This window comes from Melanotaenia boesemani, chromosome 14 (genome assembly GCF_017639745.1).
Source record: "Melanotaenia boesemani isolate fMelBoe1 chromosome 14, fMelBoe1.pri, whole genome shotgun sequence".
In the NCBI taxonomy this organism is placed as follows: Eukaryota; Metazoa; Chordata; class Actinopteri; order Atheriniformes; family Melanotaeniidae; genus Melanotaenia; species Melanotaenia boesemani.
Window position 1 is genome coordinate 839,759 of NC_055695.1, and position 61,856 is coordinate 901,614.

Genomic DNA, 61,856 nt, shown 5'->3' on the forward strand with positions numbered 1-61,856 from the left:
AAATTACTGCCTAACTGACGCAGAAGACGGACAAAACTGTCCGTCGGTTTAGGTATCCATCTTCTATGTTGAGCATAAATGGGCCTTAAAGGTGTACCCACCTCTCACCTGGAATAAGCAGGTGTAGAAAGTTGATGGGTGGAACGTGTGTGAAGGAGGAGAGAGGGACAGGTGAAGGAAACAGGTGGAGGACCATCATGAAGGATGTGCAGACTGGTTTCATTCCAGCTGAAACAGGTAAAAACCACCAGAAAGAGCTGGTTCAGGTAACGATGCTGTTAGGAGATGTTAACAGCCAGTACTCTCAATTTTATTCACACCAAAAAAGCTGAAAACAAACACTTTATTATGTTTAAAGTAAGAGAATCACAGACGGAAGTGTAGTTTATTCTGTAGAATAAAACCAGTAAATCCAGATCGACGAGGCCCTGAGACTGGAAAACAACAACAATGCTGGTCTGCTGTTGGATTAAAGCTTGTTGCTTCTATCTGCTGGATCTTTGTCTCCTCTTCCTTTTTTCTATTTTACTTTTTACTTCTTTTCATTATTCTCCTTTTCTGTCCCTCCGGTCAGGTCCAGCAAGACTACATCAATTCCATAAAGCCAAATAAAAGAACAATATATTTAAATAAATATGGAAATAATTAAAGATTATCAAGAGGAGCCTTTTACCCATGAAGCTCCTCTTGGCAAGGCAAATTTATTCGGCACAGCAGCCAGACCATCATTCTGCCGCCACCGTGCTGGACAGGACAAGGTGGAGAAAACAATGCTGGAGACGATGTGGACAATTGAATCTCAACTGCAGTCACTTTTCTGCTCTGGTGTCAAACATGGACCTTCTGTGGCATCTTTAAGTCTGTTCCTGGAAGGACACCATCCGTCTTCCAAGTCTGGACCAAACCCCCCAAACTTCATCCTCAAAATTTCTAGTGCTCATCTTTAGAGATCACATGACCTCCTCATGTGGTCTTCATGCTTTCTGCTGGTCTCAAGAGTCGGTGACAGTTTGAGGTCTGATGGTTCTACAACAAGCAGACTGAAAATAAAAAATGGATGGTCCCGAAAAACTTGATCAGTCAGGTGATTTAATTATTTTGTACCTGAGCAGAACTTTTTTCAGCCTTTAAATACAACCTATGCTAAGAAAGCAAAGCACAGGAGAACTGAATTGAATTGAAATGAATTTATTTGACAGGCGGATCGGTGCGGCGTCTGCAGTGATGAGGACTCTGCATCGGTCTGTCGTGGTGAAGAAGGAGCTGAGCCAAAAGACAAAGCTCTCGATTTACCGGTCGATGTACGTTCCTACCCTCACCTATGGCCACGAGCTGTGGGTAGTGACCGAAAGAACAAGATCGCGAATACAAGCGGCCGAAATGAGTTTTCTCTGCAGGGTGGCCGGGCTCTCCCTTAGAGATAGGGTGAGAAGCTCGGTGATCCGGGAGGGGCTCAGAGTAGAGCCGCTGCTCCTCCACATCGAGAGGAGCCAGATGAGGTGGCTCGGGCATCTGGTTAGGATGCCTCCTGGACGCCTCCCTGGTGAGGTGTTCCGGGAACGTCCCACCGGAAAGAGGCCCCGGGGAGGACCTAGGACACACTGGACGGACTACATCTCTTGGCTGGCCTGGGAACGCCTCGGGATCCCTCCGGATGAGCTGGTGAATGTGGCCGGGGAGAGGGAAGTCTGGGTTTCCCTGCTTAGACAGCTGCCCCCGCGACCCGACTCCGGATAAGAGATAGAAAATGTATGGATAGATAATTTAAATAAAATACCACTTTATCCATTACAGGCCGCGGGGAAGCTGGAGTGTATTCCAGCATTTAGCAGGTGAGAGGCAACTACACGTGACAGGTCATCAGTCCATTGCAGGACCGACACAGAGAGACAAACAGCCATTCACAATCACTCCTAGGGAGAGTTTAGAGTAACCAGTTAACCTAACACCATGTCTTTGGACGGTGGGAGGAGGCTGGAGAACCCATGCATACATGGGGAGAAAATCACAGAAGGGCCACTACCCCCGAGGACTGAACCTCCACCCAGCTGAGGCTCAAACCAGCTTCCGTCTTGCTGTGAGGCTGCGGTGCCACCATGCAGCCCAATTTAATTTAATTTAATTTAATTTAACTGTAGAGCAATCGACCTGATTAAATAAAGCAGAGTAAATTGAAACGACTTCAGCTGAAGTTCCTGTTTTTCTGATCTAAAATCAATCAATCTGATCTTCCTCCAGCTGTTGCAGTTCCGCTCCTCGCCATACGGCGGCAGCATCACACCGTACTGCCTGACAGCTTCGGAGTGATAGAAGAAGAAGGCACTGAGCGCTGGTTGGCTGCAGATAGGGGCGTGCTTCGCAGAGGAAAGATGGCGGCGGTGACCAGAGGCTCCTTCAGTGTGTTCAGACGTCTGGTAAGAAAACAAACTTTGTAAACTTTACACTCGTCTCGCTGCGTTTCTGTCCGCGCGCTTATGCTGCTGCCCTGAAATGTGGCGAACGCTGGTGTGACGTCATCGCCACGCAGAGGACGTTCTGCTTGTAGCTACTATATGCTAACAGGCTAACTGCTAAGTCAGCGAGAGCTACGTCCAGACACACCAGCTGTTGACGTTCAGCAGTTCGGTTGGTTCGGTGTTCGGGTGGTTAGATTAGATTAAACTTTATTGATCCACGGACGGGGAAATTTACTTATTACAGCAGCAAAGCAGAAAAAGTGAAAAAAGAAAGAATAAATAGATAAACTTAAGAATTAAATATAACACAATAAACATAAAAACAATAACAGTATAAGGTGACGGTATGAATGACTGTGTAAACAGTGTAAACAGACTACAACATGACAGCCTGGTTCAGGTGTTACAGATTGTTGTAGAGTCTGACAGCAGTTAGGATGAAGGACCTGCGGAGCCTCTTTCTTACACCGTGGGTGTAGCAGTCTGCTGCTGAAGGAGCTGCTCAGGGACCCCACAGTGTAATGTAGGGGGTGAGAGGTGTTGCTCATGATGGATGTCAGTTTGGCTAACATCCTTCTCTCCCCCACTTCCTCTACGGAGTCCAGAGAACAATCCAGGACAGAGCTCGCTCTCCTGATCAGTTTATTGATCCTGCACCTGTCCCTGTCTGTGCTGCTCCCTCTCCAGCAGACCACAGCATAGAATATGGCTGAGGCCACCACAGAGTCATAAAAAGTCCTAAGGAGAGTCCCACACACTCCGAAGGACCTCAGTCTTCTCAGCAGGTGGAGGCAACTGTCCTTTCTTGTAGAGGGCGTGGGTGTTTGTAGACCAGTCCAGTTTGTTGTTTAGGTGAACACCCAGGAATTTATAGTTCTCCACCACCTCCATGTCCAATCCCTGGATGTTCACCTGTGTGAGAGAGGATGCTTTCCTCTGGAAGTCCACAATCATCTCCTTTGTCTTGCTGGTATTCAGCTGGAGCTGGTTACGCTCACTCCAGCTGACCAAGTCCCTGATGACTGTCCTGTACTCCAGATCGTCCCCCTCAGAAACACAGCCAACAACGACTGTGTCATCGGAGAACTTCTGGATGTGGCAGTGTGTGTTATTGTAAGTGAAGTCCGAAGTGTAGAGAGTGAAGAGGAAGGGAGAGAGCACCGTACCCTGAGGGGCACCTGTGCTGCAGAGCACCACGTCAGATTCACAGTGCTGCAGCCTCACATACTGTGGTCTGTTGGTGAGATAGTCCTTAATCCATGCAGTCAGGTGTTGGTCTACTCCCATACTTTCCATCTTCACTCTTAGCAGTGAAGGCTGGATAGTATTAAAAGTGCTGGAGAAGTCGAAAAACATGACTCTCACAGCACTTCCGCTGACCTCCAGGTGTTGCAGTGAACTGTGCAGCAAGTAAATCACTGCGTCGTCCACTCCAATCCCAGGCCGGTAGGCAAACTGCAGGGGGTCCAGCTGAGTGTCCACCAGGGGTCTCAGCTGTTTCAGAAAGATCCTCTCCATGGTCTTCATCAGGTGAGAAGTCAAGGCAACAGGCCTGAAGTGGTTGGGCTCCTTTGGGCACCGTGTCTTCGGTACCGGGATCTCTCCCCACTCCTTTTCCGTGGCCTGCGATGTTCTGCAGTCCTCTCCAGACGTCCCTGGTGTTGTTCTGCTCCAGCCTCTTCTCCAGTTTCCTCCTGTAGGAATCCTTCCCCTTCCTGATTTTATATCGGAGCTCCCTCTGAACTCTGCGCAGCTCCTCCTTGTCCCCCTTTTCTTCTCATTTAGTAGGGCCTTAATCTCAGAGTTTACCCAGGGTTTGTTATTGGGAAAAAACCGCACCGACTTGGATGGCACAGTGTTTTCCATACAGAAATTAATGTAAACCATGATGCAGTGGGTCATACTGTCAGTGTCACTGCCATGGGGGCTGCAGAGTGCATCCCAATCTGTTGACTGGAAGAAGTCTCTGAGCCTAGCACTGCTCTCCTCAGACCACTGTCTCACAGGCCTCCTCACAGGGGGTTGTTTATTCACCACCAGGGTGTAGTCTGTGACGAGGTGTACCAGACTGTGATCTGAGCGACCCAGCGGGGGGAGGGGGGATGAGGTGTATGCATCCTTGATGTTTGCATAAAGAAGGTCCAAAGTTTTATTGCCTCTAGTGTGGCATTTCACATACTGGGTGAAGGTGGGAAGAGCAGAGGACAGGGAAGCATGGTTGAAGTCACCGGAGATTAGGAGGAGGGACTGGGGGTGCTGGTTTAGGAGTTTGGAGACGATGGTGTGGATCAGATCTGTAGCTGCAGCAGCGACCGCTGAGGGGGGGATGTACACTGTCACCGCAATAACATGTGAAAACTCCCTCGGGAGGTAGTATGGCCGCATGCTAACAGCTAACAGTTCCACGTCTCTGGTGCAGAGAGACAGTTAAATGTCCAGGGTGGCACCATCTGTTGTTCACAAACACAGCGATCCCCCCTCCCTTCTTCTTACCGCTCTCCGCTGCGTTCCTGTCCGCATGAACCAGCTGGAATCCGTCCAGGGTGACGGGAGAGTCCAGAGAAAGTTCACTCAACCACGTCTCAGTTAAACACAGGAGGCTGCACTCATGGTACTCCCTCTGCAGCCGGGTCAGCGCTGTTAGCTCTTCCATCTTGTTGGGGAGAGATCTTATGATGACAGACGGTAAACAAGGCTTGTACCGGCTTTTCCGTTCCCTGCGCTTAACTCCCGATCTACAGCCTCGTTTCCTCCTCCGTAACTCCTTGGGGATCTCCAGCCTCCCCGCGCCGACAGAGGGTGTGTGTCGCAGGGCTAACAGCTGATCCCGGGAGTAAACAATGGAGCCGTGGTTGAGTGTGTTTCCCACAGCTACACCAAAAAGTTCCGATAATAACAAGGCGCAAGCTACGAAAGTAAAGCAGTGAGCCTCCATAGCTTCACCCTCACATAAAGTGCCGATGTGACGTAAAATAAGTAATAAAAATAGAATAAAAGCACTAAAAAAAACATTTAAAAAAAAGGTCGGAAAAGTTGTAGCCGCTGTAACAAGTCGCCACTCACGCAGTGCCTGCGCACTAATGTGTTCCAGATGAAAGTCAGAGGTTTTCACGGGTTCGGAGTCAGAGTTCGGCCAGTCACGTGTCGGTACCGCAGGTGTCGCTGTCTTTTCAGCAACGGAAACAAATTGATCAAAGATCAAATCAGATCTCACCTGTCCCAGCGGAGGACACTGTCCCAGCAGAGGACACTGTCCCAGCGGAGGACACTGTCCCAGCAGAGGACACTGTCCCAGCGGAGGACAGGTCACATGACCAGTTGACAGTCACCACTGCTGCTGCAGCTGACAGGTGGAGGTCTGCATCTCCCCCTATAGCCATCAGACGACCTGATGCTATCAGGCTAAGATCAGACACATTTCATTACCATGGCAACTAGCTGGTGTAATCGGAAACCATTTATTCTGATGCAAAGATCTGACCAAAATGGCTTCAGATTAGAGCTGCACAATTAATCAGATTTTGATCATGGTCGCGGTTCATGACCAGGCTGCAAATGAAACGTACGAAGCTGCTGCTGGAGGGTCGCGCGCTGGCTCACCGTTACTTATTAATGTCTATTAATGAAGAGTGTGGACAAAAATATTAAAAAAGTTAAGTGTTGTGACATGTTGCAAAAAAAAAAAACCAAGAAAACAAATTACACTTAATCAAATTTAACTTAAACAAGAAAATATTGACTAAAGATTTGACTTTTCTGCTGTTGTAATTATTTTTAGGTTGTCTGTTCATCATTTTTCTGGCCTCCATTACAACCATATCGACCCGCCATGTTCGGCCTCATTAACATTAACTTCTCCAAAATAATCTCATTTAAAGTTTAACTTTTCACTAAAAATTGTTGCAGCATAGTTTGTTTGTAATTGATGCAATAAAAAAATGTTTTTCCAAACACGGTGAATAACCGGGATTATTTTGGTCAGAATCGTTCAGCCCTAATTCAGATCCAGTTCCTGAACCCAGGACCTGAAGTCCACAGCAATGAATCCAGCACTACGGCGTTTAAGGTTTTAGTGAGACCTGGATCTGAGGTGAAAACTGGTCCAAAGCGGGATCTGGACCAAGGGGAAAGCCTGTATGAAGTGAGACCCGGTCCAAGGTGACACCAGGTCCCTGGTCTGAAGAGAGACTTGGTGTGTGTGGCTTTCAGGTGATGTCTGTAACTTTGTGTTCTCTCTCCACCAGCTCAGCCAGCAGTACCGGCGCCGATGTTTCCGGCTGCAGAACTTCAGGTCCGACAGAACCCTGCTGACCTGCAGATGGGACAGAAACCTCCAGATCTCCAGGACGCTCCAGACCACCAGCGGTAAGTCCAGGACCACAGCGAGGTCCAAAACCATAGAAATCCGCTGTAAATGTGAACGAACGTCAGTTCTGAAGGTTCTGATCCAAGCTCTTGGCCTAGACAGGTTTTATGTCCTCAGTCTGCTGCAGAGCAGAGGACACTTTGTCCATGCACCGTGTCACTCAGTGTGATGTCATCGCTGATGTCACTGCTGTGTCTCTACAGCGTCTCTGGGACCTATCGTCCAGTTCAAACTGTCCGACATCGGAGAGGGGATCATGGAGGTGACGGTGAAGGAGTGGTAGGTCATATGACCCACTGACCCGGTTCTAATCCGGTTCTGATCCAGACCTGACTTTGTCCTGACCCGGTTCTAATCCGGTCCTGTCCTGGTCATGACCTGGTTATGATCCAGATCCTGAAACTGTTTTCATCCGGACCTGACTTTGTCCTGATCCGGTTCTGATCTGGATCTGACCTGGTACTGATCATGTTCTGATCCAGTCCTGACCCGGTTCTGATCTGTCCCAGGTATGTGAAGGAGGGGGACCGGGTGTCCCAGTTCGACAGCATCTGTGAGGTGCAGAGCGACAAGGCGTCGGTGACCATCACCAGCCGCTACGACGGCGTCATCAGGAAGCTCTACTACGACGCCGAGGCCACCGCGCTGGTCGGAAAACCGCTGGTAGACATCGAGACGGAGTCTGGCTCAGGTGAGTCTCCAGGTCCCGGTTTTGCTGTGGGACCGGTTCTGTTGGGATCCTCCGACTGACGTCCTGCTTTTTCTCAGAGGTGATCCAGGAGGAGGACGTGGTGGAGACGCCCGCCATGGCCCACGAGGAGCACACGCACCAGGAGATCAAAGGCCACAAGACGCAGGCCACGCCCGCCGTCCGCCGCCTCGCTATGGAGAACAACGTGAGTCTGTCCACATTTCCGTCCGTCCCGGTGTCCCCAGCACGAAGCTCTAACTGGTGTGTCCTCGCAGATAAAGCTCAGTGAGGTGGTGGGGACGGGGAAGGACGGACGCATCCTGAAGGAGGACATCCTCAACTTCCTGGCCAAGCAGACCGGAGCCATCCTGCCCCCGACCCCGGTCCACGAGATCCAGACTCCGGGTCCGGTCCCCGCCGCCACTCCTGCTGCCAGGCCCGTCAGCACTGCGGCAGCAGCCAAAGCTCCGCCCATCGTCTCCAAACCCGTCTTCACTGGGAAGGATGTGACGGAGCCCCTCAAAGGTGATAGATCAGGATCGGGTCCCTGATCAGAATAGATCAGGATCCAGATGGGATCATGACTGGTGTTGACCTGAGGTCTCTGCAGGTTTCCACAAAGCGATGGTGAAGACGATGACGGCGGCGCTGAAGATCCCGCACTTCGGTTACTGTGACGAGGTGGACCTGACCCGCCTGGTGGTTCTGAGGTCCGAACTGAAGCCGGTCGCTGAGAGCCGCGGCGTCAAACTCAGCTTCATGCCCTTCTTCATCAAGGTGAGCTCAGAGACGCTGCTTCTGATTGGTCCTCAGTGGTGCTGTGTTAACCCCGCGCTCTCATTGGCTCAGGCTGCCTCCTTGGGTCTCCTCCACTTCCCGATCCTGAACGCCTCGCTGGACGAAGGATGCCAGAACATCACCTACAAGGTGAGATGGTCCAGACGGGACCGGCAGCGGTTCTGTTCTGATGGAGAGCGGCTGATGGTTCTGATGGTTCTGATGGTTCTGTTTTGCAGGTGTCCCACAACATCGGCCTGGCGATGGACACGTCTCAAGGTCTTCTGGTCCCCAACGTGAAGAACGTCCAGCTGCTCAGCGTCTTCCAGATCGCTCAGGAGCTGAACCGTCTGCAGGCGCTGGGATCCGCCGGCCAGCTGGGCACCACCGAGCTGAGCGGCGGATCCTTCACGCTGTCCAACATCGGATCGGTGAGTGGACCGGCGCTGGTCCGTAGGTCCCCGTGCTGAACCGTCACTTCTAAAATGAATCTGTGTCTTAACCAGATCGGAGGGACTTACGCCAAACCGGTCATCCTTCCTCCCGAGGTCGCCATTGGAGCGCTGGGAAAGATCCAGGTCAGTTCCCAACCTTTCCAGGTGACCAGCACCAGGGAGCCAGAACCAGCTCAACCCAAACAGATTACCAGTTTAATGAGTGACGACATCCGTGACCTCGCCGACCCGCGGTCACGTGGTTCATGAAGCCGCAGCTTTCCTCGCAGTTTCCCCCCCATGATGCAGCGCGTTCCGCATGCCTGGGTGCTTTAATTCAGGAAGCAGAGAGGCGAGTTCTACGTTTTTAACAGAAACAAGACTGGAAACATGCCTTGAACACGTTTTACAGATTATATTCATAAACCCGTGTGTCTGTAAGTTGACGATAGAAAACAACGAGGTGAAACAGCCTTTTTAAAGCTGTTTTTCTCTGCTTGCTAGCATGGGAGTGCTACACCTCGTCCTCCATGTGTCCGGAGGTTGGCGTCCTGAGTTTACCGTTGGATCTACATGGTACTTCCTGTTCCCAGGATTTCCTCTGACTGTCCCAAACACTGGAGGACGTCCTTCAGTCTGTCTGCTGCCAGATGGAAATGAGCTGAGCCGCAGAGCTGGTCCAGTAAAACCGTTTAAAGACGTTTAAAATGACCTGAAGGACAGAAAGTGGTCGTACATGCTTTGAATGATGACTTGGGATTCATTCTTCTAATGTATAGTCGGGCTGCAACTAACGACTATTCTGATAGTCGATTAATCGTCGACTGTTGAAACGGCTAGTCGACTAATGGAATTATGTATCTCATAATTATTAAATGGCCCCTTTTTCACTTTCAGCTTTTAAATCTTGCATAAGGCTGTTTAAATGACGTGCTAATTAAAAGATGAGATGGACATTTCATTCAAAAAGCACCCGCTGATCTGGCAGTTACCTCAGGATCCGTGAGAGTTGCAGGGACTGGCCGGCGCCGTTCCAGGAGCCTCCCTACCATGTCGTAGGTACTGTTCCATCTCGAACCGACGTCCTGGATCAGCTTGTGCTCTGGGTGCTTCATTTGTTGTTGTTTCTTCTGTAGTATTGGCCAGCGCACGTCTCAAGGGCTCCTCCGGTCAGACTCGTCCACCTGTCCGACTCGTCCACCTGTTCGACATGTCCTCCGGTTCGACACGTCCTCCGGTCCGACACGTCCTCCGGTCCGACTCGTCCACCTGTTCGACATGTCCTCCGGTTCGACACGTCCTCCGGTCCGATTCGTCCTCCGGTCCGACTCGTCCACCTGTTCGACATGTCCTCCGGTTCGACACGTCCTCCGGTCCGACTCGTCCGACTCGTCCTCCGGTCCGACTCGTCCACCTGTTCGACATGTCCTCCGGTCCGACTCGTCCACCTGTTCGACTCGTCCACCTGTTTGACTTGTCCTCTGGTCCGACTCGTCCTCCGGTTCGACTCGACTTACTGAATTTATTTAGTAAGTTTAATGGGAAGTTATTTCAGACTTTTGACGTCCTCCGTCGCCATATTTTTCCCCTGGCGGTCTTTATTGGACATGTGCAACTCTCAGCAGAGATAAGGAAGAAGACGATGTCTCACTCTGTACGTATTTATTTATTTTTTGCCGTCAACAGTCAACAGGTAAATTTGTTGTCGACTGTTTTTATTGTCGACAGCGTCGGCTAATCATTGCAGCCCTCGTATAGAGGACACCGTTAATGTCACTACATATTTATTTCACTGTTACGTGACGTGAATAAAAACATCTGTAACCCTGTTTATCGTTCCATCCAGAAAACTTAAAACATTTTAAATAAAAATATTTAAATAATCTAAAGATCTTTTGGTTAATAACATATTAAATGACCAAATGAATTTATCAGGTCGTTCAACCAAACATGATGAATAAACATTTTATTATACGACGTAAAGTTATTCTCTAGCCAGAGGTGGAGAGTGGATGCTTGCTAACTGGAGAAATGGTGGAGCTGCACCGAGGACCTGGTCAGCAACATGTTCATGTGCTTCACGCTGATGGGAAGCACAATATGGAAAAAGACCGTCTGGAAAACTGGTTCAGCTGCGTCAGGCAGAGGAGTCCTGCCCACCACCAGCAGTTTCACCAGCCACCGACATCAGCTGGAAAATTAAATAATTACTCATTTTCTCAATTAATTCTCTTTTACTAATCACACCCAAATTTTTCTCCAGCAGGACCAGGCCGTCTCCGTTAATGCTTCTGCTTCTGAGGCATTGTCTGTTAAAGGACGTTTAACTCTAACCAAACTCACCTCAGTCTCACCGGAGCTAAATGTGCAGCTAGTATTCTAATTAATATGATGTACTACCAGGAAATAAAGTCAGGCGTACCAAAGACTCATCACCAAAGAACAAATCTAATAAGAAACAAATATACACAGCTCAAAAAAACTAAAGGGAACACTTAAACAAGGTGTACCTCCAAGTCAGTCACACGTGTATGAAATCAAACTGTCCACTTAGAAAGAAACACTGACTGACCATCAGCTCCACATGCTGTTGTGTAAATGGAACAGACAACAGGTGGAAATTATCGGCAATTAGCAAGACACCCCCAATAAAGGAGGTTCTCCAGGTGGTGACCACAGACCACTTCTCACTTCCTGCTTTCTGTCTGATGTTTTGGTCACTTTTAAATGCTGGCGGTGCTTTCACTCTAGTGGTAGCATGAGACAGAGTCTACACCCACACAAGTGGCTCAGGTAGTGCAGCTCATCCAGGATGGCTCATCAACGCGAGCTGTGGCCAGAAGGTTTGCTGTGTCTGTCAGCGTCGTGTCCAGAGCATGGAGGCGCTACCAGGAGACAGGCCAGTACATCAGGAGACGTGGAGGAGGCCGTAGGAGGCAACAACCCAGCAGCCGGACGCTACCTCCACCTTTGTACAAGGAGGAACAGGAGGAGCACTGCCAGAGCCCTGCATGACCTCCAGCAGGCCACAGATGTGCATGTGTAGCTCAAACAGTCAGAAACAGACTCCATGAGGGAGGTATGAGGGCCGACGTCCACAGGTGGGGGTTGTGTTTACAGCCCAACACCGTGCAGGACGTTTGGCTTTTACCAGAGAAAACACCAAGATTGGTAACTTCACCACTGGCGCCCTGCGTTCTTCACAGATGAAAGCAGGTTCACACTGAGCACATGAGACAGACGTGACAGAGTCTGGAGACGCCGTGGAGAACGTTCTGCTGCGTGAACATCCTCCAGCATGACCGGTGTGTCAGCAGTTCCTTCCAGACGAAGCATTGATGCTATGGACTGGCCGCCCGTTCCCCAGACCTGAATCCAACTGAGCACATCTGGGACATCATGTCTCCATCCACCAACGCCACATTGTCCACAGACTGTCCAGGAGTTTGTGGATGCTTTAGTCCAGGTCTGGGAGGAGATCCCTCAGGAGACCATCCGCCACCTCATCAGGAGCATGTCCAGGCGTTGTAGGGAGGTCCTACAGGCACGTGGAGGCCACACACACTACTGAGCCTCATTCTGACTTGTTTTAAGGACATTACATCAAAGCTGGATCAGCCTGTAGTTGTTTTTCCACTTTAATTTGGAGTGTGGCTCCAAATCCAGACCTCCATGGGTTAATAAATATGATTTCCATTGATCATATTTGTGTGATTTTATTGTCACCACATCCAACTTTGTAAAGAACAAAGTGTTTAATAAGAAGATTTAATTAATTCAGATCCATGATGTTATTTTATTCCTTTTGTTTTTGGAGCAGTGTATTTATATGGGAACAAAAACCTGCTAATAACTGCAATAACTTGATGATAAATCCAGGCTTAGACTAGCTACACTTGCTAACCACAATTAAACTACCACTAGCTTGTTAATTACACAATTAACCAACCAAAGCTGGCCCCATGAAATAACATTTTCACTTAATTCAACTAATGCGTCACAGTGCCAAGAGATGTTTTAATTTCAGCTTCTAGCCAGAGAAAATGTTTCCGAAACACAGAGAATGAGCAGCGATCAGCGGTGGGAGCGTCGGCAGCTCCATGAACCACCTGACCTCCGCCTTCCAGTCTTTCTATAGAAATCCATGGCAGTGTTGCCACTCCTGTTGGGTCGCCCTGATTACCAGGAACAGATGGAAAAACCCAGAAAACCAAGACTAAAGAAACAAAAAAGACAAGGACAAGAATCCAAAAAACAGTAAACCAAGAACATGGAAAACCTGCAGGACAGTCTCAACAGGTCCAGAGTTGGTGATCTTTGTGTTGCATTAATCCGTTATATGATCCACATTAGTCCAGTTATAGGCCAGTAAAACTAGTCCATTATATGATCCACATTAGTCCAGTTATAGTCCAGTAAAACTAGTCCATTATATGATCCACATTAGTCCAGTTATAGGCCAGTAAACTAGTCCATTATATGATCCACATTAGTCCAGTTATAGGCCAGTAAAACTAGTCCATTATATGATCCACATTAGTCCAGTTATAGGCCAGTAAAACTAGTCCATTATATGATCCACATTAGTCCAGTTATAGTCCAGTAAAACTAGTCCATTATATGATCCACATTAGTCCAGTTATAAGCCAGTAAAACTAGTCCATTATATGATCCACATTAGTCCAGTTATAGGCCAGTAAAACTAGTCCATTATATGATCCACATTCGTCCAGTTATAGTCCAGTAAAACTAGTCCATTATATGATCCACATTAGTCCAGTTATAAGCCAGTAAAACTAGTCCATTATATGATCCACATTAGTCCAGTTATAGGCCAGTAAAACTAGTCCATTATATGATCCACATTCGTCCAGTTATAGGCCAGTAAAACTAGTCCATTATATGATCCACATTAGTCCAGTTATAGGCCAGTAAAACTAGTCCATTATATGATCCACATTCGTCCAGTTATAGTCCAGTAAAACTAGTCCATTATATGATCCACATTAGTCCAGTTATAGGCCAGTAAAACTAGTCCATTATATGATCCACATTAGTCCAGTTATAGGCCAGTAAAACTAGTCCATTATATGATCCACATTAGTCCAGTTATAGGCCAGTAAAACTAGTCCATTATATGATCCACATTCGTCCAGTTATAGTCCAGTAAAACTAGTCCATTATATGATCCACATTAGTCCAGTTATAAGCCAGTAAAACTAGTCCATTATATGATCCACATTAGTCCAGTTATAGGCCAGTAAAACTAGTCCATTATATGATCCACATTAGTCCAGTTATAGGCCAGTAAAACTAGTCCATTATATGATCCACATTAGTCCAGTTATAGGCCAGTAAAACTAGTCCATTATATGATCCACATTAGTCCAGTTATAGTCCAGTAAAACTAGTCCATTATATGATCCACATTAGTCCAGTTATAGGCCAGTAAAACTAGTCCATTATATGATCCACATTAGTCCAGTTATAGGCCAGTAAAACTAGTCCATTATATGATCCACATTAGTCCAGTTATAGGCCAGTAAAACTAGTCCATTATATGATCCACGTTAGTCCAGTTATAGGCCAGTAAAACTAGTCCATTATATGATCCACATTAGTCCAGTTATAGTCCAGTAAAACTAGTCCATTATATGATCCACATTAGTCCAGTAAAACTAGTCCATTATATGATCCACATTAGTCCAGTTATAGGCCAGTAAAACTAGTCCATTATATGATCCACATTAGTCCAGTTATAGTCCAGTAAAACTAGTCCATTATATGATCCACATTAGTCCAGTTATAGTCCAGTAAAACTAGTCCATTATATCATCCACATTAGTCCAGTTATAGTCCAGTAAAACTAGTCCATTATATCATCCACATTAGTCCAGTTATAGGCCAGTTATAGTCTACAGTAAGTATAATTAAAATTTTGTTTATATAGATGAATGTTAGCAAAAATAAAGCAAATAATGTCGTAGCTTTTCCACCATATAAACGACTTCATATCTTACATAGAAATATGCGACACAATGCATCCGTGATCTCTTTCCATCTGGATCCTTATCGTACAGGATCCACTGCAGGAATAATTCCCCTGATGAAGGTTGTCTCCTAACGAGGGTTTGTGAGTTAAGTTGACTTCTGCATCTCGTAGAGAGCAGCATTTCTTATTGCAGTTATACACACAGTTAAATCCCAGCTGTGAGTGAAGAGTCACTTCACTGAAAATCTGTCAAACACCGTTCTGGTGTGGAGGGAGGGCTAAATCTGCTGTTAACTAACTATGGAAAAAAATCCCGATTTTCATAAAAATAAATCTCCAGAAATGGAAAATTCGATTTATCGATTTTATCGATTAATCGCCCAGCCCTAGGTCCAGTTATGGTCCACTTATGTTCCAGGTTTTGCTCATTTACAGTCCAGTTATGGCCCATTTATGGTCTAGTTAGAGTCCAATTAAACTCACCAGTTTGATCATGTTTCTGTCCAGTAAGGATAGAACCTGTCCAAGTGGGATAGTTCTGCTTTCAGACAGGATAACATGGTTTCTTGTGTGTGCAGGTTTTGCCGCGGTTCGACTCCGATGGTCAGGTGACTCGAGCTCACATCATGAACGTCAGCTGGTCAGCGGACCATCGCATCATCGATGGGGCCACCATGTGTCGCTTCTCCAACCTCTGGAGGGAGTACCTGGAGAACCCGGCCAGCATGGTTCTGGACCTGAAGTAGACCAACCATCGGCCCCCCCGCCCTCCGCCACTCACCCCCCTTCACTTCCTGTTTCTTTTCACTCCGTCACTTTCTTGATGCCTTTAAGCTGGGGGTGGGGGTTATCCTGTCACTCACCATGTTACCATGACGACTAGACGTCCTGCAGCAGGCTAGTTTAAATAGTTCAGTTCATCACCATAACGTTGTCATGGAAACAGTACCTGGTCACCACACATCCTTCTGGGTCTCCAAGGACACACAAAGATGGCTGAACCAGATCCTGAACTATAACCAGAACCATAAATGGAGCCAGTGTCTGAACTTGAACCAGTATCTGAGCCAGAACCAGTACTAGAACCTGAATGAAAACCAGAAGCTGAACTTGAAGCAGAAGCTGAGCCAGAAATTATTGATTGGACTCTGACTGATCACATGGTCCAACTGAAGGGAACCTCTGGACCGGTGTCACCCCAGTGTGGACCTGTAAGGATCAGAAGCTCCGCATTGGAAGCTGGACTGAAGTTCTGCTCACACCTGCGATGAAACCAGAACCGTAAACATACGGTTTTATTGACCACGGTGGTTCTGAGCTGATCCAGTCAGAGACTTGACGGTGGTTCTGGTGAGCTTGGATCTGAGCTCGGTTCTCGGTTCAGCTCGAGGTTCCACCTGCTGACACAAATGATCAATGAAAACGACCAGAATCTCTACCTGATCCAATCTATGAGTCACAAGATCCAGATGATTCTGATTCTGATTCTGATTGCTACCGGACTTGATCCAGTCAGATGGTCCTGACCCGGAGTTCAGATGGTAAAGTCTCATAAACCAGAGAGGGGTTCAAAGTGGGCGTGTCCTGTACTGGTCGTAAAGCTGCGTTGTGATTGGCCACCAGCAGGGGGCATCTGGACTTTCTGTGAGTTCTGGTTCTGTTCAGATTAAAACGGAGTCAGAACCAGACCTCTCCCTGAATCAGAACTGGATCTGGACTTTTTCCACATCTGGTCCGGTTGGTTCTGCTGGGTTAGAACTCTGCCTCTGTAATGTGTACTCTGCTTGGGTCAGAACTGGTTCTGGCTTTTGACTCAGTTGTCTACCTGTAAACCTGAACCCTGTGGTCCATCCGTTGGTTCTGACCCACAACCCGAACCGTAGAATCCAGATGTTCTGGGTCATCCCTGATGATGATGATGATGGTGGTGGTGGTGGTGACCTTCCTCCTGATGGCTGCAGAGTAACGACAACATGGCGTCTGTTACAGCTGTTTGTGTTTGTTTGTGTTGTTGTCATAGCGACATATAAAATGTAAAAAATGCTTTATGTTTGATGATGATGAGGATGAAGATGACTGGTTGAGGCCTGAAACTTTATCTCAATAAAACCGACTTGGACAAAACTCTGCATTTACTTGACTAACAGTGGCTGAGACGGACAAACTGGGTCATGTGACCTGGTGTCAGCTGGACAAACTGGGTCATGTGACCTGTGAGCTAAAATTATCTGGGTCAGATTTCAGCAGCATGGAGGACGGCAGCGCCTAGGAAGGTGAGAGCAGACACGACTTCTGATCAGAGTACCGACTCTGCGGGACCCGGTTCTGATCAGAGTACCGACTCTGCGGGACCCGGTTCTGATGATAATTTTATTGTCATTGTATTAAATAACGAAATGTAAAACAGCTTGACTAGGCTCCTCCCACCACCGACGTCTGCAGTAAATAAAAAGGGCGTTCAGATGGCGGGGGTGGGGGCCGTGCGCTGGGGGGGCACAAGTTCAGCTCAGGGACAGCTGAGGGTAGAAGCTGTTCCTCAGCCTCTGTAGCGCCTCCCAGAGGTCAGCAGAGAGAAGACATGGTGGAAGGGGAGAAGAAGTCCCTGATGACTCTGCAGGCTTTGCTCTGATCTGGGGAAGAAGGGGGACCAGTGGTGTGGGCTGAGTTTTCTGCCCTCTGGACCAGCTCGGTCTGCTCCTGTGCAGTTCCCGAACCAGGCTGAAAAGGACCACGGTGGTCTCTGTAGGACAGCAGAAGGTTTTCAGTAGTCCAGGGGAGATGTTGTTCTTCCTATAAATCCTGAGCAAGTCCGGCCTCTGGTGGGCCTTCTTCACTGCAGCAGGGGTGTAGATGTGAGATCCCAGGAAGACCTGCTCCACCTCCAGGTGTCCGATCCTCAGCGGCAGGTGCTCGTTTCTGTTCCGTTGGAAGTCCAGGATGAGTTTTCCTGATGTTCAGGGACAGGTTGTTTTCTGCACACCAGCCAGTCAATCCAGAAGCTGATTCATAGACCCAGATCCATAGAACTGGTCCCAGTCCAGGATCCAGCAGCGTGTAGAACTGGTTCCAGTCCGGGAAGCTGCAGAAATGGTTTCCCAGATGATGGAGGAAGTTCTGTCCAGCGTTGCTTCAGTTTCTTGGATGAAGTAAAAGTGAAGCTTGGGAGCGAACCGGGTTCTTCATCAATGTCCACATTTCCAGACGTCTCCTTTAGACCTCTGTGGTGGGCAGCAAGCGTGGGCAGAGGGGAGAGCTTCTCCAGGTCCTCTTCCTGGTTTAACCTAAAACTATAACCCAACTGAAATCTGGAAACCAGAGCCGAACCAACGAGTTTCTGTCCTGGACTTGTCCAGATGCAGCTTTTCCAACCTCAGCCCTGCTGCCATGTTCTTCTTTCCTCCTGCAACCTTCCCAACAAGCCATACTGGTAACTGGATCTCCATCTCTGGGCCCTGGATCTACGTTTGGTTCTGAACCTGCAGGGACGTCCATCCTGGAAGATTATCAGCTGTCCTGAATATTCTCCACGTCTTCCTGTAGGACGATGGACTGCAGGCAGTCTGGACCTGAAACCTTCCCAGACTGCTGGACCGACCCTAAAGACTGATACCAAACTTTACTTATTGGTTCCTGAAGGATTCTTCCTGGTGGAGCCTGTGGTTCATGTTTTTATTAATAACTGTAGGCAGGCAAGTCAGACTTTCCTCATTTTCCACAGACCTTAGAGATTAATTAGTAAATAACTAACTGCAGTAGAAACGTACTGATGTGTCATTTAAATAAAGGTTTGGGAACATGGATGGATGGATGGATAGATAGATAACCTATTTAATAATTTAAATAAGGCTGTTAAACCAGCTAGAATGTAAAGTAGAATTAAGGCGGAGCAGCAGGTGGAGCCTGGCCTCTGAGCAGAGATGACTTATTGATCAGTGATCGGAGCGTCTCGGTCTGGTGGAGACGGAGCTCTGCTGGCTGACCAGTGTGGTGGAGAGGATGGTCGGGTTCTCCACGATGGAAACCTCCTCTCCACCACAGTTTCAAAATTGTCCAGTTTGTACTCGATGATGGATCCAGATGTTAACTATCAATGATCTGATGATCAGTGATGTCATACAGGATGATCAATGGGAGGTGGAGGCTGCAGCTCAGAGGTCAGAGGTCATCCTACCTGTCCATCTGTGTGCTGTGACACCACGTGGCCGTCATGGTGGGCGTGGTGGCGTGCGGCTCGGTGAGCTCCATCAAAGCTCTGTGGGAGACCAGGATCAGGAGGGGGAAGGAGGAGGAGGAGCAGAAGAGGAGGACGTCTAGGGGCGGGACTACAGGCAGGTCAGACTCCACCCACTGTTCTTATTGGTTAAAACTGCTGCTCCAGTAATGTAGCAGGATCAGATGATAATACATGTGTGTCAGCAAGACAGGGCTAGGATCCAGGAAACCAAGGCCAAGGTCCAGGAACTGAAGGCTGGGATCTAGGAACCCAGAGCTGGGGTCACTGGTCCCTCCTAGGTTAGAGTGGGTTCAGGAATTAAAAAGCCCTCTGAAGTGGTCTCACAAGCATTTTGGGCTCTTAGTTTGTGGTTAATGGTGGCTGTTATGCTCAGACCTGGTCCCGGTCTTGGTCCTGGCTCTGATTCTGATCGCTTTGGTCTCTAACTGTTCTTCATGTTGCTGGTCCAGACTCGGTGTTGGAGTCTGGGAGGACCGGGCGGTTCTGGCTCGTCTGAAGCAGAAGCTGCAAACAGAAGATGGACGGCTGATCCTCCGGATCGAACAGGAAGAGTGGAAGGTACCGTCCCTGGCTTACCTGATCCAGTTGTCTGATCCAGGTCAGACTTCCAGGTCTGACGATCCTGATGTCTGATCTGGGTCAGACTCCTGGGTCTGATGTATATAGGTCCAGGTATCAGATTCAGGTCCGATCTAGGTCTAATCTGGGTCATATTTCAGGACCACTAACTGACATGTTTTTCCTTAGACTTTGCCTGGATGTTTGATCCAGCTCAGTCAGGTCCATGAATGGCAGATCCACCGGACCGGACTAATGAAGATCCCTCATTTCATCTCCAGCTTCCAGAACCTTCTGGTTCTTGATCTGACCCGGAACGCAATCTCAGAGATCCCAAAACAGATCGGTGAGCACACCCAGTTTTCAGTTCTTCGTACTCTCTTTCAGATCTGTAAAGTGGTTTTATGTGAACTGGTTTCAGCTCACAGCATTTAGTCCCAGTGTGTTTTTGTGTCCTGGTTCTGGTCTCAGGGAAGCTGACCCGGCTCAGAGAACTGCTGCTGAGCTACAACAGGATCCAGTTTGTTCCTGAAGAACTGAGTGGATGTGAGAGTCTGGAGAAGCTGGAGCTGGCCATGAACCGGGACCTGAATGAGCTTCCAGTCCAGGTATCAACTCAGACCCTCTTGTGGCAGCACCTCAGAAAGATTCTAAACCAGGTGTAAACTCAAAAACCAGACTTGAACCAGATTCAGGTGCAAAACAGTACAAAGCAGGTTCTGCATCAGACCCTGGTATAATTTAACCAAAACCAAGTTTTGACCAGTTCCAACCACAGAAACCAGGACCAAACCCAAGAACCAGACCTGAACTTAATTCTAAATGAGGTCCCAAACCCAAGCAAGATTTTAGCTTCTAGACCAGGTTCCAAACAGAAACCTGAACCAGGAGTACCCAGGACAGCTTCTAGACCAGCTGAGTAACATGATAAGCAGGTCTATGTGTGGTCCAGCTAGTCTGAGGTCTGGTGTGTTTCTGTATCCAGCTGAGGAACCTGTCCAGACTTCAGCACCTGGATCTGTCCATGAACGACTTCAGCGTCCTTCCGGACTGTGTGGTTGCGCTGCCGGCGCTCGAGTGGCTTGATATAGGAGGAAACCGTCTGGAGCGCTTACCTGAGGACATCCACAGGTAGGACATGAAAGACAATAAGCCCCACCCCTTTCTGCAGGAGCCAGTGAACAGGAAGCTGTGTCTGTCCTCAGGATGGACAAGCTGCACACACTATGGCTGCAACGGAACAAGCTGGAGAAGCTTCCAGAAAACATCAGCATGATGAAGAATCTGGACACCCTGGTTCTCAGCAAGAACAAGCTGAGAGACATCCCACCACTGATGGAGGGCATGTCCAACCTCAGGTCAGTCTGTCCAACCTCAGTCTATTCGACCTCACTGTCCAACCTCAATCTTTACGACCTCAGGTCAGATGGTCCAAACTCAATCTGTCCAACCTCAGTCATGTCTCGTCTCTTTTTTTCTGTCTCAGGTTTGTGAATTTTCGGGACAATCCTCTGACTCTGGACGTGACTCTCCTTCCGAGGAAGACGCCGGCTGACGACGGTGAGGACGAAGACGACAGGGAGATGTTTGGCCGAGAGTTCATGCAGATGTACATCCAGGAGGCCCGGAAGAGAGCATATGCTGTCCTCAATATGCACTGCGTCAACCGTTAGTACCGGAACTGTTCTGGTTTAGACCTGGTTTCTGGACTTGTGGACACTAACACAGCCTGGTTGTAGTTGTTTGGACCCTACCTCTAACATGTCTGGATTAACAATGTTTTCTTCTAACTTAAACATGAGGATTCTCCCTGTTCTGGTCCTGACCCAGTTCTGTTCTGAATGTTTCAGAGACCAGCGAAGACTCGTCAAAGTAAAATTAGACAACATCCCCCGTTCTTCTTTTGGGCTCTCCGGGTCAGAACCAAGACCCCGTTTGGATCAGCTTTATATACATGAACTTAAAAACTGAACATTTCTGACATCATTATCATCATCTTTATTGTTATAATCATCTTTATCATCATCATCGTCGTCGTCATCAAACGGATGAGTTGATGATAACTGGACATGAAAATGATGATGAAGCAGCAGGACGTTCTCCAGAGTCACGTGGCAGGGCATGAGGATGATGATGATGAAGGTACTGCAGTCAGCAGGACGTTCTCCAGGGTCACGTCCAGGGTCACGTAGTGGCTCAATCTGCTGGCGAACCCTCTGGTCTTCAGGAAGTCGCATCGGCCGGCATCAATCAGCAGCTTACAGAGTCGACCAATCCGCTGCCGCTCGGCTGGAGACAAGAACCTGGGGACGGACAGATGGACAGATGGACACATCCCACATCGGCCAACAGGTTGGATCAATCAACTGGTAGAACATCTGAAATTTTTACCGGTTCACAGCATCCGTTGCTTCCATGGGTTCGTGCTCCTCGTCATCTTCTCTCTGATTGGTCGGATCCTGCGACGGTCGGTCCTGATTGGTCGCTCTGAGCCCGCATGTGGCCCAGCTGGACATGCGACAGAAGGCGGAGAACTCCACCGGTCCGAGTCCTCGCTGCAGGAAAAACTGCTGACCAACGTAGTGGCGCCACTCACAGCGATGGTGGCAGCACAGCGCCACTGCCAGGCCCAGAACCAAACCAGAACTAGGACCAGGATGTAGAGCTAGTGGTTCCGGATCAGTACCTGGTCCTGGTTCTGATTGTTTGAAGCGTTTTGTGGGTGGTTCTGTCTCAGGTCCAGATCTTCCCAATAAGCAGCGCAGAGCTAGATCTGAGGACAGAACAGAACCAGGTCAGAACAGCTCTGTCTAGACTGGACTGGACAGCCAATCAGAACTGAAGCTCTGGACTTACCTGTTGCTGCTCCACACAGGTGTTTCCCAACTCCGACCACTGGAAGGTTGTGATTGTGCTGTGGACGGGCTTTACCTGGAACCAGAGTCTGATCAGCAGACTGAAACCCTCACACAGACCAGAACTGATGTTTGGTTCTTACTCAGGTCCAGGTGCTGGATGTCCACCTGTAGCCTCTCAAACCGGACCACACCACCCTGATGTTTCCCATCCACCTGCAACAGAACACCTGGAGTCAACCTGCGGGTCCATTCAGGTTCTGATGTTTGGTGGGTTGTGGGTTTGAGAACGGTTCATTTTTCAGGTCCATTTCCTAATGTAGGTAAACGGGGAGGTCTGTTCCAAACCTGCCGTCCCGGATGTCGAGGTTGTTAGCCGGCACATCCACCAGGGGGCAGCGCAGAGTTCAGAGTTCGCCTCTCACATCAGTCAGATGATGGACATCTCTACATAGACTCTGCATGGACTGCCTCAGCCTGTTGCTAGGATACGTCAACGCGACCACCATCTTGGTCTTGGCAAAAAGCTCATTGGATGAACACCAGTAAACGGTTGTTTAGTTTAAACTGGATGAAATAATAAACTTTATGTTTGAGTTAAGATGAAAGAGTCTGAAACTGTAATGATTGTTAACCACTGACAGATTATCAATAGATTGTTTATTGGGATTAAAGTTAGTTAAGTTCGTAATGGTGGGAAGTTCAAGGTGAGACCAGGTGTTTGTCAGGAGTCGCTGTGGTGATTTTTACCTGTGTACCGCACGAGATACAACTTATATACAATATGTGTACTTGCTCTGGTTTAAAAGGTGTCCCTCCATGAAGGAGTAAAGCCTAATTAGTTGTACATTAGTTAGTCCATGAGTACATGTGTTCCATCATAATGTAATTAAATAAAAAAGCTGAATTTTACAGTATTTTCAAACATGAAAACTAACATTCAGAAACCTCTTATCAAAGCTTGTTAAAGGAACTCCGGCTAGTAGCGATCATCAACCTGGTTGGATAAACATTTGCTTCAGCTGTAAAAACATGATATAATGAACATGTTTGCGTTCCGTACGTTCTGGGTAATGGCGTATAAGGTTGTCGTGGTCTCTGCGCTGTATAGCAGTCTTCGAAGTCCTTCTCAGACTGAGAAACAAGACTGATGGTCCCCTCTGATTTTCCCAGCTGCATAAATATGATCCGTAGTTTTCTGGGAACAGACATCTGCTGATGGTCCACGGTTGGGTTGGATGTTTAGAGGCTGACAGCAGGACTTCCAGCGTCTCTAATGGTTCTTTCCGGGTTTTTGGTCGCCAGCCTGGACTGCAGTCCGGGATCTTGCTGTTGTTCTGTTGCTGGTTTCAGTCTTCGTTTACCCGCCAGCCCTGTTAGCCCTGTTAGTTCCGTTAGCCCTGTTAGCTCCGTTAGCCCTGTTAGTTCCGTTAGCCCCGTTAGCCCTGTTAGCTCCGTTAGCCCTGTTAGTTCCGTTAGCCCCGTTAGCTCCGTTAGCCCTGTTAGTTCCGTTAGCCCCGTTAGCCCTGTTAGCTCCGTTAGCCCTGTTAGTTCCGTTAGCTCTGTTAGCTCCGTTAGCCCTATTAGTTCTGTTAGCCCTGTTAGTTCCGTTAGCCCTGTTAGTTCCGTTAGCCCCGTTAGCTCTGTTAGCTCCGTTAGCCCTGTTAGCCCCGTTAACTCTATTAGCTCCGTTAGCCCTGTTAGCTCCGTTAGCTCTATTAGCTCCGTTAGCCCCGTTAGCTCGGTTAGCCCTGTTAGCTCTGTTAGCTCCGTTAGCATCTGTGATCAATAACTCAGAGGAGAAGTGTGGAGAACATGAACGTGGGTCTTTGGGAAGTTGTGCTCTGTCCACGGACTTCATCCCCTTCGGCTTTCCTCTCCTTATCGCTCGGAAAACAGCGAAACCTCACGTTGCTGAAACCAGGAGCAGCTCAGTGCAGCATTGTTCATGCGGATCCACGTTTAAAAAGAAAAACTTGCCAACATCAAGTCGCATTTGCCTTCGCCTCCAAGTGTTCTAGGTTTCAGTCTAGAGCGCACCCCTTACATGGCATCTCCCAGAATGCATTGCGCAAGTAAAATAATGGTGACCTCCATCTTCAGACGTAGTAAATACATACGATTTTTAAAGAAATAAGAATTTTCCACGTGTCAGAAACTATTTATTTTAGTAGAACAAGGCAGTAACTATGTTAAGGCCACAACGTGCTAATAGCCGGGGTTCATTCTAAGAATGTGAGCATGCCCACACCTGCTTGGCGCTTCTTACTGGAAGCAGCAGAATCCATCAGAGTCCAACCCTTCTCCAGGAAACTGGTTCCAGAGCCCAAGCCAGGCACCCAGGTGCACCTAATTATATCTAGCTGGAACTGTTCAACCTCGAGCACCAGCTCAGGCTCCTTTCCCATCAGAGAGGTGATGTTCCACGTCCAAGGAGCTAGCTTCTGCAGCCGAGGATCAGACCACCAGGGTCCCCGCCTTCGGCCCCCGCCTAACTCGACCCGACCCCTATGGCCCCTCCTGCAAGTGATAAGCCCATGGGAAGGAGGTGGGTCACGTCACATTTTCTTGCTTAACTCGACCCAAGCCACATGGGCGTAGGCCCAGCCAGCAGCCCCACCGCCAGGCCTAGCTGCAGAGGGGGTCCCTGGTGAACCGCGTCCAGGTAAGGGAAACTATGAACCACTGTGGTTTCCTTCATAGGGTCTGATGGACCTACTGGTCCCTCACCTAGAAACCTTTTTGCCATGGGTGAAGCTACCAGCGGCATTAAAACTCCAACATAGCTACGAGGATCACTGAGGGACATAAAGTCCTCCACCTCGGTGGCGGCTCAGGGAGGGGTCTTCTGAGACCAAGATTATACACACAGTCCTCGTAGTTGTGAAGATTTTTATATTTATTTCGGTTTGTCGTTTCGGACAGGAGACAGAAAAAAATTAAACCTCATCAAGAGGACGTTGCAGCGTTGGACCTGTGGAGAATATGGACTTAGTGGTTCTACGTTCTAAAATGTTTTAGCTGTTCTGGAGAGCTCTGATCCTCCAAAACTCACCTTGAATCGAGTACTGCAGCGCTCTACCAGCAGCAGCTGCAGGTCCTCGCAGAACTCCTGGTCCCTGCAGGTCTTCAGAGCCTCGTAGATCCAGTGAGACAGTTTCCCTCGACCTGCTCCAAACTCCACAAAGCACCGCCCCCTCCTCAGCAGATCCAGCTCTTCCAGGTGACCTAGGATGGAAGACTGAGAACACCTAAAAGTCAGACAGCAACAGGCTCCGCCTCCCAGAGGGATACAGTGATGTCATCATCATGTGACTCAGCAAGGCACCAACATGTGAACACTTCCTGTAGAGTTTTTACCTGGAGGTCTAATCACATGGTTGAGTAACCAGATTTCTGATCGACTTGGTCGATCTCTGATTGGTCCAGCTCATTACATGCAGGCTGGAGCAGGTTTAAACCTCCTACCTGCTGCTTGAGGTGTTTGTGGGCGGAGTCTCCATTCTTTGGGTTCCTGAGTTCATCCTGGAGAACGGGGTGAGACAGAACTCTGTCCTCCACATCACAATGCAGCTCTGGGAAACCCAGACACAGACATCTTTCACACTTCAAACCAACCAATCAGAGGCTGAGCAGTGTGTCACCTGACCAGACCAACACTTCTAGGTTATCTTCTTGTTAACTGTAACCCTGTTGCCATGGTGACCATGATCCTGGCTGGTTGTGGTGTTTATTTGGGTGTGTGAGAAAGGACGATGAGAAGAGTCTGTCTCACCTTCAGTGGCCGTCTTTAGTTTGTCCACCAGAGACTCCAACTCCAACCTGCTGACCTCAGACAGACTCACCTGCACACAGGTACACCTTCATCATCACCATCATCATTACCACCATCATCACATTTTCATCATTTACCTGTGGTTTTGGCTCATCTTCATCATCTCCTGCGTTGATGTTCTCTGCATAATAAACCTAAAACCGGATCAGAACCAAAACACAGCAGCTGATGGACCGGATCAGGACCAGTTTAGGACTGGATCCGGACCAGTATTAGATCGAATCGGTAACGGTTCAGGACTGGTACTGGGCCAGTTCAGGACCGGATCAAGACTGGTTCCGGATCAGATCAGGAAAAGTTCAGGACCAGATCAAGTTCTGTCTGGTTTCAGAAATCAATTAAAACTTGATCGTCATGGTAACATGAAAGCAGGAAATTCTGGTTCTGGCTCACGGGTTTGGGTTTCTCTCTGGAGTTACACTTCTTCAGGTGTTGATCCAATCGGTCCTCAGCCACGGTGCTGAAACACATTCAGATCGTAATTATTGATCCAGAGATGGATCAATAACCGGGATATCAGCTTCTGATCGGACCTCACAGTCAGCTGATCAATAACCTGATCAGAGATGACTCACTGTTTGGGGTCCAGGGGACAGACGATCCTGGTGCTGCTGCTCTCCTGAAAACAGGAAGGGACGTGATCCGATCAGTTCTGAGCCATGAGGTGAGGGTTCTGTTAGTCCCTGATAGGGCGAATGGTCCCTGCTGGATTCAGGACGCGTGTTTCTGTGAGACCTTGAACTCACCATCGTCGCGTGCTCTCCGCAGAAGCGTTTCCCTTTTCCAACGATCATTTTGCAGAAACGGTTCTTCTTCTCCACAAAGAAGGCGCACCTGCCGGGCAACGGGGCTGCCATGTTGGAGACACGGAGGCACGAGGCGTTCACGTGCTCCCACAACGGTAAGAAATACCAGCGATAATCCAAACGAACACGTTTCATGGAATGATTAAGTTTTCGTGGAAAACATTTTTAACGTCTGTGTTTCGTCTTAGTAGGTATCACTCATTACCTGTTACCATGGTTCCTGAGAGGTAAATGAGCTTCTTTTTATTTTTCTTTTATATTTCTTTACAGAGTTCCTGTTATAACCGACCAAAAATTTTGAACTCTTATCGATTAACATGTAATTTAGTTTTTTACATTTGTTTCATACTGAACATCGAATTTTACACATATTAGTTTTAAAATTTCGACATCATGAGGGCTTTTTCAGCTCTAAAGTTGTCAGCTGTTAATACTACGTTTTCTAAGGAGAACCTGAACGTCTCTCACTCCTCTGATTGGACGAATACTCAACTACAATTTCTGATTGGCTGTCTGTGGCGCTAGTTAAAAAGAATTTCCCGCCTCTGGCGTCCACGGGACGGGGACGTACGTAATGACGTAATCAGTGGACAGTCCATGCCATGATGGCGGCGGAGCGGGGCGGCGGTCTGGGTTCTTCACGGCCTGCAGTAGCGGATTACTCGGTGCTGGTGGTTGTGGGACCGCTGCGGCCCGCCGGTCTGCTGGAGCGACTTCTGCGATACATAGATTCCGGTGAGTGGGTTCAGAAGAATCGAGTCGCAGCTGAACTTCGGGGAGGGAAGTCCGAGCGTCCTTCATAATAAAAGTAGAAGAAAAGTAGTTGAGGTTCTGATATTCTCACCCAGAACCGGCTCCGTTCCGACCTCACTAACTGGGCCCGCTGTTCCTGTGTTGTTTCGGATTCTGGTTCGGCGTGAATCTGCGGGTCTTTCTCTTTAACATTTAATCTGAAACTGGAGCAAATTTGACTTCCGGTCAGGTTTACTCAACAGTGCAACGGGTTTCATGAACTTCCGGTGAAATTGGGTCAAACAAAGATTCAGAACTAGGTAGATGAATGATGACTTCATTTAGATCCATAGTTGTTAATGACATCGGACGTCAGCTGATCACCTGCCACTACATTTTCTCATTGATTAACAGAATTCTACTTCCTGGATTAAGGAAAGTTTAGAGACCTGAAGGTAGAGAGGGTGTCTGCTTCCTGGAGTCAGACTGGGAGCTGGTTCTACAGAGACGGGACCGATAACTGGAGTTTCTGCCTCCCCTTCGCGTTTTAGAACATCCAGGAACGCCCACTAAACCTGCAGCCTGGTCTTCATGTGGACCAGTTTTCCAGACTAATTCTGAGACAGGATGTTATGAACAGGCGGATCTAGAACCAGAACAGAACCTGACTAATTATCTGGACGTGGATCCACGTCGATCAGAGCGCAGAAAGAAGATTTATCCGACAGTCTGAACGAAGGCAGTTTTAGAAGCATGCACGCGTGCGCACAGTAACAGACAGGTGTGTGTGTGTGTGTGTGTGAGAGAGAGAGAGAGTTCAGGCCTGTTGCTCACACAAAGAGGAAGTTGTGTTACTAAACAACACGAACTTCCTGTTTGCAGAGGAAACGAGTCGTCTGACAGACGGGAGGAAACATGGAGGAAGGTGTCACTCTGAAAACAGAGAATGAAAACTGGATCGTTTTTAAACGTAGTCTGGTCACCTTCATCTTCATCTTCCTCCTCTTCATCAGTGTGACTGTTGTGTCCATCTTTCCAACTGTGGCGTTCAGGTTTGTCGGCCATCTTTCCAACTGCTGCATACTGTGGCTGCAGCTAACGACTAATGTGATGGTCGATTAGTCACCGACTATTAAAACGACTAATCGACCAATCAGATTTTGTATCTCATGATTATTAAATGATCTTGTTTTACTTCCAGCTTTGAAATCTTGCATGAGGTTGTTCTGTAAGTCCGACGTTCCTCCTCTTTAAGTTCGAGCGTTGCAGCCGTACTTCTGATCGAAAGGTCCGCTTTACAAACCTCATGTATTTATTTTATTTTGTAAGTTTAATGTGAAGTCATTTCAGACTTTTGACGTCCTCTGCTGCCGTTTTGTTTCCTGGTCCGCCGCCATATTTTCCGCTGGTGGACTTTATTGCGCATGTGCAACTCTCAGCAGAGATAGGAAAAGAAGACGATGTCTCACTCTGTAGGTCCTCCCTCCCCAACAACAGTAAATTTGTTGTCAACTATTTTTATTGTTGGCTATTGTCGACGTTGACTAATCGTTGCAGCCCTGTTGCACACAGTTTTCATACAGAATAAAGGATCAGAATATAAACTGGACCAGAATTAACCGTCTGTTGCACCTGGTTATAAAAATAATACATAATCCGATTATTCCTCTGATGATAAAATGATTATTATTCTGATAATAGTCTGGTTATTCCTCTGAATAACCAGGTAGTAATCTGGGACGGCAGTGGTTCAGGTAATAGAGCGGGTCGTCCAATAATTGGAAACTTGGTGGTTCAATTCCCACTCCCCCGAGTCATCTGTTGTTGTGTCCTTGGGCAAGACACTTCACCCTTCTTGCCTCATTGTCGGCTGGGCTGGTGTATGAATGTGGATGCATGTTCGGTGATGGTCAGAGAGGCCGGATTGGCTGCCACGTTTCCGTCAGGCTGCCCCAGAGCAGCTACAGCTACACATGTAGCTTAGCATGTAGCTTAGCATAGCATGTAGCTTAGCATGTAGCTTAGCATAGCATGTAGCTTAGCATGTAGCTTAGCATAGCATGTAGCTTAGCATGTAGCTTAGCATAGCATGTAGCTTAGCATGTAGCTTAGCATGTAGCTTAGCATCACCAAGAATGAGTGAGGACTGAATGAGTAATGGATACAATGTAAAACGCTTTGGGTACCTTGAAAAAAATTGAACCAGTTATTATTATTATTGTTCCTCTCATAATAATCAAATTATTTTCTGATAATACTCTAATTACTCTGACAGTAATCTGATTATTCCAATGAAAATTATATTGGTAGCAGAACATCTGGAAAGGGGACGTTCCTGCTTTGTGTTGCAGGTCTGCGGTGTTGGTCGGTGGATCTGAATGTGGATGTTCTGGATCAACAGCTCAAGCTCTTTGTGTCCAGACATTCGGCCTTCCTGTCAGAGGACGTCCCAGGTAAGAACCTCCGCAGGCACAAATCCCGAGATGCCCTCAGAACCGTGTGACTCAGGACTGAAAGCTGATTGGACAGCAGCTGTTTTGTGGGGACGTGTTAGTTTTTGTGTGAGGTTAGTTTTTCACACAGTGAGTCAGTGCAGACAGAGTTTGTTTGTTTGTTTGTTTGTTTGTTGCTGCCAGACTCACAGACGGCCGGTTGTCTGATGGAAGTCAGCTGAGACTCTGCTGAACAGCCTGCAGACCTCACCGATGTTCACAGAGACCCACAGAGACGTGTTCTCAGCTTGTTTTAATCACGTCACTACCTTTCACTCATATCATCAGCTGAGGACAGGACATGTGGACATTTGGACTTCTGGAAGAACTCTTTTTCATCTTTTCTTTGTTCCTGCAGGTCAGCGAACTCTGCAGCATCGTGGAGACGTTCTGGACACTCAGGTGGTTCTGAATCCATCCCAGGACTTCATCTGCTCAGAGGTGAGTTCAGATCAGAACCAGAAGCTGATGGCTTCCCGTCATACATCAGGATCTGGGTGGGACCAGGACCGTCCTGCTTTCCAGAGAACAGAGTGACTAACATCAGCAGAACTAATCGCGATCCTCCACCGGGCTCGGGTCATGTGCTCCATGTGACTCTCCGAGCTGCCTGCAGCCGCTCAGTCAGTCTGCCGAGTCTGAGGGTGAGGACGGTTCTCCGCTTTCTGTTCCAGGTCCGCCGGCTGGTCTGCAGCCCGTCTGCACACAAGCTGCTGGTTCTGGCGGGTCAGTGCGTGGAGGACAGCGGGGACATCATCCTGCAGCAGGGCAGCTTCTCCCTGAAGGACTTCCTGCAGGTCTTCTCTGAGGACAAGGTAAGAACCAGCAGAGAGTCAGAACCGAGTTTTTGGATTGATGTAAACTGGGGTTGAGGTTTTAGGTATTTTGAGTTGGGTCAGAATCGTGGTTTTGGGTCTGTACCGACCTTAGAAACTGTTCTGTTTCAACAGGTCAGGGAGCTGCTGAGTTCTGCAGACCCGTCATCGAAGGCCTGCCTCACTGTCAGCTGTCCAGACTTGGGTCTCTGGAAGGACTCTGTGCTTCAGAACCAGAACCTGCAGGAGTTGATGTCGGTCCAGATCAACCCACCCCCTGTCCTCCCTGAGATGGAGGGTCTGCAGGAGTTCACTGAGTACCTGTCTGAGTCTCTGGACCCGGAGTCTCCCTTCGGGCTCCTGGAGCCGCCCGGTACCGTGGGCTTCCTGAAACTGTCCCGGCCGTGCTGCTACATCTTCCCCGGGGGGAGGGGGGACTCTGCCTTCTTCGCTGTCAACGGTTTTAACATCCTGGTGAATGGCGGCTCTGATCCACGCTCCTGCTTCTGGAAACTGGTTCGACACCTGGACAGAATCGACTCAGTGCTGCTGACCCACATCGGTGTGGACAACCTGCCAGGCCTGAACAGCCTGCTGCTGAGGAAGGTGGCCGAGCAAAACCCGGACATCGCCGGGTCTCACACTGAGGAGGATTGGATAAAGAATCTTGTCTCCCCTGAAATCGGAGTGGTTTTCCTCAACATTCCTGACAGACTGAAGTCTATCAAGCCAGATCCGAGCCAACTACGGAGCTGCGACCAGGCAGCTCTCTCTCTGCAGCATTTGGAGCACCTGGGGATCAAACCAGAACCTCTTAGCCGGCCTACTGGACCCAGTATAGAACCGGTGATCTTATTCCAAAAGATGGGAGTGGGCCGCCTGGAGCTGTACACCCTGAACCCGGTCCGCGGTTCTAAAGAACTGGAAGCTTTGATGCAGGTTTGGCCGAACAGCAGTCCAAACGTTAAAGCCTCCGATATTCCACTGCCGTGCCTCGTCTCTATCTGTGCTCTGCTGGTGTGGCATCCCTCTAGTCCTCAGGAGAAGATCATCCGAGTCCTCTTCCCAGGTTGTACACCACAGACCAAAATCCTGGATGGACTTGACAAACTCAAACATCTGGATTTCCTCAAACACCCGTCCATGTCCCCGAAAGACCTTGAAAAATCCAAATCCGAAAAGCAACCAAAACGTGCCGAGAGTCAGGAAAGCCTCAAGTCCCACTCCAAAGACCTCCGAGCTGTCGGTGTCTTTCCGAGAGACAAATCTGGACAAGGAGACGTCAAAAAAACGGACATGAAGACGAAGGTGAAGGCGGCCGCTGAGCCCATGGCCAAAGAAAGAAAGGATGCTGAAGACAAGCCCAAAGTTAAAGAGGCAGACGCAAAATCAAAATCTGAAAAACTGAATCCAAAAAAAGACGTAACAAAAGAAGAGAAGAATGAGGAGAAGTCCTCCATAAAGAGGGAAGACATTGGAGAGAAGAAGAAGAAAGAAACTTTAAGTATGAAGCCAAAGAAAGACCAAAAAGAGGGAAAGAAGGATGTGAAACTGGAAGAGAAGAAACCTTCAAAACCAGCTCTGAGGGAGGTGAAGAAGACGAGCACAGTGTCAACGGCAAGCTCTGAACTCAGGAAAAGTTCTGGGAGAAGTGGGCATGTCAAGAAGGATGGGACATTTCCAAAGAAAGACTCTCTGAAAGGGACCAAAGGTAAGACGGGTCCAAAAGAACTGAATCAATCCAAGACGTCATCGCCAGAGGTCATGACACCGGAACTGGAAGATCAGAACGGGAATGCTAGTCAGAACCCCAAAACTACGGTAGGAAATTCTGAGAAACCAGACAATGGGAACCAGATCTCAGCTGTAGAGAGTCCAGAGAAGTTCCGCTCGGTGGGATCGGACCGGGACCTCGTCCCCTCGTTGGCCACCAAAACACAGAGAGGTGTCAACTTTGACCTCCGTCCGAGGGCATTCCAGGAGGAACCCACAAGTACCGGAACCAATGTGGGCCCAGCGGAGAAGACTCTAGATCCAGTCTCCCCAGTAGATTCTGCTCCTAACAGTGCTGGACACACCCCATTCCATCCGTCCCCCAGTGAGGACATGCAAGACAGCAGTTTCGGGCCAACAGGATCCAGTTTGGGCTTTGAGGATTACAACCAGGAAGGTTCTTGCAGGACTTCGGAGCTGAGTTCCCCAAGGGAAGTTCTGGAAAACTCTATGTCCTCTCACGACAAACAGTCCAGCCTTCTGACCCTAAGTCCTGTTCTGATCCTGGACACGTCCTCCACTGTGACGTCCATACCAGCGGAGGTCGGCTCGCCTCACTCCACAGAGGTTGAAGATTCATTCTCCGTTTCTTCGGATCAACTTCTGACACCCAAAGTCTACTCCAATGGACATGTCAGCGACTCGGACTGCAGCACCAGCCCGGTCCAGGCTGGCAGGATGTCCCAGAACGGACGAAACGGATCAGAGGACCATGTCCACGTGATGTCTGAGCTCATCTCAGAGGTCCCGCATGATGTTGACCTTTGCCTGGTCTCTCCCTGTGAGTTCCAGCATCCCAGAACTCCAGAGAGCCACCAGCAGAGCCCAAGCCCTGGTACTGGTCTCTGTATTGGACACTCAGCTGACGTGTTGGATAACAACAACCACTCGGGGGATCAGAGCAGCAGTGGCTCCACCCACAGTCAGGAGACACCGCCTACATCCGTTAGTGACTCTCTCCCCACCGCCACAGACTCCGACATCCCTCCTGGGTCGGAGCACTGTCCATCCATCACTGCGGACATCGAATCTGATGAAGACTCCAGCAGCCTCTTTCAGCCACACAATCATCCCGGTCAGAACCTCTCCCACAGGGCAGCCCAGCTATCTTCTGACGACCCGCCCCCGGCACCGGTCAAAGACCTGCCCCCCCTGCCAACCCGCCCCGGAGCCTGTATGATGGACCCGGAGGCCGACAAGAGCCTAAAGACTTTAGGTGCCAGGAAGAAGCCACTGCAGAGGACCGCATCTGGAAGTAGCTCCGCCCAGAGCGGGAAATACAAGACCGGGAACTGCACCAGTTCAACGAAGACCACCTCTGGCCTCGACGGTAAATCTTCATCTCGAGGGTCTGCTGGTGGATCCAGAAGTGGAATTGCAAAACCATCATCCTCAGGTAGCCTGGGTTAAAAGAACTAGACACAGAAAACAGTCCTTCAGGTCTGACACTGACCACATTAAAACCAGTCTGACTCCAGTTTGACTTATGCTGGGCTCACACCAAACGATTTTCACGGTTGCAGACTAAAAACGGAAGTCTTTAGGAAATCTTAGGAGTTTTGCTGGAGTCACAGCGCTCCCGTCATCTCGGTTGTTAGGTGTGAGCTGGTAATCTGGCTGTTTAACGTCAATCTTTCTCCAGTCTGCGAGAATTTCTAACATGTTCGATATTATCGCAGTGACGAAACACGATCAACAACCAATAGATGAGCTCTGACAAAAGCAGAAACAGGAATCCCGACATTCAGACCACCGACAAAAAAGGACGGGGGGGGGGGGGGGAAAGAGGAACAAGAAGCGGTGATGAAACGTCGTCGGTGGAGCGTCCAGAAAGAGGAGCGGGTGGTTATTAGAAGTAAATGTCTGCTGTGGATCATTTATGTGTTACAGTATAATGATCTAACAAATAAGAGAATAAAAACTCGTTCATTCCTCCAGATGTTGATGAGTCGGTGTAACACCTGGTGGAGATGTAAAGCCACACTTAATAATGATGGTGTGTAATTCCCTCCTGGAGGGAAACTCTCCCCTTGCTTGCTTTACTGTGTGCAGATCAGCCCTGTTCCATATCAACTGTCCAACATGTCACAACAAATGCTAAAAGAATCTAGTTGCAGTCTTGTAATTTGTGACCCTATAGATTTAGTCTTTGTCAAATCTCAGTCTGAGACTTAAGACTCTAAACACTGGTCTTTAGATGTGAGCTGCTAGTCTTTCAGAGTCTTGTGCAAATCTTTTAAAAGTCTTCTGGTGTAAGCCCAGCCTTAATTGAAACCAGTCTGACTCCAGTTTGACTTTGTTGAAACCAGTCTGACTCCAGTTTGACTTTGTTGAAACCAGTCTGACTTCAGTTTGACTTTGTTGAAACCAGTCTGACTCCAGTTTGACTTTGTTGAAACCAGTCTGACTTCAGTTTGACTTTGTTGAAACCAGTCTGACTCCAGTTTGACTTTGTTGAAACCAGTCTGACTCCAGTTTGACTTCGTTGAAACCGGTCTGACTGACTCCAGTTTTTTGTATGTTTTTCCCACATTTAGGTTCCAGGGCTTCTGGTTATGTTGGTTCCACTGGTTCTGATGGTTTTTCAGTGTACGTGGACCTGGCTTACCTGCCTTCAGGCTCCGCCTCCTCCACCATTGACCTGAACTTGTTCAGACGACTGCGCTCTTCGTATTACGTCATCAGCGGAGACGATGGCGTCAAGGAGACGAAGATGAGGAGCATTCTGGATGCTCTGCTGGAGGGAAAGAGCAGCTGGCCGGATGTCCAGGTGGGTAAACCCAGCTCAATCTTTGCCCCGCGTCCTCTGAGGCGCTCTCTGATTGGTCCGTTTTCTCGGCTCACCCTCAGGTAACCCTCATCCCAACGTTTGATTCCTTGGTGATGCACGATTGGTACCAGGAAACCCACGAGCGCCAGACACAACTGGCGGTCACCGTGCTAGGCAGCAATAGCACCGTCGCCATGCAGGAAGAGACCTTCCCCGCCTGTAAGGTGGAGTTCTGATGCTGGCCCCCCCCCACCAGCATGCTCAGAAACACTTTCCTCACCTGTGTGACATCACACCTGCTGGATCAGCTCACCTGTCAAAATTATTGATCCGCTGTGGATCGGTTCTAATGGACGCGTTACGTTAGCATGTGTTAGCATCGGTTAGCTTCACAGCTTGTTAGCTTTAGTTCGGATAAAATCCGACTTTTATCCGATCGTTTTGTTTTATCAGCGTTAGCTTATCAGTTCATCTGATCAATACCTAATTATGTGATCATTTTTTAATTTGACATTCTGAACATTTTTGACATATGACCAACACACCAGACAGTGTCAACGTTTCCACTTAAACTTTATTTACAACGTTCCACTGGAACAGAACAGGTTCTTCCATTACCCTTGATCTTTGGTGAGCGTTCCTCCTGCTTTTCCAGCTGCAGCAGTGCATCCTGGGAGCTGTAGTCTGTCAAACCAATCTGCCTTTTTTATTGTAACTTATTTATTTGATCCAAAGTGTCCTTTTAGACCCGACAGACACCCGGTACGACCTGCCACCAGAACCTTCACAGATTCTAAAGACTGAGCTGGAACCAGTGGTAGTTTTATCTCCAACATTTCATTTGAGGCTCATTTATGCTGAATGTCAAATTCAGACTCCTGTCGGTCCAGCTTGTCATGAAATTAGAATATCATGAAAATGTTTATTTCTTTTCATTTTGATGATTATAACTGACAACTAATGAAAACCCCAAACTGAGTATCTCAGAAAATTAGAATATTGTGGAAATGTTCAATATTGAAGACACCTGGTCCCTTCAGCTAATTAACTCAAAACACCTGCAAAGGCCTTTAAATTGTCTCAGTCTAGTTCTGTTGGCTACACAATCATGGAGAAGACTGCTGACCTGACAGACAGCCATTGACACCTTACACAAGGAGGGAAGACACGAAGGTCGATGTTAAAGAGGCTGGATGTTCACAGAGCTATGTGTCCATGAACATTAATAGAGGGATGAAGGGAAGGAAAAGATGTGTAGAAAAAAGTGTACAGTAGGGATAACCGCATCCTGGAGAGGGTTGTGGAACAAAACCCATTTTAAAATGTGGGGGAGATTCACAAAGAGTGGACTGCAGCTGGAGTCAGAGCTTCAGGAACCAGCAGCATAGACGTATGAAGACGTGGTTTCAGAGGTCGCTTTCCTGGTGTCAAGCCACTCTGGAACAAGAGACAGAAGCGTCTCACCTGGGCTAAAGACAAAAAGGACTGGACTGCTGCTGAGTGTCCACAGTTATGTTCTCTGATGAAGGAAATGTTGACGTCCTTTGGAAATCAAGGTCCCAGAGTCTGGAGGAAGAGAGGAGAGAGTCCACGTTGTTGAGGTGGAGTGTAAAGTTTTCAGTCAGTGATGGTTTGGGCGTCATGTCATCTGCTGGTGTTGGTCCACTGTGTTTTCTTAGGTCCACAGTCAACGCAGCATCTACCAGGAGGTTTTAGAGCCCTTCCTGCTTCCTGCCTCTGACCAACTTTATGGAGAAACGGATTTAATTTTCCAGCAGGACTTTTCACCTGCACACAGTGCCAAAGCTACCAGGACCTGGTTTAAGGACCATGGTGTCCCTGTTCTTAACTGGCCAGCAAACGGGCCTGACCTGAACCCCGTAGAACATCTATGGGCTATTGTGAAGAGGAAGATGAGATACGCCAGACCCAATGATACAGAAGAGATGAAGGCCACTATCAGAGCAACCTGGGCTCATAACACCTGAGCCACAGACTGATGGACTCCATGCCACGCCGCATGCTGCAGGAATTCAGGCTAAAGGAGCCCCGACTAAGTACTGAGTGCTGTACATGTCATACTTTACATGTCATACTTTACATGTTTATACTTTACATGTCATACTTTACATGTCATACTTTACATGTCATACTTTACATGTTTATACTTTACATGTTCATACGTTACATGTTCATACTTTACATGTTTATACTTTACATGTCATACTTTACATGTTTATACTTTACATGTCATACTTTACATGTTCATACTTTACATGTTCATACTTTACATGTTTATACTTTACATGTCATACTTTACATGTTCATACTTTACATGTCTTTTCAGTTGGCCAACATTTCTAGAAATCCTTGTTTTGTAAGTAATATTCTAATTTTCTGAGATATTGATTTTGGGGTTTTCATTAGTTGTCAGTTATAATAATCAAAATAAAAAGAAGTAAACATTTGAAATATGTCAGTCTGTGAGGAATGAATGTCGACATTATACAAGTTTCACCTTTTGAATAGAATTACTGAAATAAATAAACTTTTTCATGATATTCTCATTTTACGACGAGCACCTGTACATACAGCGAATGGACCCTCGGACGATCCAGATGTTTTCCACAACCTTTACTTGATAGATCGGATCTGGTTTCGTTCCTCAGTTTCTGTAACACTAACAGGCTTTTCCAAATAAAAACTGTTAAAAATAAATGAGTTTTTATGATAGATGATGGATGGATGGAGGATGATGGATGGATAATGGAAGCTCGGTGATCCGGGTGGGGCTCAGAGTAGAGTCGCTGCTCCTCCACATCAAGGGGAGCCAGATGAGGTGGCTCGGGTATCTGGTCAGGATGCCTCCTGGACGCCTCCCTGGTGAGATGTTCTGGGAACGTCCCACCGGAAAGAGGGGGAGACCCAGGACACGCTGGACGGACTACATCTCTCGGCTGGCCTGGGAACGCCTCGGGATCCCTCCGGATGAGCTGGTGAATGTGGCCGGGGAGAGGGAAGTCTGGGTTTCCCTGCTTAGGCAGGTGCTCCCGCGACCCGACTCCGGATAAGCGGAAGAAGATGGATTGATGGATGATGGATGGATGGATGGATGATGGATGGATGGAGGATGGATAGATGGAGGATGGATGGATGGATGGACGATGGATGATGGATGGATGATGGATGGATGGATGGATGGAGGATGGATTGATGGATGGATGGAGGATGGATGATGGAGGATGGATGGATGGAGGATGGATGATGGATGGCGGATGGATGATGGATGGATGATGGATGGATGGATGGATGGATAGATGGAGGATGGATGGATGGATGGATGGATGGATGATGGATGGATGGATGGATGGATGATGGATGGATGGATGGATGATGGATGGATGGAGGATGGATGGATGATGGATGGAGGATGGATGATGGATGGTGGATGGATGGATGGATGATGGAGGATGGATGATGAATAGATGGAGGATGGATGGATGGAGGATGGATGGATGGATGGATGGATGGATGGAGGATGGATGGATGGATGGATGGATGGAGGATGGATGGATGGATGGATGATGGATGATAGAGGATGGATGATGGATGGATGGATGGAGGATGGATGGATGGATTATGGATGGATGGCTGATGGATGATGGATGGATGGAGGGTGGATGATGGATGGAGGATTGATGATGGATGGATTATGGATGGATGGATGATGGATGATGGATGGAGGATGGATGGATGGATGATGGATGGATGGAGGATGGATGATGGATGAAGGATGGATGGATGATGGATGGTGGATGGATGATGGATGGATGGATGGATGGATAGATGGAGGATGGATGGATGGATGGATGGATGATGGATGGATGATGGATGATGGATGCATTATGGATGGATGGATGATGGATGGATGGATGATGGATGGATGGATGGATGGATGGATGGATGGATGGCTGGAAGGATGGATGGATGGATGGATGGATGGATGGATGATGGATGGATTATGGATGGATGGATGGATGATGGATGGATGGATGGATGGATGATGGATGGAGGATGGATGATGGAGGATGGATGATGAATAGATGGAGGATGGATGGATGGAGGATGGATGGATGGATGGAGGATGGATGATGGATGGATGGATGGATGATGGATGGAGGATGGATGGATGGATGGATGGAGGATGGATGATAGAGGATGGATGATGGATGGATGGATGGAGGATGGATGGATGGATGATGGATGGATTATGGATGGATGGATGGATGGATCATGGATGGATGGAGGATGGATGATGGATGGAGGATGGATGATGGATGGATTATGGATGGATGGATGGATGGATGATGGATGGAGGATGGATGATGAATAGATGGAGGATGGATGGATGATGGATGGATGATGGATGGAGGATGGATGATGGATGATGGATGGAGGATGGATGGATGATGGATGGAGGATGGATGATGGATGAAGGATGGATGGATGATGGATGGTGGATGGATGGATGGATGATGGATGGATGGATGGATGGATAGATGGAGGATGGATGATGGATGGATGATGGATGATGGATGCATTATGGATGGATGGATGATGGATGATGGATGGATGGATGGAGGATGATTGATGGATGATGGATGGAGGATGGATGGATGATGGATGGACGGAGGATGGATGACGGATGGATGATGAATGGATGGAGGATGGATGGATGGAGGATGATAGATGGAGGATGGATGGATGGAGGATGGATGATGGATGATGGATGGACGGAGGATGGATGGATGGATGGATGGATGGATGATGAATGGATGGAGGATGGATGGCTGATGAATGGATGGAGGATGGATGGATGGATGATGAATGGATGGAGGATGGATGGATGGAGGATGATGGATGGATGGATGGATGATGAATGGATGGAGGATGGATGGATGATGGATGGAGGATGATGGATGGATGATGGATGGAGGATGATGGATTGATGGATGATGGATGGATGATGAATGGATGGAGGATGGATGGATGGAGGATGGATTGATGATGGATGGATGGATCGATGGATGATGAATCGATGGAGGATGGATGGATGGAGGATGATGGATGGATGGTGGATGGATGATGGATGGAGGATGGATGATGAATGATGGATGGGTGGATGGATGATGGATGGATGGAGGATGGATGGATGGATGGATGGATGGATGATGGATGATGGATGGATGGATGATGGATGGATGATGGATGGAGGATGGATGGATGGATGGAGGATGGATGATGGATGGAGGATGGATGGATGATGGATGGATGGATGATGGATGGATGGATGGATGGATGGAGGATGGATTGATGGATGGATGGAGGATGGATGATGGAGGATGGATGGATGGAGGATGGATGATGGATGGAGGATGGCGGATGGATGATGGATGGATGATGGATGGATGGATGGATGGATAGATGGAGGATGGATGGATGGATGGATGGATGATGGATGGATGGATGATGGATGGATGGATGGATGGATGATGGATGGATGATGGATGGATGGATGGATGGATGGAGGATGGATGGATGATGGATGGAGGATGGATGATGGATGGTGGATGGATGGATGGATGATGGAGGATGGATGATGAATAGATGGAGGATGGATGGATGGAGGATGGATGGATGGATGGATGGAGGATGGATGATGGATGGATGGATGGATGGATGGATGGATGGATGGATGATGGATGGAGGATGGATGGATGGATGGATGGATGGATGGATGATGAATGATAGAGGATGGATGATGGATGGATGGATGGATGGATGGAGGATGGATGGATGGATTATGGATGGATGGCTGATGGATGATGGATGGATGGAGGGTGGATGATGGATGGAGGATGGATGATGGATGGATTATGGATGGATGGATGATGGATGGATGGATGGATGATGGATGGAGGATGGATGATGAATAGATGGATGATGGATGGAGGATGGATGGATGGATGATGGATGGATGGAGGATGGATGATGGATGGAGGATGGATGGATGGATGGATGGATGGATGGATGGAGGATGGATGGATGGATGAAGGATGGATGGATGATGGATGGTGGATGGATGGATGGATGATGGATGGATGGATGGATGGATAGATGGAGGATGGATGGATGGATGGATGATGGATGGATGATGGATGCATTATGGATGGATGGATGATGGATGGATGGATGGATGGATGGATGGATGGATGATGGATGGAGGATGGATGGATGATGGATGCATTATGGATGGATGGATGATGGATGGATGGATGGATGGATGGATGGATGATGGATGGATGGATGGATGGAGGATGATGGATGGAGGATGGATGATGGATGATGGATGGAGGATGGATGGATGATGGATGGACGGAGGATGGATGATGGATGACGGATGGATGATGAATGGATGGAGGATGGATGGATGGAGGATGATGGATGGAGGATGGATGGATGGAGGATGATGGATGGATGATGGATGGAGGATGGATGATGGATGATGGATGGATGATGGATGGACGGAGGATGGATGATGGATGATGGATGGATGGATGGATGGATGGATGGATGATGAATGGATGGAGGATGGATGGCTGATGAATGGATGGAGGATGGATGGATGGAGGATGATGGATGGATGATGGATGGATGATGGATGGATGATGAATGGATGGAGGATGGATGGATGGAGGATGATGGATGGAGGATGGATGGATGATGGATGGATGGATGGATGGATGGATGATGAATCGATGGAGGATGGATGGATGGAGGATGATGGATGGAGGATGGATGATGGATGATGGATGGATGGGTGGATGGATGATGGATGGATGGCGGATGGATGGATGGATGGAGGATGGAGGATGGATGTATGGACGATGGATGATGGATGGATGATGCCCTCACGTGGGGCCGGTTTGCAGCCTGCAGGGTCCAGCAGATCTGTTACCTGCGGTCTCAGGTTGGCCTTGTCCAGCCTTTCCAGCCACTGGTCGGTGGTCGTTGAGGTTGGATGTTCTGGACTTCGTGGGACAGGAACTGTGAAGGACGTCTTCCAGAAAACTGGAACGCTCTCCTGGCTCAGGCTGAACAAAGGCTGCAAGATCGGAGACAGCTGGGTGGCGCAGGGCTTCAGGATCCTGGGCCAGATCCCATCCGGACCTGCAGCCGTCCTCTAGTGTAGTTTCTCCATCTGTGTCCTGACCTGTGGAGTTTGGCGTCCAGCTTCCTCTGATAGTTGACCGTCCTCGTCCTGCTCAGTGTCTCCTGCTGTTTGGTTGAGAATCTTCTTCAGGCTTATCCTTGGGGAAGCAGACGGGTGGGAACGGTGGGTTCTTCTGATGTAGTCTGTCAGCTTGGTGATGTCCTCTCCTCCTCGCTGTCCTGTCCACAGGCTGCTGCTGAACAAGCGGGGTGTACTTTGGGGTGAACAGAAAGATTGTGGTCTGATCTGGCAGTGTGTGCATCCCTGGCGTTTGCTTACAGAAGATCCAGCATTTTATTTCCTCAGGTGAGACGATTCAGATGTTGATGGAATGTGGGCAGAAGTTTGCCCAGAGTCACGGGATTAAAGTCCCCGGTTATAACTGAAAGCATCGGGATGTTGAGTCTGTCGCTTGGCAACGCTGGAACTGATGATGTCACACGCCACCTCTGCATCTGCTGATGGTGGGGAGGTACGTTACCATGAGTGAACCAGAAAGGAAACCTGCCATCTGATGCTTTATTTAAATATCCTAAACACAACATGGTTATTTAATAACTACATTTAAAGAAAATAAATATTCTGGTATTATGTATATATTTATTTACCTTTTTTTTTTTACCATGAAGTAGCTTACCTGTGAACCACCTTGTTGGTCCCTGCAGCTTCCCGCCACGCTGCAGGATTCTAGCTGAGTCAGGGTCCTCCAGCTGGAGCTCATTTTTGCCAAATCACCTGCATGTTTACAGTCTTTCTTTTGAGCTTTTTTTTCATGTAAGTCCTCCCCCACGAGTTCATCAGCCATCATTTGCTTTATAAATGATTCACAAACTGTACTGGCTCAGGTTGCATATTGCATTTTATATGTATATACATCCATCCATCCATCCATTTTCTATCTCTTATTCGGAGTCGGGTTGCGGGAGCAGCTGCCTAAGCAGGGAAACCCAGACTTCCCTCTACCCGGCCACATTCACCAGCTCATCCGGAGGGATCCCGAGGCGTTCCCAGGCCAGCCGAGAGATGTAGTCCTTCCAGCGTGTCCTGGGTCTTCCTCGGGGCCTCTTTCCGGTGGGACGTGCCCGGAACACCTCACCAGGGAGGTTTTATCTCAGTTTCCAACCATATGTAATAAATTAATCATTTTTTTTCCACCACAAATAAACATTTTCTCACCTCCTCGGTAAGAGATCATATTACAACTTATCACGTTCTCCCCTACAAAATAAATATCGTCCCGACATTCATCAATAAAGATCACCTGTGCAGAGATATTCAAAAGATAGATGTTACAACACAGTTATAACAACCTGAGCAGCAATTTGTAAACAGTTTCCCAATAACCATCAGTTTTTCACATTTTGAGTTCATTTTCTGCCGTAGAAAGTTCTTTAACCATAAATGATCATTTACAGTCTATTACACTGTATGACGAGCCTGTATTACAGGTAACACATTGTTCAAGAGATCAAACCTGTAACGTTCAGTGGCTCGTACTCATAGGAGTCATACATTAAAAGGGGGGCTGAAAATAGTATGACTGTAAAGGTGGCAGCCATGGAACCCGTCCTAGTAGCTGGTAAACAGGTTGTACCCGAGACTGAATGTTAGAACAAGAAGGGACGCCAAGCTGATCATAGGTCATACGCTTAGGTGGGCGTCTGTCTCTCTGGGGTAAGTGGTACGTGGTTCCAGCAGGTTCAACAGAAGAACTTGATGACGGGGCATGTGGAGAATGTCTCCTTCAGGTAGGTTTACTCCTCCCTCACATGGGCTGACTTCCTCCTGCCGATCTCTGTCGCACGACTGTGATGTGGATTCAGGGGGCAGCACGCCAACATTACCTTCTGCTACCGGGTGCCTTTGTCTTCATCCGACTCATCCAATGTGTCATGATCTGTGGTGTGGGGCTCAGTTTTTCCAGCTGCCCTGAACGCCTCATCTCCACCAGCTCTTGATTAGGGCTGATGCACTACACCTGTACCAAGCCCTATATATACAGCTCTGTGACATCCCTCCAGTGCCAGATCGTCTTGGTTCTTCCCTGCACGTTTCCAGCCTGTATATTCCTGCCTTCCTACCCGCCTGACGTTGACCTGATTTTGGACCTGGATTTTGATTCTGCCTGCTCCCTGTCTGGTACTCTGCCCTGATTTATTATTTGGATATCTTGGCTTTCTGACCCCTGGATTGTCTTTAGGATTGGATTTTGGATTACGGACTGAACTATCTGCACCCCAAGACAGGACTAGCCATCCCGGCCTCTGTGTCCTCTTATTCAGGGCTTCTGCCAGAAACCTTTATCCCTCCTTTAACCTCTCCTCTGTTCAGCAGCTTTTCCTCCCGCAGTCGACCTCCCGGCGGCCCTTCTCTGTTCACTGGATGAAACATTCTGTGCCCTGTTGGATTCCACTGCTGGTACGTTAACTCATACTCCCTCTTTGAGTTCTCATCAGCTGCCTGCCTTCTAACTGCCGTCTTGTGTGTCCACAGACCCTGAGCGGAGAAAAGCCGGAGCGCACATTTTCAGTATTCAACTCTGTACAATAAATATCTTAAACCCATCCCTGGGACACTGAGTATTTTTGAGTCCAACCATCCGAAGCATGACACAATGTTGCGTTTGTCGGGACTGTGGGTGATGCCAGTGGCGCAAAATGAAGTTCATACTCATCTCCACTGTCCCCATCAGATACAGGTGTCGGCTGATGTCACGGTTTTGCTCTCAGTTTCTGGTCACTTGCTGTCTCCGGTTGCACCTCAAAGGGCAGGTGCTCACAGGGCATCAGCAGATTCCTGTGCAGGACCCGGGAGCGTCCCTAACCTCCTTCTGGCCTTACTTCATAGACTGGCATGTCGGGTTGAACTGTATCCTCCCAGTAGTTTCTGAGTTTTCCCGGCCCACCTCTAAGTGTCAAGTTTTTGATTAAGACTCGTTCACCAGGTCGAAGCAATGAACTGCAGACTTTTGTGTCATAGTACTTTTTACTCCTTGCAGCGGCTTTTTCAGCATGTTTATTAGCAATGCTGTAAGCTTCCTCCATCCCCTTTTTCCATCTCTCCACATACTCTCGATAATCACCGGTACCCGACTCTGGTTGCAGACCAAAAAACATATCAACTGGGCGTCTAGGTGACCGACCATACAGGAGATGATACGATACCCTGTCACTTCACATCGTGTGCAGTTGTAAGCATACACAAGTTTGTTCAGAGACTCTTTCCAGTTCGATTTTTGTGTCTCTGTTAGTCTTCTCAGCATCTGCAGCAATGTCCGGTTCATGTGTTCCACCTGACCGTTTCCCATGGGGTGGTATGGTGTAGTCCTTCACCCCCCCACTCCACTGAGTGTTTTTAACTGGGCAAACAACTGATTCTCAAAGTCTCCTCCCTGGTCATGATGGATGCATGAGGGGAAACCAAACTTGAGGGCAAAGTCATTAAAGATAAGGTTGGCAGCAGCAGCCTTACCAGACTTTGATGTGGTTGCATATCTCGTCCAAAACGGGTGAAATGGTCAACAATAACAGGAATATATTCACATCCACCCTTGCAGCGATCAAGATGGAGGAAATCAATGCATCCCAGTTCAAATGGCTGTGTCGTCACTATAGTGGTCAAGGGTGCTCTCATGTCATGGCAAGGGTTTTTTGTTTCAGGCACACTTTGGTCACATACTGTTCCACATCTGATTGCATGCGGGGCCAGAAAAACTGATCACGTATTAAGTATACTGCTCCACACCTTGGTGTCCCATATTATTGTGTAGCTCCTCCAAAACCTTCCTCTGGTAGGTTTCTGGCAAAACCGGTTGTCAGCGGGTCGAAGTGGTTCTGTGCAGAATGCCATCATCTGCTGTCAATCTGTCCCATTCCCTGAACAGGGTTTAATGCTCGCATCTCTCTAGCTGTGAGTTTGAGACCCCACAGTTTGCTCTCCAGCACAAGACAGATGACTGGGTCTGATTTTTGTGCTTCCCCTAACTGTTGTGTTGGTATTGAGCTTATGGGTGTAGCAACTGACTCACTCCCTGCTAAAACTGGCATAGACACAGTGACCACGTTTCCTGAGACTGTCTGTACTTCCACAGCCTGAACAACAGCAGCAATGGTAGGAGAAGACGGTTCCTCTAAACACTCTGTCATCAGTGACTCTACATCTAATGGCATTCTTGACAGAGCATCTTGCATCACTGTTCTCTTTCCCTGGCCTGTATTTGATTGTAAAGTGGAAATCAGGCAACTCTGCCACCCACCCTGATGTTGTCGCATTCAGTTTCGCGGTTGACAGGATGTAAGTGAGCGGGTTGTTGTCGCTGTACACGGTGAAAGTCGGAGCATAGTGCAGGTAATTGCGGAACTTTTCAGTGGATGCCCATTTTAAAGCTAAAAATTCTAGCTTGCCTGCATGAAGGTGGTGGTTCTTTTCAGCTGCCACTAATGTGCGAGAGCCGTATGCAGTAACCCTAAACTTGCCATGTTGGTGCTGATACAGAACGGCTCCCAGACCTTGGTGTGACGCGTCAGTGTAAACTAAGAAGGGCTGATTAAAATCAGGGAAGCCGAGCATGGACGGATGAAGCAAATGGTCATTCAGTAACTCAAGTGCTCGTTGGTGTTTGTCAGTCCACTTAATGGGCTTGTTTGAAGGGACGATCTGGCTTATTTTTTTTAACCTGTTTTTACTTTTCTGCCGTTATCTAGAACTTCTTCTGAGTCCGCTCTTAGAAGTTCGTTCAAGCAGCTGTTTTTTTTTTTAAGTTTTCAATGTACTGTCTGTAGTAAGTAAGGAGACCCAGCATTTTCCTGAGCTGACCCCCTTGTTTTTGGTCTGATGTCTTTTAGTGCCCTCACAGCTTCAAAGTCAGCTGGATCGACTGCTGCCCTCTGCAGACACAATTCGGCCCAAATACCGAACCTCCGGTTTAAAGAGATCACACTTTCTCAGTTTAAGTTTGATGCCAAACTCCCTGAGATTCTGCAGTACTTTCCGTACATCGTTTACATGGTCTTCAAAAGTCTTGCTAAAAACCAAAACGTCATCTAAATAGGGGACACAGAAGTCATCACGTAGCCCTTCCAAACATTCCTCCATGCAACACTGAAAAGCTGCAGGAGCGTTCATAAGACCAAAGGGAGTATGAACCCACTCGTATAGAATAGAAATACTTTATTAATCCCTTTGGAGAGTCCTCAGGGAAATTTGGTATAACCCCCACGGAGTGACAAAAGCTGTTAGCAGTCTGCTTCTATTCTATTCTATTCTATTCTATTCTATTCTATTCTATTCTACAGTCATTTAGGAGACGCTTTTATCCAAAGCGACTTACATTTGAGAGGAAGAACAACACAAGCATGAATTCAAACAAGATGGGACGTCATAATTAAGTGATAGTCAGACCACTTTGAGTCCAGGTGGACCAGGTGCTGTCATGTAGAGCTAGTGCAGTGCATATAATTTTTTTTTTTTTTTTTTTTTTTTTTAGTCATTTTATTTAAATACAAGATCACGATTTCATCACATAATATCATCTTGGGCATAAGTGCACACAGCTTCTTCAGTACTTGGTTGAGCTTTCTTCAGACATAAACCCCTGGTGATAAGCCTTCCCTTCATCTAATAGGGTGAACCAAGAGTTGCCACCCAAGCTGTCCAGAATATCCTGAACCCACGGAATAGGTTGGCGATCAGGATGGGTCTTCCGGTTAAGGTCAATATAATCAATACACAACCGCAACGTACCGTCCTTCTTTCTAACGCACACGACCGGCGAGGAGGAGGACGAGCTAGATTTTCTGACCCAACCTTGTTCTATTAAGTCATGCAGATAACTTTTCATTTCTTGATACGGTGGCCTCGGTACCGACATATATGTGCGTTTGACTGGTTCTGTGTCTTTGAGGAAGATTCCCATTTCTAGTTTATCGATGCGGCCAATATCATTATCTGATTTTTGAGAAAGAGTGACATTCCTCCCTAAGTATCTGTTTAGCTACCTGTCTCTGCTCCTCACTAAGGTGGCTTAAGTCCACAGGCGGGTCCCAGAGTTCACCGGCATTATTTGTGGGTTGTGTACTCATGTGATTCACTGCGGCTGGTGTTGGGTTGCTCTTGAAAATGTGGGCAGCAAAACTGTCATAATGGTCTGTACAGTCCCTATTACAGTACGCCCTGGCAAAACAATGTCGTGGTCAGTTGGATTGAAAACATCAATAGTCACAAAGGGAAGTACGCTTTTTTTTCACTCTGACCAGCGTGTCATAAAACTCGAGTCCCTCTGGCCACTGCCTGTTTAAATCTGGTTGGAACAGCAACGTCATGTCTTCTCTGAAAGGTTGCGCCGCCACTCGGCAAGTCACCCGAACACTACTGTGTTTTGAAACTGCCGTCTCCTCCCTTTTTGTTTTCACTGCGTGTTCCTCAACCTGTTCGGCCCCGACAGTCTGTATGAAAGCCTTACTTTATTTCTCCTGAGACTTGGAAAAGCTCTCCTCACTGTACTGTATTTCCAAGCCTCCTCAGGTCTTGTCACGATGTGCTCAATAACATTATGTAATGGGGTGGAAAAGATGCCAACCCTCCATAACAAGCAGTGGGATGGTCAGTTCTTCTACCTGGTCATTTCCAGAGGCTAGGCGAAAAGTGGTTTCAACCCACCCTAGGTATGGCATACCACTTCCATTCGCGGCAGTAAGTGTCAAAGCATGCGGAGCATCGACGATCTCAGAAACATCCCTCAACGTTACGGTTGGTAAGCATTCCTCTTTCCACTTTTCATCAACAACTGACACCTGGGAACCTGTGTCCATTCAGGTAACACTCAACAAGACATTGTTTTCCCACTAATGAGGTGACTCTGTGGCTGTAACTGGCCTGAACCAGTGGGGGCTGAATGCTAATATTTCTGTTTAAATCAGACATCTTCTCATGGATGTCGTGCATTGTTCCTTGTACTCAGCCCAGTCATTTTTCTGACATGTCTTGGAGCAATAAAAAGTCTCTTTGCAGGAGGAGCATTGTTTCAGTTTGTCCAGTGAGCTTACACAGTCACAGTTTGCACATTTTTGGGACTCGCTATTGGCGATGGTTAGCACCCGTCCCGTGGTGGTAACCATTCCCTGTTTAAAGGAACATCTCTGGATCGTTGACTACCTCTGATTTTACACCCAGCTTGGACGTGTTCTCCACTACCACCACCGATAACAGTGCATACAGTGTTCGTTTGTGCCTGTCTACTGGCAGACAAAACATCTCCGTGGAGCCCGACCAAAGTGGTTAGCTTGTTGGCTAAATCCATGACGAGGGGGCCCTGGAGCAGGTTCTTGGGGCTGATTTTTTCTGCTATAGAACTGCTGTGGTGGGGTGGAGGACTGAAGGTTCCTATCTGGAATAACTGCGGGCGGGGTGTGAAAATATGGCTGCTGCTGTAATGTTTCCTTTATTTGAGCTATTTCTGTGCTCAAACATTTCAGAGTAGCTACACCTGCCTTCAGGTCTTGTATCTCTGTCATGAGTTCAGGTGACAACTTTGTTTTGGTGTCTTTCACAGCACATTTGGTGGCTAGAACATCTTCTGACTTCACAACATTCACACTTGTTGCTGACTGTGAAGTACTATACTTCCTCCTATTTTTCTGTTCGGCCTCAGTAGCACAGGCAATATTTAACCTCTCAAGCAGGGCCTGTTGGAGGTCTCTGGATCCAGCAAGAGGGGCTGCATATCTATCCTGTTACTGTCATTATGGAAACCAGTAAGTAGAGAGTACAGACTCATGCTTAAGTCCTGACTCTGACTCCTGGGAAGCAAATAGTACTTTCTGCCTTAGATCTAGGACTCGCATAAGGAAACTCTGAGGGGTTTCTTTACTAGTCTGTGCCTCAGATGCTAATTGTTTGTAAAGTTCAGTGGCACTTTTCTCTTGGAAATGAGAGCGCAGGATACGTCTGACTGTGGGGAGAGTTAAGTGAGGCTTCCCTTCCAAATAACTGCGCAGCTGTGACCCTGGTGAAATAGCTCTGATTATCACATCCACTATTTCTATCTCTGAATAACCACGACTCGCTCGCCTATCTGTCCAGAAATTTTAAAGTCTTTATGCCAGAATGGGCTTGACTGCTGCTGCTGAACACTACCAGTGAGCTGCGAACTTGTGGAGCCCACCGTGGTTACCTGGAGCTGGTGCTGTGAATCATGAATTCTGTTATTCACTGCAGTCGCTCGCTCAGTCTCTGATATTTGACTTTCTTTCACAGTTCTCTGTTCACCAGTGCCTCTTGGTACACCTGTGTTTTCCATATTATTCATTTGTACTGCTTCATTCCCTCGTTCAGCAGTCAAATCCACAATTTTGTCCTTAAGTAGCAGTAACTCAGACATGCCATCATCTGCTAGCTCAGCTACTGCTTCTCTTTCGAGGTGTTTCATTACATGGTCAAAAGTGCTATGTGTGACTTTGCTTCAACATCTCCTCTCCGATGCCCAGATATGTCAAGAAAATCACAAACTCTGAGTAAATTCTCCTTATTCAGCGTATGAAGTCCTTCTACTACTTCTTCTTGCAACGTTTCCAAGGCCGCCATCGTTAACCGGACAGTTCTGTGCAAGACTTAGCTCTGGACTGGATGGGTGTTCCTGATGATCTCTCACTGGTCTCAGGCGACATGTACTCAACCACCAACTCCTGCTCTCGTTGCACAGCAACGTCTTCCTGGATCAAGTTGTAGAGGGGATTAAGCTGAATCAGAATTTGGTGACCAGGCTGTGGAAACCAGACATTTGAGAAGCTATCCCAGCGGTGCCTCCAAAATGTTGCACCCCTGGACGTGGGGGTGGCTGGTAACAAGATAGAAATGATCACAAGGGAGACTCAGTGATGTTTCCTCGTGAACGGATTTACTCGAATGAGGAAATCCGCTGAATCCCCTTGTGAGCATGCGCAGCGAGACAGTCGATCCCAGAGTAACGGATCGCTGTGAAACACGACTTGAACAACCTAGATTATCGTTTTAACTATTATTTCAACCGTTTTAACTCAGTTTCCAAACATAAGCAATGAATTAATCATTTTTTTCCACCACAAATAAACATTTTCTCACCTCCTCAGTAAGAGATCATATTACACCTTATCACATATATATATACATCTGTATATATATAGATGTATATATATATGTATATATGTATATTTATATATGTATATATATATATATATACATATATATATATATATATATATATATATATACATATATATTAGGGCTGGGCAATATGGCCTAAAAATAAAATCTCCAATTTTTTATAACCAAATCCGATTTCCGATTTTAATCGATTTTGTTTTCTTTTCTTTTACAAACAAACTTATTAAAAATATTTATTTATATAGATGAATGCCAGCAAAAATAAAGCATATAATGTCGTAGCTTTTCCATCATATAAACAACTTCATATCTTACATTGAAATATGCGACACAATGCATCCGTGATCTCTTTCCATCTGGATCCTTATCGTACAGGATCCACTGCAGGAATAATTCCCCTGATGAAGGCTGTCTCTTAACTAGGGTTTGTGGGTTAAGTTGACTTCTGCATAGGGCTGGGCGATATGAACCAAATCTTATATCTCGATATTTTTAACCTGAATCACGATATACAATATATATCTCGATATATTTTTCTTTGTCAAGTAACCAAAGAGACAGTTCTAATTTACAGCCTTCGGTGCTAAATACATTTTTATTAAGGATTTTCAGCACATGTGCATTAAAACAGCTGACTGAAATTAAAGTAGCGTTACATTAAATTAAATGCTGCTAAAACAAAATGAATGAAAAATACTTTTCAATGACCATAACAAAAATACAGCTGTGCAAAATGCAAAAGAAAATATGTTTCTAACTCAAAACAAGCTTTCTCGATATAAATGATATTTCCTTCTACTATATTGCGCCTGATTAAGTCTCGATATATTTGAAAATCTTGATATAGTGCCCAGCCCTACTTCTGCATCTCATAGAGAGCAGCATTTCTCACTGCAGTTATACGCACAGCTAAATCCCAGGCGTGAGTGAAGGGTCACTTTACTGAAAATCTGTCAGATAAACACCGTTCTGGTGTGGAGGGAGGGCTAAATCTGCTGTTAACTAACTATGGAAAAAAATCCCGATTTTCAAAAAAATAAATCTCCAGAAATGCAAAATTCGATTTATCGATTTAATCGATTAATCGCCCAGCCCTAATATATATATACATATACATATATACATATATATATATATATATATATATATATATATAATTTTCACATATATAAAGCAGGTGTTGCAGGAAATGATGAAGCTGAAAGGCACACTCATAGCCCAGATTTTGAGTATAAACTTTGTACTTAGTGAAACAGGTGAGTTGTTCAGGTGAGGGTTCAACGTGGCGCGCTGTGAAAGCGGTCAGCAAAGATACCTGAACATGCTGGCAGCTTCGGTACAGCTACTGTTTGTTTTGTGTGTCTGCACACTCAAAGCTCAGCACTGTCAGCAGGGATGAGCTTCTACACATCGGTCGTTCACTCAGGACAGTTTTCTACTCAGACCCAGAAGGTTTTTTAGAACTTCTGGGTGGGTCCAGGGTGGTCTTCGTGGTGGGGGGTCTTGGGTTGGTGCCCCAGGATACTGCTGATGGCCCGGGTCTCTGGGCCACCCTAGTCTGCCTCTAGCCTCCATGGGGTCGTGGCCTCATCTCTGACCTTCCTCATTCCTCATCCTCTGCATGCTGACTCAGCACTGATGTGACCATCATTCTGCCGCTGCCGTGCTGGACAGGACAAGGTAAAGAAATGAAAGAAAAGCCGTATGCTGGTGGAGCTCTGTGGACTGTGGAAGAGACGCAGACGGGATACAGCGCAGTGGTAACAAGCATTGCAGCCTGAACCTAGAGTTCCTGGTTCTAAACTGTAAGCCTTTATTCACCGCAGGAGTTTTCCTCCTCCGTCTTTGTCGGGGTCTACATCCCACCCGAGCAAGGCTATCTGGGGGCTGGCTGAACAGATCACATGTTTAGGACGGGATCACGCGGACTCTGGTTGGAATTTTCGGAGACTTTAAATGAGCAGCACTCCGCCGTGAACTGCCTCAGTGCAGTTCACCAGGGACAAAAGCATGTTGGACCATAGTTACATGGTTCTGAAACATGCTCATCGCTCTGAGTGACCGCTGCCTCGTCCACCTCATTCCAGCCTACAGGCAGAAACTGCTCCAGGTCTGGTCTGACTGGAGTGTTTCTGAAGCTGCAGCCACTAACCTGGGTGAACTTGCAGACCCTGTGACATCATACATCAGCTTTTGTGAGGATGTGTGTGTGCCAACGAAGTGGTTTCGCTCATACAGTAACAATAAACCCTGGTTCACTCGGATCATCTCTCAGGACCTGAAGAGGGAGCAGAACATCAGCTCCATCCTCCAGAAGGCCCAGCAGCGAATGTTTTTCCTGCCCAGCAAGCTACTGCTGCAGGTCTGTCCTGTGATCCTCCTCCATCACCTGCAGAGGACTGCAGGGCATCACTGGACCCCCTGCCCTCTATTCAGGACCTGTACTCCACCAGGATTCAGGGGAGGGCAGGGAGCATCATAAAGGACTCCTCTCACCCCACACACAGTCTGACCATGACCATCATTTTACTTTGCTTAAGCTTTGTCTGCTGGCAAAAAAAATCCTTGTATGCGTTCATACTGATTCTGATGTTTCTGCGAGAGGGGGCGGGGCTACTTTCAAAACTCAACATGCATGGACCACAGAGGCTCATGGGAGATGCAGAGTCAGCAGAAATTGAACTTTTTGTGATTGCTGTGCTATAAATATGAGTTCTGTCCTTTATTTCCTGTGTTATGTTCACATTTAGACAATGTTGGAAAGCTCTGCTCTGTTTTAACTTTAAAGTTGGTACCATGAGGGAGACGAACAGGAAAGAAGCCCCCACCAGCTCTGACAAGCGCTGATGGTCAAAAGATGTATGACTAAGCCCAACGTCATTCTTACGTAACTTTTAGATTAACCAGACATTTAATTTGGAACAAGTGGAGTCTTTTAGGTTGATGTCCCATTAAATCTGATTTAAAAGACTTGGTTCAAACAAGCAGAATAAAGAGAAGGAGTCTAATGGAGCCTGGTTTAGTTTCAGCATGTGTGAAAACTAAAGTGGTTTAAGGCAACGAGTTTCCACACAAATGTCCAATAAACTCAACTAATCCAGGATTAGAGTCCAGGAGGACAGCAGGTCTACGGGAGGACAGCCGGTCTACAGGAGGACAGCCGGTCTACAGGAGGACAGCCGGTCTACGGGAGGACAGCAGGTATAAGATCTGTCCACCAAACTGCTCCCTGGCCTAGGAGAGTGGGGAAGGGGATTCCTGAGACTTAACTTCCATCTTTGTCTTCATGCTGATTGGTATTTTTTAAACCAACAGATGTTCTCAATCTTTTAAAAACTTATATATATATATATAGTATACTATATATATATACATATTACAAATACATATTATATATGTATTTGTACATTACATTTACCAGATCAGATCTTTGTAAAATAAATATTTTATTTCTGTTTATTCCTTGCTTCTGAAAACTGTTCATGACTTTGGTTGTTTTTAAAAGTCCAAGTCCTAGTCCTGATTCTGGGATTCAAACTACAGACCTAGGCTTCCTTGCAGACCACACCAGAGGTTCTGCAGGATCTGATGATGATGATGATGATGATGATGGTGCTCCCGGTGGGCGGGTCTCTTTCCTGTCTCGGATGGATCAGATGATTCGGCTGCAGCGGACTGGTCTGCTCTCAGAAAATGGAGTAAGTATTTTTTTATTTTCTCTCTCTTGTTTCGCTTTTTCATCTTCTTTTTGTTTGTTTGTTTTCTCTGTGTTGACGTAAACGCTGAGCTGCATGTGCTCGCGCTGTGTTCTGTGTCGTCACTGTGCGGCATAAAGACCGCTGAGTCAGGACCGCAGCGGCCGCTGAAACGGCTCCTCAGAGGGTCCGCGAACCTCATTTCACTGTGAGTCCGGTACCGAAGAGTCGGGCTGGAACCGGACTGGGTCACTGCAGCGGAAATGGAAGGGCTAGACGCGCGCGGCTGCCGCGGAGCAACAATTAGCAGCTGGGCTCTACTTTTCTCAGTGGAGGCTGCAGATCAATGAGCTGCAGCAGCTTCTGCGATCAGGCCGCGGATCGATCTGAACTGTTTGGATCGATAAGTCCTTCAACACATAACTTCCGGTCAGGGTTCCATAATTAAAACAAGAGTTGTCACGACTTGTTTTTAAATCTTTTTCAGGGTCAGAACCAGGTCAGAATCAGCACCATGTAGGTCCATTTACTGTATATCTGTGCAAGTTCATATAATCCGTGTAGGTCCACGTAGATCCATGTAGGTCCGCAGAGGTCCTTTTAGGTCTGTGTAGATCCACGTAGGTCTGTATAGGTCCACATAGATCTGTGTAGGTCTGCCTAGGTCCATATAGATCTCTGTAGGTCAGTGTAGGTTCATATAGATTTGTGTAGGTTGTTGTAGATACGTGTAGGATACAGATCCATGGTATGTCTGTGTAGATCCATGTAGGTCTGTGCAGGTCCATATAAATCTGCATAGGTCCGTATAGACCAGTGTAGGTCCATATAGATCCGTGTAGGTCAGTGTAGATCTGTGTAAGTCCACGTAGGTCTATATAGATCCATGTAGGTCCGTGTAGAGCCGTGTAGGTCCAAATAGATCCGTGCAGGTCAATGTAGGTCCATATAGGTCCGTGTAGCTCTGTGTAGTGCTGTGTAGAACCGTGTAGGACCATATAGATCCGGGTAGGTCCGTGTAATAGACTGTATATAAAAGATGGGTGGAGCCTCCATGACATCACCTGTAGTTTTCTGAAGAGCAAAAGTAAAGCTTGTTGGGCTACAAACCATCGCACATGTTTGTAGCGTCACTGTGTGTCGTTAGTCCGGGAAAGTCCAAGAATGGGAAAGAGGTGGAGCTGAGAGGGGGTCTGTGAAGGTGAGGGTGAATGATTGACAACCATCAAACTCCAAAACTGCCTGTTAGCTAAGAGCTAACCGAGCTAACCGGAGCAACGGTAGCTAACCAGCTACGGAGGTAGGCGGGCTAAAGCTAAGCCGCATTGTTAGCCAGCTAAAAAAAGCGTTTTGTGCTGCACTCTCCCTTCTTGCCGCCGACATTGGATATCGTCAACTCAAAAGGAACACGCCCCCTAATTATGACGAATTTCAAGATTAAATCGAAATAGCTCCTACATTTTATAATATGTTGTAGAAATACAGGAAAAAACAAAAAATACCGCAAAATATGAAACTTAGCTAATATAACACTATTGCTAAAAACCAGGCAAAGACCCCACACTTCCATCCAGTTACCGTCCCATACTCTTTCTAATAAATGTAGACCTGAAAATAATTAGTAAAGCTCTTGCCAGAGGATAGAAAAAATAACCCCTCTTATAATACATCCGGACCAGACAGGTTTTATAAAGGTCGACATTCATCTACTAACACGCGTAGACTAATTAACCTCATAGATTACTCTACTTTACATAATCTAGAATCCACCAATCATTTCTCTAGATGCAGAAAAAGCCTTCGAAGGGTAAACTGGAAGTTTCTATTTGCCACACTAGACAAAATTGGGTTTGGACCTGCTTTTAATAGAGGGATTAAAATATTATATAATAACCCAAATTGCATGTGTGAAAACCAACGATCAAACTTCTCCAAGCTTTCGCTTACAGAGAGGCACCAGACAGGGCTGCCCACTCTCCCCCTCACTTTTTGCCATTTCATAGAGCCGTTAGCAGCTGCTATTAGACAAAATATAGAAATTAAAGGAATCCAGGGCAAAAATATAGAACATAAATAAGTCTTTATGCAGATGATGTATTACTCTTCCTTCAGAACTCACAAACATCACTCTCTGAGACAATCACAGTTATTAATAAGTTCTCATCAATATCTGAGTATTCTATTAACTGGTCTAAGACTACAGCCAATGTCCATCAACTGTGACCTACAAAACATCCCTAATATCAAAATACAGACAGGAAACATTAGATATTTAGGTATAAATATTTCCCCCAGATTATCAGAATTTAACAAAATTAAACTATGTTCAGCTACTAAAAACAATAGAAGATGATCTATTACGGTGGAGGCGCTTACCCATCTCACTAATGGGAGAGTTGCCACCATTAAGATGATGATTCTACCTAAAGTTAATTATTTATTTTCAATGATACCCACTAAACCTCCACCAGTTGGTTTAAATCTCTGGACTCTTTCATATCCAAGTTTCTTTGGAAAAAACAAGCCGTCACGTATCAGTCTTAAAACCTTACAGCAGACGAACGATAGAGGAGGACTGGATCTCCAAACTTTAATCAATACTTATAGCTAACAGGCGCAGTACATCTCAATGTGGCTCAAACCCAGTTATCTGGATGAGCGTGGCTAGATGGGGAGCAGGCTTTGTGTGAGGACTTAGTCATCTCTGACCTGCCGTTCATCAGCTCAACCATTAAAACCATATAAGTGCTTTAAAAGCCTTAACATCCGTTTTCCTAATGGCTTGGTGGGAATTCTGTAAGATAACCAGATCTTCCTCTTTCCATGTAGACTTACACCCATCTGGACAACCCTGACATCCTGCAGAACAAAAAAGATGATAAACTTCACTCAATGGAAGACTAAAGGAATACAACAGTTAGGACAGATAATAAGGAAAATGGAAACTTTGTATCTTTCAACACAATTGTCTCACAGTATGGAATCAACAGCAAGTAAATTCTTAGAGTACCACCAACTAAAATCAATTATATGTAAGAAGTATACCCCTGTACAGTTAGACTTGCAGCTTCCTGTCAGAATAGCAGAATTCTTGAATCTTAATACTCCAAAATTATTATCAAAAATATATAGATTACTTGCAAAGCTAGAAGACAGGATATCTCTCCCAACTTTCAAAATGGGAAGATGATTTATCTAATAACTTTGATCAGAAAAGATGGTCACAAATATGTTTAAACACGTTTAAAATGACTCAGAATTCAAAATATACAAACTAATACAATTCAAAATTCTCCCATAGAACTCATTATACAGGACACAGGATGTTCAGGATGGGCCTTTCACCATCAGATATCTGCCCACACTGCTCTGAGAACACTTCTGATAGCTACATCCATGCGCTGTGGTCCTGCACACCTGTCCAAAGGTTCTGGATTAAGGTGTGTGAAGATCTCTCAAAATGGTTTTAAAACCATTTTTCTGCAAACCCCACACTTTGCCTACTGGGCGACCTGGGTGACACTAACATAGGAATACACTCCATAAACTTGGTCCTCGCAGTCTTATGCATCGCAAAGAAAACTATTCTTGTGAACTGGAAAGATAAGAATAATTTGTCTATCCAGCAGTTTAGAAATCTCCTGTTAGATCACATCAGCATTGAGACAATGTCTGCCTCCTCCAGGAACCAATCAGATGACTTTCATTCCCTCTGGTCCCCTGTGACTGGCTACATCACCTAATGTAGGTGGAGGATTGCGGCTTCGCTGGGATGGGGGTGGATATGGGTGGGGGATCCCTGGTGGCTTCGGGTCTCCGGTTGTCTCCTGGGTGGGGATCTTGGCCGCTCCGCTGCTGGGTCGGCTGGGGGTTCCGGTCTGGGCGGGCGGCATTGGGTGGGCCCCGGGGGGGGGCTGCCTCGTGGCGGTGGGGGGTGGCTGCCGGGGTGCCGGGGTCGGTGTCCGTCGGCCCCTGGCCGGGTGGCCGGTCGGGCCCGGTGTGGGCCGGGTGGGGGCCCCGGGCTCTGGGGTGTCGGGTCTCCCCCCGCTCCTGGGGGTGGGGGGTCTGCCGCTGCTGGGGGGGGCTGGGACCGTCCGGATGTGCCGTGCCGGGGGTTGGTCCCGTGCCCTGGTGCTTGTCGCAGCCCCGGAACCGGGGTGGGGGTGTGTTAGTATATAGGTGGGTGTGTGTGTGTGTGTGTCTGTAGGTATGCTCGGTGTGTGGGTGGGGTGTAGAGGGATGTGTGTGCTGTATGTGTGTGTGGGTGTGTACTGAAGGTCTAGTGTGGCGTGTATGTGTGTGTGATTGGTGTGCGGGTGTGTGTGTGGAGGTCTATGTGGGAGGTGTGTGTGGGTGTGGTGAGGTGTGTATAGATGAGTGTGTGCACGTGGAGGTCGAGGTGTGTGTGGAGGAGTGAAGGAGTGGGTGGAGGCGTGGAGTATGTATGGAGGTGCTGTGGGTATATGCATGTATGTATGTGAGTGCGTATAGTAGGGTGTATGTGATGGAAGGGTATGAGAGTGTGTGTGTATGTGGCACCGGTGTGTGTGGTTTATAGGTATGTGCGTGAAGTGTGTGTGTGGGAGGTATGTGCACGTATTGAGGTGTTGGTGTTATAGAGGTGTGTGGAGAGGGTGTGTGAGTGGCTGGGGGGGGGGGGAAAGGACAAAAAAAAAAAAAAAAAAAAAAAAAAAGAGTGTGTGTGCGTTTGCAGGGGGTTAGGACGTGTCCTCTGGGGGGGCGCCCTGGCCGGGTGTTGGGGCGTGGGCCTGGGGTTCCCTTCCTTGCCTCGCCCCCCTCCCACTCAGAAAGAGCAAAGTGGCCCCTTGGGCTGGTGGCTGGCCCCTGGGGGGGTTCGTGGCGTGCCTGGGTTGGGGTGCCTGCTCCGGGCCTGTGACGCCCTTCGGGGCCGGCGGGGGACGGGGGCGCCCTAGGCCACTGGCGGGTCGTCTTCCAGGGGGGAGGCCTACTCCCCTCTGGACCTACATCTCCTGACCCCTCCTCTCCCCCACTCTTCACTACATACACAGGTAGGGCTGTGGGAGGGTGTGCTTGTTGCGCTGGGCGGGGCAGGGGGTCATCATAGTGGCCCCGTTGCTTCGCCGAGCGGCAGCATGCCTCCCAGCTTTTAATTCCACTTAGTCACTGAGCACAAATAACATTTGCAACATACAAACACGTTTTGGGGGGTGGAACATGCGAGGACAGGTGGGTGGGACTGCTCAGGTGGCCCCGCCCCCTCCTCAATGCAGTTACTGCCCCCCAATTTTAACCCTCTTTTTTTTAATTGCAAACAGCACATAATAATTCCATCACTAGTGGGGGAGGAGGGGGGGATGGGGTCTTCAAGCGCCCCTGTCTCCATGGATGGCCCGGGGGCGGGGGCGTGGTACTGCTGGCCTCGGCCCGCCGGGGCCGGTGCACTGTGTCCGCGTGGCGGCTCCTGCTGGGGTCTCCTGCTGCTGCCTTCCTGGGCGGCGAGTGGTCGTCCTTGTGGACCGGTCGGGATCTGTTGCCTGCGGGGGGCTGGTGGCCTGGGTACTCGGGACCGCTGGCCTGACTCTGGCCTCTGTTCAAGTGAGGTGGCATCTGCATGATCACTCTGCATGGTCACTCCTTCCTGAACGTCTCCCACAGTCTTTGCGTCGCCGTGTGGCCGAGTTCTCCAACACATCCACACAGGTTTCTCTGCGCGTGTTCTTGAATACAGCAGTTTCACTTATATCTATTATCATATTTTTTTTTTCTTTTTTTTTTTTTTTTTTTATTATTTTCTGTTCTTCTTATTATTATTACTCTTACTCTTATTATTATTACTACTACTATTATTATTATTACTATTATTGTGATTATTATTATTGTTACTATTATCAACTAGTTGTGTAATGACCTACTGGCCAGGATGATCTTAGCTATATATGTTGCAAGTAGTATGGATTACATGGTTTTTCTGTATAATGTTTTAGAATTAAAAGCTTTTAATTCTAATTCAAACCATCTGGTTCTGGTTTATCTGTCTGGTTCTAACCTTCTGGTTCTACTTCTGACTGTCTGGTTCTGGATCTGGATCTGACTGGTTCTGGATCTGGATCTGACTGGTTCTGGTTCTGTTTGTGTTTCAGGGTGAATGAGTGTCATCAGGACCGCCTGCAGCTCCTCGCGGT

The 61,856-nt window shown here is 47.5% G+C and overlaps 4 protein-coding genes across 8 annotated transcripts in view; 3 read left to right on the plus strand and 1 right to left on the minus strand.

Annotated features, from left to right (window-relative positions):
- The first annotated feature begins 2,321 nt into the window (after window positions 1–2,321).
- Window positions 2,322–16,139, plus strand: dbt (dihydrolipoamide branched chain transacylase E2). The gene is made up of 11 exons (XM_042006077.1): window positions 2,322–2,414; window positions 6,701–6,821; window positions 7,026–7,101; window positions 7,332–7,513; window positions 7,591–7,718; window positions 7,789–8,038; window positions 8,124–8,290; window positions 8,363–8,440; window positions 8,530–8,721; window positions 8,797–8,868; window positions 15,295–16,139. The coding sequence occupies exons 1-11, from the start codon at window positions 2,370–2,372 to the stop codon at window positions 15,460–15,462; spliced, it is 1,479 nt and encodes a 492-aa protein (XP_041862011.1). The 5' UTR covers window positions 2,322–2,369; the 3' UTR covers window positions 15,463–16,139.
- On the minus strand, window positions 6,244–28,550 carry trmt13 (tRNA methyltransferase 13 homolog). The gene is made up of 12 exons (XM_042006078.1): window positions 26,945–28,550; window positions 26,774–26,817; window positions 26,592–26,658; window positions 26,276–26,332; window positions 26,139–26,208; window positions 25,832–25,938; window positions 25,419–25,604; window positions 22,507–22,579; window positions 22,365–22,439; window positions 21,900–22,281; window positions 21,491–21,811; window positions 6,244–6,254 (listed from the first exon to the last, which is right to left on the minus strand). Exons 1-11 carry the CDS (start codon window positions 27,137–27,139, stop codon window positions 21,616–21,618), a joined length of 1,452 nt encoding a protein of 483 aa, XP_041862012.1. The 5' UTR covers window positions 27,140–28,550; the 3' UTR covers window positions 6,244–6,254; window positions 21,491–21,615.
- On the plus strand, window positions 16,546–37,636 carry lrrc39 (leucine rich repeat containing 39). 3 transcript variants are annotated; one of them, XM_042006045.1, is made up of 14 exons: window positions 16,546–16,989; window positions 18,836–19,048; window positions 19,400–19,508; window positions 19,698–19,854; window positions 19,980–20,116; window positions 20,494–20,639; window positions 20,714–20,866; window positions 20,995–21,176; window positions 30,088–30,189; window positions 30,587–30,669; window positions 30,903–31,043; window positions 31,179–34,212; window positions 35,354–35,586; window positions 35,667–37,636. In XM_042006045.1, exons 2-14 carry the CDS (start codon window positions 18,924–18,926, stop codon window positions 35,820–35,822), a joined length of 4,758 nt encoding a protein of 1,585 aa, XP_041861979.1. In that variant the 5' UTR covers window positions 16,546–16,989; window positions 18,836–18,923; the 3' UTR covers window positions 35,823–37,636. The 3 variants fall into 3 exon arrangements, with proteins under 3 accessions (XP_041861979.1, XP_041861981.1, XP_041861978.1); XM_042006044.1 differs by lacking the exon at window positions 16,546–16,989 and having other exon boundaries at window positions 17,956–19,048; XM_042006047.1 differs by lacking the exons at window positions 30,088–30,189; window positions 30,587–30,669; window positions 30,903–31,043; ... (1 more) ...; window positions 35,354–35,586; window positions 35,667–37,636 and adding an exon at window positions 21,359–23,054 and having other exon boundaries at window positions 16,546–19,048.
- A 17,973-nt stretch (window positions 37,637–55,609) lies between these two features.
- Window positions 55,610–61,856, plus strand: part of palm1a (paralemmin 1a) — a 17,054-nt gene continuing 10,807 nt past the window's right edge. Inside the window, exons 1-2 of one of the 3 annotated variants that reach the window (XM_042006082.1) lie at window positions 55,613–55,695; window positions 61,815–61,854. In XM_042006082.1, coding sequence (XP_041862016.1) covers window positions 61,820–61,854 — 35 coding nt within the window. In that variant the 5' untranslated portion in view covers window positions 55,613–55,695; window positions 61,815–61,819. Of the gene's footprint in view, window positions 55,696–61,814; window positions 61,855–61,856 lie in introns of all 3 variants that reach the window. The other 2 variants (XM_042006085.1, XM_042006083.1) reach the window with 2 other exon arrangements.

Bases quoted from the DNA above. Each gene is read 5' to 3' on its own strand.
- lrrc39 (XM_042006045.1), top strand. From the start codon at position 18,924: ATGGTGGGCGTGGTGGCGTGCGGCTCGGTGAGCTCCATCAAAGCTCTG. The intron at 20,640-20,713 runs GTAGGACATGAA...GTCTGTCCTCAG, and splicing joins TTACCTGAGGACATCCACAG to GATGGACAAGCTGCACACAC. The intron at 20,867-20,994 runs GTCAGTCTGTCC...TTTCTGTCTCAG, and splicing joins GAGGGCATGTCCAACCTCAG to GTTTGTGAATTTTCGGGACA.
- trmt13 (XM_042006078.1), bottom strand. From the start codon at position 27,139: ATGAAACGTGTTCGTTTGGATTATCGCTGGTATTTCTTACCGTTGTGG. The intron at 25,605-25,831 runs GTAGGAGGTTTA...AGGTGTTCTCAG, and splicing joins ACAAACACCTCAAGCAGCAG to TCTTCCATCCTAGGTCACCT. The intron at 21,812-21,899 runs GTAAAAATTTCA...GTCCGTCCCCAG, and splicing joins GCAACGGATGCTGTGAACCG to GTTCTTGTCTCCAGCCGAGC.
- dbt (XM_042006077.1), top strand. From the start codon at position 2,370: ATGGCGGCGGTGACCAGAGGCTCCTTCAGTGTGTTCAGACGTCTG. The intron at 2,415-6,700 runs GTAAGAAAACAA...TCTCTCCACCAG, and splicing joins TCAGTGTGTTCAGACGTCTG to CTCAGCCAGCAGTACCGGCG. The intron at 8,441-8,529 runs GTGAGATGGTCC...TCTGTTTTGCAG, and splicing joins GCCAGAACATCACCTACAAG to GTGTCCCACAACATCGGCCT.